Genomic DNA, 72,089 nt, shown 5'->3' on the forward strand with positions numbered 1-72,089 from the left:
CATACCTTGCTGTAATCTACTACTTAGAAATTTCTTTGAGATTTTGGTTCCGGCTATGTGTCTAACACATCACACAAATGCATCCCCACTTGTGCAACCAAAACTTGTTCTAAGTGTTCATTCAGCCGCACATGGTCATCCATAAAGGCCTCTATGCGTCCTATCCTTCAACGCAAGCCTTTCTCAGCCCACACAGTAGGTCCAATGCATAAGAGTGCTCAGCCCTTAGTTTGCCGGAGCGCCTACTTTAAGCTGCCAACTTACTCAACCCAAGTAGTTGTCTGCTTGTTCATAGAATTCCAAATTCAAATCACTGAATTAATAACTCATATTTTATAGCTCATCTTAAGAAATTTACTTCTACAAATTTGTTTACAATTGTTTCAAAAAGCGTACCTTAACATTTCAGCTTCAAACTCTTTGTGGTTCGTCCTAGAGCCTCAATTCTTCATCAATGGCCCGGATTCACCCGTGAACTGAACCTTTGGTCACTTTTTCCCTTCTCCGGTCTTATTCCGGTGAGACATTCTTCCAGAAACTTCACCTCTGAAACTAGACTCTCAGAGCTTTCCAACAACACCAAGATCTCATAGAGGAATTGTTCGAACTGAGCTTTTGAAGTTCAGCCTCCCTTTTTATACTACTTCCCACCGCTTACCATTAAAGCCTAGCATGACACCTTCAGCTTAAATACTCTTCTAAATCAAATTTTGGCCTGCAGTAATGTAATCAGGATTTCATCTCCACAATTCTTTTTTTTCTATGGAGTTAAATCTGGTGCTTAGGATAATTATTGCCCTTAATCGGTGGTTAAGACTGATCAATGCATGTGTCAATCATTTAGCTTAACGCCCATCGCATAGCTCATCATTCAGTGATCTCTCGTTGTCGCTTATCACCCAACGATCTCGTTGTCGCTCATCGTCTAGCGCATAGCCTATCGCATAGCTCTCGTTGTTGCTCATCGTGTATCTCTCGTTGTCACTCATCATGTAGTGCTGGCGTCTATCGTCTAACACATCACGCCCATCGTCTAGCAATCATGCCTATCATGTAGCGCCATCGCCTATCGTGTAGTGCCATCGCCTGTCGTGTAGCGCTATTGTCTAGTGCATCACTTAGCACCGCATGTAGCTACACGATCGTCCGTGCGCCCAACACTCCAATGCCCAGCGCCCATGCTCGCGCACACCTGATTCCGCTGCATGCATACTAACCTCCAAAACTTGGTTGTCACATGCCTTGTACAACACATGGCTTTTCTTCGCTCGGCCACACTTGGCTCCCTTAAATGCCCAACTAACCTCTCAAATAGGTAAAGCCAACGCCCTTGACTCAACTCCAATGCCTAGTACAAGGCCAACGCATGGGCAAACACTTAGCCAATTTTCTAGCTTCACCCAAGAGTCAAGCTTCCAAACTTAAACATTTCTTCTAATGATTCACCCTTTTCACTACAATTAAACATTAATTCTCACATTAACCTACTCACCATACTAATCTCAGTAGGGATCATACACAAGTAGAGAAATTAGGGATCAGGGTTTACATATTTAGTCAAGAATGTCTTGCTGTAGTATCGTTGTAAAAATAATCTTTGGTATATTTTTTCTTTGTCCAGAGTAATGAATCTTATATACTGATAACTTGTAGAAATACAAGTTATTGTGACTCAAAAATTGGAACGATTAGGGTTTTTAATGATAAAATCTCATCATTTTTGGAAGTAACACATGGAATTACTCGAACATTACTCAACAAGAGGCTAACACATGATTAAGAAAAGTGTCGCAAGAAAAGTGTAATGTATGAGGCATGCGTCGGAGGGATTCAACGCAAGGAAGATTCATTGATTCAGACTGTTTGTGTCAAATCACCACTTGCAAGCATGGGCAAATGCAGCGGGCGGTGTCTGAAAAGCATCTGAGTGTCAGACGGCTGACCAGGGTATGAAATTTTAATGCTGCCCATCATCAAGGAGAAGACCGATGCCTATAAATAGAAGAAATCCCACCGAGTTCGAAGTTTAAAGCTCTCGACTCTTAGTTTTAGTCTAAGTGTTAGCTTATCTTAGTTTTAGATCTTTAAAGCTGTGTTGTGGTATCAAGAAGAACAAGAGGGAAGAGAACAACCACCATCGCCGATCAAGGAGCGGAGGAAGCCAAGCTCGAGAGAGACTTTTTCCAATTCTTCCACAAGTGGTTGTACACAACTAGAATTGAGCCAAAGAGGACAAGAGATTGTACTCTGCGGTTTGACTCATTTCATTTCATCTTACTTATCGCTTTCATCTTTTCATCTGATTAAGTATTGGTTTTGTAAAGACAATCAGTTTCTTTATAAATTCACATATTTGATCTATCATACTTTACCATTGTTTATTTCTTGTTTATGTTGGATGCATCTATACTTCATGCAAAATTCCATTTCGAACGCTTAAGCCAACTAAATCAATTGGTAAAAGCATCTTTAGCTTAAACTATTCAAGAGAATAAGTAAGCCAGCATCAAGTTAGAACGCCTAGTATATCTAAAGATAAACGCACTGGTGTTTTATTGCATCATGTGTTTGACGCATACTTCCTAGAGATAGATATTGTATGATATTCGCATTGAAAAGTGTTGAATAGAGCCTAACGCATAAACGGAGATAAACAAATCATCTCATTCGCATCATATTCTTGTTCGTGTACATCCAACTTAGGTCGACGCATATCATTTGCATCAAACTCCATTTTCACACGACCCATCATTCTCTACTCGATCCTTTTGTATCTTCTTGCACACACACAGAGCGCCTTAGTGTAAATAACTCATTTCTCCATACACTTAGGATATCCCTAAAACAGTTACAACGCAAGGTTTGCGTTAGCTTTAATCTAAATCCCTGAGTTCGACCCTAGACTTACCAGGAACTAAGTTGGATTTATACTTGGATCTGATTTAGGAAAACTTGAACGTCAATAGAGGAGTGTCATGCATCCTGTTGCACATCTCTAACTCATCAACGCATTACTAACGCATCAAGGCATCAACGCATCATTCATACTTATACTTATTTTTCCAATTATTTTATACAATGTACTCCTAAGCTCGAATCACAAAATCAATGAATATATACGTTTCCAACAATTTATAGAATGTATTTGAGAGTATTCCAGAATAGCTAAAACTTGTGAGTTACATGTCATGGGAGGTTTTATATAATGTATTTGTGATTTAAACTAAATCAAACTCCTAAACTTTGTCAATGAACATAGATTATTTTTGGAAATGGGTTTGAAAGTCTAGGTTTGATCTTGAGTACAGGATATGTTATGAGTTGGGACGTTAGATGTCATAGAGAGAAATGATGTTTAACGTTTTCACGCTTCGTTCTAGGTTAGAAGGGAAATCTGGAACGGGGTGTGACAATGATCATGTGTGACTCGATCTTAATCCTGAATGATTTATGAACTCATGTTTGTAAGGTCAGTTCTTTGATTTGCATGGGTAGGAGTGGCCCAAGTTGTCGACTTAATAAGCCTAACATTTGGGGACTTGACTAAATGACAAGCTTAACTTCACAAGATGGAATTTGCTCATTATTGCATAAGATAAGTAGATGAGTTTTCTCTTAAGTGCTAATTTTGGATCTTGAACAAGGGGTCCCTTCCTCTCACTGACCCAAAAGGGACTTAGTTTATGGTTGGCTCATAAACAAATTATTAATTAGAAGAATCAATGGTGTTTAAGGAAAAGAGGTAATTACAGAAGTAAAACGGATATTTAGCCCAGTTGTAATTACAAACAACTTGTGAATGATCGACTTACTTATATTGATTATATCCATAGACACAACTCGTCCTATAGTGCATAAAAGTTCAACTATGGGTCTACAGTCGTTTGCCCTATAGTTAATGAATGAAAGTTAATTTAATTAAAGAGATTAATTAAACTTGGATCATTGAAGCTTATAATTTTTAGGTCCATAAGGTCCCTTGCTAGCTCACCACGAACAAACAATGATCAACTATGTTGAAAGAAAATTTTGAAAAATTCAAATTTATGAGGGAAAAATTAATTGTATTTGATACAATTAAATACATGATTTATTATAAATTTTATTTGAATGAGATTCAAATTATACTTTATAGTATGAAGAATTAATTTATTTGAATATGATTCAAATAATTAATTATTTATTTGGATGAGATCCATATAAATAAAAAAAAATTATTTAATTTGCGAAATAAATATATAATGGGAGAATTAATTTATTTGAATATGATTCAAATAATTAAATATTTGGATAAGATCCATACAATTAAGGTTTTTAATTTAAATAATCGAAGGAAGAATTAATTAATTAAATTGGATTTGATTTAAATAATTAAATTTTAATTTGGATGAGATTCAAATTAAAAAATTTGTTGGGGATAAATATTTAAATATGATTTAAATATTTTAAACCATTTAATATGAGATATTATTTGGGTAGATATTTAATAATATTGGATATTATCTAATATTTAATTTAAAATCTTTACAGAAGGGTTATCTCAATAAAATTAGGAGTAACCCAGAGTTTTATAAATAGGACCCTTGGGAGCCCTCATAGTACATACTCTCTACAATAATAATCTCTACGATTACTCTTAAACTCTCTCTCTAGAAATTCTCTCAATTTATCTTTGAAAAGTTCTAAAAAATTCTTCTTCCCTATTCCCTTATTCTTTCAAGAAGAGGTTCCCACAAGCTGAATCTTTGTCAGAGTTATAGCAAGGAAGACCCCGTGGAATTAGAATAATTCAAGAAGTAGACTACCAGTTTGAGGAGGAGTTTTTGTTGCAATTGTCGATCGACGAAGGTATGTCCCTAACCTTTTTTCTTATTTATTTGTATTTTTAATTCGTTCAAGAAATCAAATAATTCTTCTGAGATTCAATTTCTTTGATTTATATCACTATCTCAATATTAATTTGAATGTTTCAAATTTTCTTTCAACAAGATTGATCCCCAATTGTTCATATGAGTTAGCAAGAGAACTTTATGGACCTATAGATTATAAAATTCAATGATCAAAATTAATTAATTAAATTCTTTAATTTATCAATTTTCATTCATTAACTATAGATCATACGATTATAGATATATAGTTTTACTCTTATGTACCGTAGGACAAATTGTATCTATGGACAGAATCATTACAAGCAAATTGGTCCATCACAAGTTGTTCATAATTATAGTTAGGTCAACTTTATGTTTTACCTTTGTAATTACATTTCGCACCTTAAGTACTGTTGATCCTTTAATGAACAATATATTTCGGTTCAATATGGAACCACCAAGTCTTTCTCGAGTCAATGAGAGGGTGGGGCCTCATTGTTCAAGTCTCTAAAATAAGCACTCAAAGAACTACTCATCTACTAACCCTATGTGAGAATGTGTGAATTCCATCTTATGAAATTGCATTCTCAACTCCCTATTTCATCAAGTCCCTAGAATGGTAAGCTTATTGAATCAGCTACTTAGGCCATTCTCACCCATGCAAAACAAAGGACGAGTCTTCACAGACAGGAGTTCATAACTCATTCAGGATTCAGATCGAGTTGCATATGATCAGATGATGAAATATTATTCTCTTTAATTAACTAATTTATAAAGGGAGATTATATATTTTGGGGTCTAATTTTATACAAACTCTTTGTATAGGATACCCTCATTCTCATATCTCTACATGAACGATTTTGATCAAATCATTTGTAACAATTACAAAGTGGATCGTATCCATAGTTTCACCAGAATGAGGCACCAATTTTTTTCATATACTATAGACTCTTTAGGTTATTTCTTGAAAATGATCCACACGTATGTCAATCACATATATTCAAGTTTACATTTAATACCCTTGAATTTTTACTATAATAGATAATACAATATTGTATATAAAATAATTATTAAATAACTCACTAGCTACAAGACTTTATGGCACAAATCCCAATAAATCTTCTATTTGCATTAAAGCCGGTGAGATATATATCCTAGGGTATATTCTATATCTAACATGTTCTCTCACTTACCATAGCGAAGAAGAGACATGACTCGTAATCCTTGACATTCTAGATAACCTTCAAGCACTTTAGTCTAGAGAATCTTTTTGAATAAATCAAAATATTTGTCACTAAAAGCCAACTTGGTCACTACCATGATGTCTTCTCTCAATATGTAATACCCTATAAATTAGTGTTTACTAATTTCCTTAGTATTAGTCTTTGCATCACTATTATCATAATAAATTGTGATAAACTAATTCACATCTAAAACACCTTTCAGATCTCTAAGGATCTTTTATGATTATACAAGTTCTTTTGTTGCTTCACAAACAACAACAACAAAAATAATAATAATAATAATTTGTGTATCATTCTCCACCACTTAGGATAAAATTAATCTTAACAAAAAATTTCTTAAATCTCTGTAAGACCTAGTGTATCTTGTAAAAGATCATATTTTAATACATATATAAAAATTTCTCATTATCCATAGATATTTCAAAAAGTTTTTATAATTTTATACTCAATTGTCATACCATTAACTTATAAGATATAACTTACTAATTGTATATTTACTTGTTAATTAAGTCTCATTTATACATTAATTGTATATCCTTAAAATTCAAGGCATCTCAGGAAACTCTCCCTTAGACTTAGTTAACTTCATATTAGTTAGTTATTTTGAATGTAAGATGTTTGACGACCTTAACATTATGTTTTTAAAATCTCTCTTTGGACATATAAAATATACCATGTCATTTCAAATTATTCATTTGAAATTGGTTAAATAGTCAAAATTATGTTAGATTGAAATTTTACATTAGAAGAGTAATATAATATCAACATAAAATATAACTAATCTATTAATGATTTTCTTGTCTATATAAGATCATTATGTTTATTCAAAGTCATCGGTATAATACTATTATCAAACATTATGTTCAAAGATCTAATGGTTTAATTTATATCTCAAATAGCATTTACAATCTTGCAATCTCTTGCATTTGATTTTTGAAAGCCAATGACCTCAGCCAAAGTTGAGATTGAGGGCGAGTCCACCATATTATACATCACATGCATGATTCGGCCCAATATAGGACAAGAAGGAGGGTTGAACTTTGTTCAATGTCAAATCAACCCGATTGGCCTCAAGTTTGGTTGAGGTTGAGTCCATCAAATCATGCGTTTCTTGCATGATGTAGCCCTATAAGGAAAAATAAGAGTCTAGGAGCAGAATGGAAGTCCTAATCAGAGAAAGAACAGGTCATCTCATCTAATGATTAAGCGAGAAATGTGACACAAGAGGTAAGTTTACTCTCTATTACAAATTTCATAACAAACCTAATCTTCAGACTTCTTAACTTAACCATTAGAGTGTGTGTGGCCTACATCACACCTGTGTGCAATTCTTGTTAACTTACAGGTTACCTTCTTCCCTCCAAAGACAGTTTTATCGTTGGTGCCACATTAAGGTCGAGCCACTCTACCAATCCAAATTTAAGCATCAATAGTTGATGTCATATGTGGTGACGAAGCATTTTCTTTTTAGCAAGAAAACCTATAATCTGTAAACAAAGGATCAATGAGTTGACGATTCAAGGACATGAACCTAAGTGAAGAAGATTTTGATGGAGATCGCCACCCATGGAAAATTCGTGAAATTAAGGCTCATTGGCCCGACCAAAGGAGAAGCAAGTCAAGGAGAGAAGTTTGAAGATCTTGAAGCAAGAGTAAACGACATAGGTCGAAATATCACTCGATTTCTAGAGGTTTTCAACTAACAAAACATCTTAGGTGGAAGGTAAAAGAATGTACTTATACATGATCCTGTCAAAGGAAAAGCTCCATTGGTAGAGAGCATGAGATAATCTCAACCCCATTGTGCAACAGGCAAGAAACCCAAGGTAGGGGCAAGCACAGGAAGCAATAGGCAGAGGGAGAGAATAATCTCCAAAGCACTAGACAGAGATAGTTCCATGCAAGGATTGGAAAAAGAAAGCAGAGTGAAGATTGCTGTTAACCAAAGCAAGAGGCTGAGATCAGTAGTACAAGTAGTTTCCAAAAGCAACGACCAAGGCTAAGGCCAAGGTCGAGCCTCCGTCTAGGAGAATGAAGTGGATCGATCAAACAGTCATTAGAGACAGACTTGCAGACGCCGTAAGACGAAACCAAAGGTGGGGGATGAGGTTGATGTCAAGGATGTACCATGGAAAGCAAACCTATAGAGAATCCCAAGAGAAATAGGGATTATCCAAGTGAATATGTACACTCAAATCAGTAGGTAGGGTATAAATCTAGAGGCACTAATCGAGCATGTCGACCCGTCGTTTGATAATGGATTAAGTTCCTCCTAAGTTCAAAGCCCAATCAATAAAACCCTATGGTGGAAAGAAAGATCCTATAGAGCACAACTAGGATTCATATAGACCTTAGATGGACTTGCATGAGGTACGAAATGCCATAAGATGTAGAATATTCTCTTTTACCCTGGTAGAACTAGATAAAGAATGGTTCATATATTGGATCTACTCTCTTCTCTAAAGCCTATCAATGGAGTCGGACATCTCTTCAATTATTCGCCATTTAACCTCGTTGAAAGGCTCCAAAGTCGAGACATTTGCGGAGCTTCTGCCATCAACTAATATGCAATGATCTTAACATTAGCTATTATCAGGGTTAGAACTAATGTATCATTATGCAACTAATGAAGAAATTGAGTTTCCTCTTCAAAGAATTTTATGCCCAGCCCTAGGCCATGGCCAGTGAAGCAAGAAAAGAACCAATGGAGTTTCAGGTGTGCTCGTTGCAAATGAAGAGCCAACTTAAGAACCGTATCTTTATCATCTACAGTTTGGGCATCCTTCAAGCGTCTAAGTCCACCAGATATCAACTTACCACCTCTGCCTTCAACTCCGGTCGCTGCATTATTTTAAGATCTCAATATAGTACTTGGTAGTTAAAATGAGTAGAGTATCTATTAGTAGATCAAAAATATTATTTATATTCGATATATAATAGTAATATTAAAAAAAAAAAAAAAATTGTGGAAGAAAGGAACAGGTATCCTTTCAAAAAAACATATATAAAAAGCATCAAAATGATAGAAAAGAATTGCTAATTAAAATAATTAAGACTTCATTTGTTAATCATTTTATTTTTTGTTTTTATTTTTAAAACTATAGACACTATTTCCACCTCCAAATTTCTTTCTTTGTTATCTACTTTTCATCAATAATTAAAAAACCAAAACCAAATTTTGAGAACTAAAAAAAGTAACTTTCAAAAAGTTATTTTTATTTTTAGAATTGGACTAAGAATTCAATCATTTATTTAATAAATATGCAAATAATAGTAGAAAAAATGTTGATAAAATAAACTTAATTTTCAAAAATAAAAATAAAGAACAAAATGGTTATTAAATGGAGCAGAAATTATCAAACCAAAAAATGTGTGCTCATAATATAAAACAAATAAAGGTCTTTCGATTTCTCTCTTTTCTTTTTCCTTGAGCGATCTTGAAATAGTTAACCCTTAAATTACAAAATTATACACGAATGGAATAAAGGATATATGCAGAAGTCCCTGGCCCTTACATGTTAATTTAAAGACATCAAACTCATTGAAATGAAACAAGACCAAGAAAGAAAACAAGAAAAATTACTCAAGACTTTACAAATAATGAGTTGAAGTGAAAATAAATAAAATTGCACTCTCAAACACTTCTTCACACCGTTCCTTCATGATTCATTGAAATCTATGCTCCCACTGCGAGAGCTGCTAGCATTACGACTGTGTAAAGAAAGGCTTCTCATATGCCCACCAACTCCAACATCCATCTTTTTATCCTTGAAGAACTTCTCCCTTTCTGCATGTTTTACTGGTGGTGGTGGTATTGAAACACCCTGACCATGCTGCACATCAGATGCCGTTGACAGCTTCTCGGTGATGGGTCGAATGATCGGACGGTTTGCTCGTTCGACTGGAATTGACAATCCAAGCAAACCCAACGATGGTCGTTCCTCTGAAGAATCTTCTTCATCTTCAGGCCTTGCACAAGCTTTTCCTTTTCGCAGCCTGACATTGTCCATACCAATTACTACTTAGTTTGCTTATACCTACACGAAACCGTACTAGACTCAACATTGAATGTTATGTATTACCTTCGGAAAAGTTGCTCAGCTTCTTCTTCATCTTCTCCTTCATCTTGATTATAATGATTGGCAGGCAACCTGGACATGCCGACTTCTTCACCGTTGAGCTGATTTTGAGTCGACATAAACTGACCAGAGAGGAGGGCATCATGTCTTGCAAGGACCTTTTGGAGCTTCTCATTCAATTCAATGGCACGACAAACAATCTTCTCGTCCCTAAAACACAGTGAAAGCAAATGGAATCTGAATGATAGTCCAATAGAAGTACAAGATAACTAAAATTTGCAAGTAGCTTCAATTAATTTTTTCAAAAAAAAAAACAAAGAAACTAAAAAAAAGGAAACCGAGCTTTATTGAGAGAAGTGAAAATATACAAGGACTATCTGAAGCAAAATTAGTAGTGGAAATCTATGGCAGGCAAACAAGAGTTACGACCACAATACAAAAAGAAAAGGAAAATTGGAAACAATAAAGTCACATAGCAGAAAGTTCAAGGTCAGGAAATTGTAAAAAAAGTAGCAAACTAATTTATAGGATATTTAGAAATGTGTCAAATCCAGCATCCTTAAAGCTATCTAGAATATAAGAGATTTTTTCAGTTATAGGTAAAGTTGTTCCAAAACAAAAACATTATCGCACAGTTTTTCATTTACAAATATTATCAACTATGATATCAACAATATTTTGTAGCTTCCTTTCTCACTTTCATTAACTTCATCGTAGTACACTATTGTTTCATAAAGCATTGAGTTAAGAAAAACATCCAATCGTTGAATGGAATAGATTACTGTGCACTGTGCAGTGCGGAAGAAACAGGCAAAGATAAAACCATACCGAGAAGACAACACGAGATGCATTAGTTTCTGCTTCTGAAACGAACACTGTTCTACTAGATCAAGGGTAAACTCATCTCTTGCCCCCTGGAAAATAGCAGTAAAGCAGTTAAAATGATATGCTTCCCTTACCAGATGACCGTTGTGAACAACTAGACCACCACTCAGTTTTGGTTTTTCCCTCCACGAGATGTGCATGTTTATCTCTACTCTCAACAAGTAAATACTTTCATTATTTTCATTGAAAAATGAAAATCTTTCATAGAAAATACAATGGCATACAAAAATAAAACCTATAAAAGAGAGCCAAACCTCAGAACATGGTCTCCAATCTAGTAAAATAAGACTGCAAGGAAAATTACAAAATGACTTCCGCAACCAAAGCCTAGTGATAAACATTAAATACAAGGGACCAAACATCACTAGAAGACCCCACCCAACCCCTCAGATTCAATTATTCTCTCACCCAAAGATCTCACAAAATAGCGCACACCCTAGTTTGGCATGATATAGCCCTACAAAAGGAAATGGTCCTCAATCATCCCTCTACAACTCTTAAAGCTGGGAAAGAAAAAGCTGAACGTTTCAAAGAAACAACTCCAACTGGAACCTGCAAAGTCACGTCTCCAAAGAATATGATCGAGATCCTCCCTCACCTTCCAACAAAGAATAAATAAAGAAAAGGGTCCAACAAAGATGGTCCCACTACCTGAGACCCGATCCAAGTTGTACTCTTCCATGCATAACTAGCCATACAAAAGACTTATCCTTCTTGGAAATCTTCACCTTCAACAAAGAGGAAAAAAGTAGAACCAATCAACAAGGAAGAACTGACCGAACAATGAAAGAAGCTGCAAGAAAGCATTTGAGCCTTTGAGATTTGAAGTGAAAGACACACTTGAACATTTTTGAAATATGGTTGAGCCTCAATTTCAATCTAAGAATTTACACTTTACACTCAAATAATAGAATTGAGAACTATGATGAACTTTTTCGTGACTATGAAAGATAAAGGTTGTTCATCAATTTACTTGTCCAGATACTCTTGATAGAATGGGATTGCTAGAAGAATAGGCTTTTACTTGAAGAAACACGTGCTATAATGTTGTCCATCCATGTTCCAACATATTAATGGAAAGAAGCAATTCTCATTATTGTCTACCTCATAAATAGAATGTTGTAACGATACTCCTTACGATCCTTCAATTAACTAACACAATGACAACCCAACGTATTCGAAAGCGCCGGTAACCTCTTTAACCCTAGAAAAACTACTATTCTATTCAATATACAAGCATGAAAAAGAAAGACATGTTACAATCGGCTATAATAATACCCACAATTGTATAATAACGTTCCCACGTCCGACTAACTTGTGGTCCCCTGTCCAATACCCTTATTATCCCTCCTAGAATATGTATTGACAATTGGGGGCCTAATAGTTGATGGAAAGAAGGGAACTCCTCTTTGGAATTGATAATCCACCAAGAAGAATTGCAATGCGAGCGAATGCCCGCAGATAATAACCTATTTGTGCCCGGGGAACCCAAGAACTATTAATTAGATGGTAACTTGGTTAGGAGCAATTTTAAGATTTGAAGAATTTACTCTTTTGACATGGTAGTAAGTAATGATTAATGGAAAATAATATACCAACTGTGACAAGAAACCAGAGTCAAACCAAACCATACCGGACAGACATGAACAAATAGAACCATACCAACTGTATTTTGAATGAACTAAACCAAACATTGAACCAAAATGAACCGTGTCAGATCCAATAAATTTTAAACCTAATGGAGGTATGAAGTGAGGACACATAAAATGTCTTTGTTCTTGGCTGACGGTAGAAACTTGGATACAATCTCAGTAAACAAAAAACTGCAAACTGCATCATCTAGGTAACGGCCAAAAAACCCTTAAAATGACAGTCACGATGCTCACACAGAGCATCTGAATGACAGTATCAACCAAATGATCTCAAATGGCTACAACACATGTTAACCGAAAGATGGTAACACGAACATGAAGATAATCACATACTGCTTCTCTTGCGAACAGATTCCAACAAATGACCACTTGAACACGAACACTTTCACTTGTGAGTTTGACCAGAAGTAGTTGAACTAGTTGGGATTAGGCACCAGAAGTTTGACAACTTAGAGATTAGAGTTTCTCTAGCAGGGGTGACAAGGATTTTTTTAGGGTTTTAGAGACAACTTAGGGCCTACCTGCTCCAGTGCCATCTTAATTTTAATAGAACAGAATAATTGTATTCCAATAGTTCAATAGTAAGTTACACAGCCTTCTTCTATGAGAAATAGGCTCGATGCATAAAAGGAAAGAATTAGAATAAGAAATAAGTCACTCATGATTACACCTAATTAACATATTTACAAGCAACATATAGAGAGAGAGAGAGTCAAAACTGGCAAGAGAATACACCTCAGGACGTCGAGGATCAACAGCGTCAAGAACTTCTTTCAAAACTTCTAATGCATTGCTAGCCTTTTCAGTTATACTGCATAAAAACATTAAAAGGAGGAGAACGGTTTAACTTGCAAGAAAAGAGGCTAAGAAAAAACACAACGGGAAAAAGAGCAAGCATGATAAGCAATAATGATTTTACTCAAAGTTAACATGTGCTATGTTTCAATAAGTTTACTCAAAACAAGAATAAAACTTTTTCTGCTGCTGTTCTTTTATGCCGGGTGTAGCCTAGGGATTAACGGGGAGAATTCTCTAGGAACCAAACTAAAGTCTTTATTATCAAACCAAAGTTATGGATACCAAGGAGAAATTTTCTATTTATAGACATTTGGGAGCAAACTGACAAAAAGTAAAGTAAAAAAGAATATGTAATGATTTAAACAAGATTAATCGAGTTTGTCCAAAAGAAAAACCTCATCCTCAAGTTTTGAAAAGAAAAATGTAAAAAATAAGGTGACTTCTTTCTATGATTGAAAAAAAAATCCACGAAAAATATTTGCTGCTTCACCATTTTTGGAGCACGACCAAGAACAAAATAATTCACAATCTCGAAGCATGCCACGTAGGCATAGATCAAGGGCAAGAAAATTCCTTCAAGCTAGGTCAAAATTGGAAAACGAATGGGCTTTGTTTGGTAGGGTGCCATAGTCATGCTTATCCAGGGCATGTTGCCATGGCTACATGACCATAACAACCATTTTCATCATGATTTCATCATATGTATTTCCTTTTGCAAGTCTACTTTTCTTGTCATTTTGTTAGTGTGTGACTACTCGCCACTTTGCATGTGCAAGGGTGACATATTATTTAATCCTTGTAAAATACTTGAAGGGGCAAGTAAGTCTTGTTGTATGCTAAGTAAGTCTTGTTGTTTACCTTACATGTTTTCTAGCCTACATGACATGAACCGTTAAGGACATCAAATTATTATTTATATTTTGTTTAAAAATTTTGAAGTAATTTTCTTATTTTCCAATTTTATCCTTTTCATCACATACTAAGTAAGGGTATTTTTGAAATTTTGATATGATTGATGATGTGGCATTAGGATTTCATTGGGAGGCTATCTAAATCCTTGCCATTAGATTGATTGGATAGATTACAATGAATCAATTGATAGTCCCCACCAAGGAGAGCTTCTCGAATTTTCCAATTCATGCGTTAAGTTGCATGCCAAGAACATTCAAAAAGGATTGATCATCCTATCTAGTGAAGTGTTCGAATCTTGGCCAAGAAGTTTGTTCTTGTCTCAAAAGCTTTGATCTTAAGGCATTTTGTGTCCAGTCATATCCTTATGATTGAAATCAAATTGATTTAGGGGTTTTAGTGTTTAGAATTGGGAGTTCACATACACAAAGAGTTCCTAATTTCAATTCACTAAAGATTTCATATTACTACAACAAATGTTTTCTCAAATGCTTTCCAATGACTTCTAAAACCTTTCAATCCCATTTCCTAAAACCATTTTCTCGAAAACGAGGGTTGAGGTTGAGAGATAAAACAATTGGGTCAATGCGGCAAAAGTAAGTGTCCTACAACCAGAATCACTTTGGGAGTTCTCAACAAGAGCAATTATGACCGTTGGTATCAGAGGTGAGTTGGCTCTTGATTTTATATTTTCTCTTTACTTTATTTTCATTCATTTGGAAGTTCATATCCAACATCTTTAGGGTGTCACATGAGAACAAGCTTTATGCCAATAAGAACAAGTACCAATTCATGCCAAAAAAGATTGAGTATCTGGGGCGAGCAATGTTGTGGAAGCTGACCCGAAAAAGTTGAGAGCAATGCTTGAGTGGCCCCATCCACTAACATCAAAGATGTTTGGGCATTCTTGGGCATCAAAGGGTACTATAGAAAGTTCGATTGAAGGGTATGGAAATCCAGCCACTTCTATGAGTGCATTACTTAAAAAATTAACATTTGAATGGATTGAATAGGCTAGTTAGGCATTTGAGAAACTGAAAAATGCGATGGTAACATTGCCAGTGTTAGCACTCCCAGATTTTAAATGATCTTCTATGATTGAAACCTATGCTTCGAGGACTATTGTCACAAAAGCAACACCCTATTGCCTTCGATATTCAGTGTCTATCAAAGAAATCCCATAGCATCTCGTTGGGGCAAAAATTTATTCTGAGAACAAATCAAAGAGCTTTGAAATTCTTACTCAAACAGAGAGCCATACAACCACAATATAAGTCAGGGTTAGCGAACGAAGCTGCAGATGCCCTTTCACATCTACCTCCCCATGTGCCAGTTAGCGCCATATTAGTTCCAAATATTGTGGATTTGGAAGAAGGTGCAAGAAGAAGTGTTGCATGATCCTGAGCTCATAAAGATTATCTACAAACTCGAGGAGGATGAAGAGAGTGTCCCCATTTTTTGCTTCGAAATGGGAGACTAAGGTTTAAGGGACACATTGCAATTTCAAGTAATTCTTCACTAATTCCTTCTATCTTACATTCTTATCATGACTCAATGTTTGGAGGCTACTCGAGAGTATAGAGGACTTATAAACGTCTCATGAGCAACCTATACTGGGTGGGAATGAAAGTTGATGCTAAGAAGTATGTGGAAAAGTGTTTGATCTATCAAAGAAATAAGTTGCTGACTTTGGCTTCGGCAGGGTTGTTATTACCCTTGGATATTAATGATACCATTTAGATTGATCTGTCGATGGGCTTTATTTAGGGATTGTCTAAAGCATCTGGATTTGATACTATGTTAGTTGTGGTGGATAGACTCAGCAAATATATCACTTCTTACCCTTGAAGCACCCCTTTACTCCCAAGCTATGAAGCACAACTACAGATACGGATACACGATACGGATACGATCGGATACGGCGATTCGTTTATTTCTAAAAAACTAAGATACAGATACGTCTAAGGATACGTCATTTTTTGTATATTTTTTTAATATATATATTTCTAAAAAATGAGGATACTGATACGTTCAAGATACATTTTTTTTCTTTAAGAAAATATAGGATATAGATAAATTTAGCATACAAGTTAATAACAATAGCACAAAATAGAATACAGACACTGAAATACAATACAAAAAAATCAACATCTAAGATGTTGAAGTACAATAGTTAATAAAATGCAATAGAAAAGTGACTCATATTACAAGGAAGAAGAAGATTAGAGGGAAAAGTATGAAGATAAACGAAGAACTTCTTTATTGAATTGTTGAAGATATCCAAATGGTTTATATTTTGGTAGACTTTGTGGGGACTCAAATGTGAAGATGGAAATTATATGATTCTAGTCTAGGGTTTGGTCCGTTATTTATTTATTTTTTCTTTCAATTTTGGACTCGAGTAGTGAGTTTTTTGAATAGGTTGCCTAATTTTAGATTGGAAAAGATTAAATGAGTTACTTGTCTTTTTTCTTTAAAAGAAAAGTACGTATAGAAAAAGATACGTCAAATCGCATGTCAGATATGTATCTGAAAATATAGATACGTCAAATCGCGTGTCAGATACGTATCTGGGAAGTATCTTGAAGTATCGGTATCCGATACGTGTCTAATACTGATTCTTTGCCTATCATGAAGTATCTGTGCTTCATAGCTCCAAGGATGTAGCTGAAGTATTTGTCTAAGAGGTAGTTTGTTCGCACGAGTTCCCTGATTCGATTGTGTCGGACAAGGATAAAATTTTCCTTGGGTCATTTTTGGTAGGAAATGTTTAGACTATCATGCATACAGTTGACGTTGAGCTCCAATATCATCCACAAATGGATGGACAAGCAAAGATAGTAAATAAGAGCCTTGAGATCTACCAAGGTTGCTTTTGTAGTGAGAAACCAAAACAGTGGATTAAATGGTTGTCATAGGCTGAATATTGTTTTTTTTATCTGGGAGGTATTTAGTCATCAAATGGAAGTGAGGGACGTTAGAGGAATATTGAGTTGTGGGCACCATGGGGAATGTGGAGAGTATCTTTGTAGCGGAGGAGGAGTATATCGGTGTAGGGGGTATTGTGATTTTCATCTTTTTGCTTAGCTAAGTCTTTCTCATAGAGAAGGAGAAGAGTTGTATTGCCTCAAGGCAAGTTCTTATTCAATAATATCATATTGTAAGGAAATACCTTAGGATATGTTTGCCCAAGGAGTTGTAAAAAGTAGAAGTTGGAAAGTAGGATTTGTGAAACCCAAGAAGTTGATGGGTCCCACTGCTAAAAAAAATCAATTTTATATCTTATCAACTCCTTACATTGTGGGCCCAGGAGTTCACAACTCCCTAGACTTCATACTCCTTACTCCTCACTATTCCACTACTTACCCCAAACACCCCCTTACAGAATATGGCAAACAAAGGCTTCATTTTTTGTTTAATTCTAACTGGAATTATTTTCTTTGTTTGGTTGTTTGTTTTTTTCCCACTGCCATTAGACGTTTGTGTGCTTGAACATATTTCTAGTGTTTTATTAATAAATAAAAGAAAATTATTTCTTGTTTTAAAAAATAACCTCAATCTTTTGTAATCAATAATTAGATACTATTTTTTTTTTTTTTTGGATGAGAAATAATTTCATTGATAAAGGAAATATCCAAAGAGTATGAAATATCAAATAATTAGAAACCATGAAAACATAAAAATGGTCAACTTGAGCAGTTGAATATAACATGAAACTTCAGATGTGAAAACTAATTTGTTGCTTCCAGAAGAGAAAACTCCTAACCCCTAAGCAAATGCACGCACACGGCAGACGAATTAGGATGAGCATTTCTTAAATTGGAGGGGGAAAAAAAAAGATAAGCATTTCTTATAGGACAGCTTGTTTGATCCTTTAATTATGGATATGAACAAGGATACTAGAATTCCATAAATAGTTCACATACAGATTTGTAGGATATTTAACACCTTAGAGTTCTGTATGCCAAAAATAAAAAGGGAAAAACAAGTGGTTAACAAGACAGAGCTATGCAGAAGAATAAGCTCAACGAGATATACCTAGATTCTGGTAATATCTGAGGTTCTAATCTAGCAACATCCTCCTTCTCAGATAATCTTATTACTCCATTTTGTGAAGTATTATTTTGCTGCTGGCTAGTAGGATTATTTAATGGAACTGCAGAAGGCCTTTGAGGAAACTGGACTCCTGCACTCTAAGAAACAAAATGAAAACTTCATTCAAAGTATTCAGACTTCAAAGATTCTATAGTTACTGTATTTAATCATAAATAAAAGATAGATCATATGCTCGGAGTTCTGTTTTTTGAAAATGATACCACACTTTTCATTAAACAAATGAAAAGAGGTTAGTGCTCCAACATCCAAAAAACCAAAAGAAACCAAAAGCAAGTAAACAACAACAAACAGAAAATAATGATCCGAGTGCCTAATCTTTTCTTTTATGAAGTACCAAGGTTTTCTCAATGGAACTCTTCAGGCAATTAGCTAAGCTGTAATGTTTTCTCTTTTTTGCTTTCTTTTTCCCCCTTTTTTGGATAAGAAAGGAAGAACGGATATATAAAATAACAAACAGAATCAATGTAATAAACAATAATGTGCGGGAATGAAATCTAATACTCACTTAACCTGGTCTCCAATTTCCATTTGCCCTCTCTTCCTTCCTTTTCACCAAACCCAAAAAATATAAACGCAATACTACAAAGTTGAAGATTAGACACAAACAAAATATCTTTCATTACGAACCTATAAGGACTATTATTATTTAGCAAGCATCAACCTATATCAATGATAATTTTTGCATGAAACTAACAATGTGCATCAACCTTTTTTTTTTTAATCTTTTTAATATATGTGAGTGTCCCAACCAGCTTGTGCACACCCTGACTATTCTCACAAGACAACCATCTAGCCTTACTACACTTGGTTGCCAAGGTAATTCATAGAATATGATATCATCCTTTTGGGGGCATCTGATAAAATCGAAACGATACAGAGAAGATATCCTACGTAAGGTGATCATCATGCCTTGAACTTATTTCTTCAAAGCCAATGTCACTCAACCCATTAGAACCAATCAAATATATTATTGTGATCTACTCTACTAATGATTTTCTTCTACTCCTTGGAACTATAGATAGTGTCGAACTCCAAGGATTTAATTCTCATAACATGATTAGATCCACTTGCTTCAAAAGATAATTATTAATCAAAGAGATATGTAGCAAATATGGGGAAATGTCCTACCACCAAATCGTAATATGCTGAATAATACTGAGGGAACTTTCCAGAAGCACCACCAAGAGCTGTCTGTGTGGCATCGAGGAGAAGAAATATTCTCTCCCGCACTGGTAAGTTAGACTGCAGAAATAGAAAATCAGTAAATTGTAAAAAAGAAAGCAAAATACCACTAACGAAAACTACGAAGCACTACCACCTTAATAAGGATCAAGGGCCCTTTGAGCACGCTTAGACACAAAATTTAAATTAGAGTATTAAATTATTCTCTCTGTTGTTGGAGAAAAATAAATTCAAGAAGACTTTTGAAGGTTGCTTTAGTGGGTAGTTGGTCTTGATTATGGCCTTTTTATGGTAGTTGTGAGTTTTGTGAGATTCAGAAGTTTTCCAGGGTCCGGAAAATTTTCAGCACTTTTCTCGCTACATCTCTGGTGTAACCCTATCATTGCTGATTTTCTTTGGAAGAAGCTTTGACTTTTATTTGGATTTGTTTCGTCCCTAAGAATGCTCTTCGTTGGGATATTGATACCATGTCAATCATTTTGAAGTTATGGTTCGTTAACAATCAAAGAACTTCGTAGTCACGGCTTTGTAGTAGGGAAGAGTGGTGGTGTTTTGGTTGGATTCATATTCTGGTTCTCTGATGAAGAGGATTTCTTAGTTTTTTTTCTTTTCTTTCCTATGTGGAGCTTCTTTTTGTTTTGAAAAGGAAACAAAACTTTTCATTGATATAATAAAAGGAGAGTAATGCTAAAAATATTCCTTTGTGGTGCTTGTTTTTTTCCTAAGTTCAGTGAAAAGTTTTCATTTCCTGTTAGAAAGAAAAGAGAGAGAGAGAGAGTGAACGGCTCAACTTATTTTAAATTAATTTATAATAAGATTGAGAGATAAACATTTTAAATTAATTTTTAAGTATAGAATCATAAAAAAAACAAAACTTTTCATTAATATAATGAAATGAGACTAATGCTCAAAGTTACAAATACTCTTAAAAGGGGAGAACAACAATTAACAAGTTTTTTATTCGAATTTGGATTTCTTTGCTTACTTTACTTGAGTCATTGTATATATATATATATATATATTGTTGGTTTCTTCAACTTCTTGAAACGTTGGAAATTGCCTCACTTCTTTGATATTTCCTTGTAAATTATAAAATAAAACCAATATCTAGTGTTTGTTGATATATACAAAATAATCAAATACATTTAAAAGATATACTTTTAATAGTATTATTCATGTTCTAATTCTCTATAATATGACATGTCACCATATCCATAACCATTTACGCACGATGCTTCTAAAGAACGATTACTCTGGTAGTCAACTATTCGTTGTAAATAAATAGAACAAATTCACACCTTTTTCTTCACTATCTTCACAAGAATAGGGAGAACCCCTGAATCAATCACCTGCTTATGAATTGCTTCTCCAATATTGTTCATCAACATTTCAAGTAACTGCACACACACAAAAAAAAAAAAAAAAAAAAAAAAAAGATATTGATGGTGTGGTGTCGAGCAATAGAGCAGCAGACTAGTATGTGAAGAATGCTTTGTACCGGGGACAAATTTAGTAGACAATCAAAAGTTCATTGAAATTCAAAATATAATAGTACTCGACCTTCATTGCTTCTCTTTTTTCCTAACCAGGAAAATTTGAATTATGAATAAAATAAAAAGAGTCAACTAGGTTAAGGATTGAAATATTCAGTAAACATGTTGATACATATATATATATACTATATATATATATATATTTATTTATTTATTTATGAAAAACAACCATTTTCATCTAAGGAAAAATGAATACATGGGCATACAAAAAGTCAAGCTCACAAAAAGCAAGGGGAGGACCCTTTATAAGAAAGGACTCCAACTATACATAATCATATCTATGGAATAATTACAAAAGGCCTTCAAAATTGAAGCCCATTAGGAAACATGAAAGCGCACAAGAGACCATAACTCTCTAGGATCTCTCTCCACACCCCTAAACACCCAACTGTTCTGCTCACCCAACAAGACCCGAATGACCGCGCAAACACTAGCAAGCCAGAGAAACCTGCCTTTCTCCTCAAATGGCAGATTGAGGAGGAACTACTCGATCATAGCATTGGCATCCCTATGACGACCACGCATGAAGCCAAACGTCTGGAAGAAAGAATCTCACACAACGCTCGCAAACCCACATTGCAAAGAATATGATCAAGATCTTTCTCCACCTTCCGACAGAGAATACAGCAAAAAGACCTCACCATTGATGGCAGCTTCCAAACAAGCCTGTCTAGTGTGCTGATACAACCGTGAAGAACCTATCAGATAAAGAGTCTCACCTTTCTAGGAACTTTGATCCTCCAAAGCACCAAGAAGACCAACACACCAAAGGGAGAAGGATCGACCAAACATTGAAAGAAAGACTTACACAAGAATCCATCCAAAAAACTGGGGTTCCACACTCTGACGTCCCTTCTCCCGACTCTAAAAGGGTGACTCTCAAGTAATGAAAGAAGAGTAGCCACATTCATTGTTTCCCTATCGGAAAAAGCATGACGAAACCCGATAGAAAAAAAATAAGAGCTCCCAAACCACACAAGAAAATCAACAACAAAATGATTTTTAAGAGAAGACAAATGATACAACCTAGGGAACAACCCACAGAGGGGTCTCCCCCACCCAGTGATCTTCCCAAAGATACAACCTAGTCAACATGTCGATATATCCCTAAACTAGAGGGTTCAACATCAATATTAGAAATTAATCGATAGCTCCAATATCTTTAAAAAATAAACATACAAAAATAAAAATAAAAAATTTTGAAAAAAAAAAACATGATATGGATATGAATACTAATGATAAAAATATTTAACATAGGTTGGAACTTGGAAGTAAAAATAACTTAAAGTATTATTTAAATAGGTTTTTACAACCGATAACGGTAGTTTGCCAATATAATCATAAAATTGAATTCCTGATTTTTTTTTTTTTTTTTAAGGGAAACATAACTTTTCATTAAAATGATGAAAAGAGACGAATGCTCAAGATACAAAAATATAAAAATAAAACAATGAAGCGTAAGATCTACACAAAAAACTAAAACAATCCAAATAAAGCGAGAAGACAAAACTCTAAGCAAATTTAAACTAAAAAAACCAAGAAAACGATTAATCTTGAAAAGCTCGAAGAATTCTTCCAAAGTGAAACTCCTCAAGGAAATCTATCACTGCAAGTGAATAAAACAATTGAGGAAAATCTTCTAAAATGCCCAACCAAACGGGAAATTATTGACGTTAATCAAGCTATCAAAAAAGTCCACTGGAAGTGTAGAAAGGAGAACCAACACTCAAAAACATTGCACTCACTAAAAGATACATTGAAAGGCTTCAAAGGAAGCTTCAACCGGATAACTTCTGATGACAAAAAATGAAGAAGTTAACAAAACAACTTAAAATCATATCCCAAATCCTCAGTCAAATCTCGATTCATGGTGACTGAGGTCTGATTTCTTCCATTTGTAAACCACACGCCTCAATTAAGGAATGAAATTAGGAAGAAATTCAGGGATACTTTTCAGCTGATGCTACCGAGTGTAAAACCGAATCTGAAACCTTTCTATAATCAATTGAGAAAAGATCATTAAAAGTTTATGCAAGAGAGTCTTTGACAGGAAGATCTCATCTATCTTATTTATAGTTCAAAATTTCGATCAAAATCTCAATTGAAATTTCAAGATTTCTAGGGGGAATTTTGATTTCCCCCCAATTTCTCGAAATTACAAAATTCCCCTCGATAATTCGAAATTTCCATCGAACTTTCGAGTAATTCAATTTTCCCCCAATTTCTCGAAATTTTGATTTTTTCATCAAAATTTCAAATTTTCAAGTTTCTTCTTTTTCTTAACAATTAGCTATGCTTAGCTCAAGGGAAGTTTTTTCTTTTTTACCATAGAAAATCTTTATTTTCAAGAAACCATATATTTTCATTCAAATATTTTCCATTGAAGTTTTACATCATTTCACCTCAAAATTGAATTAATATGAGTTCTCGAATATTCCTCTCATTTTCTCTCAAGTTCTATCTACTTGTAGAGTTTTCTTTTTCTTCTTCTTTTCTGTTATGTCGTCTTATGCTTAGTGTTATGATTTTCCTATTCTTATTATCTTACATTAGTTTAATGCTATAATTTTTCATTTTTGTATCCACTTCATTTTATAGACAATTTACAATTATTTTACATGCAAATATTTCATGTCCTTTAATTTTGTAATTAATTTCCAATATTTGATATTATTTTATAATTATTTTTTATTTTCTTTAAATTTCTGTCTCGCATCAAAATTTACATAGATAGTTTACAATATATATCTAAATATTGTCTTACTTTATAGAAATGATGATTAAAAATTGTCAAGTACAGTCTAATTCAGCCACAATCAAATTTTCATTAACTAACTATAACAATTTTCATCAATTTCCATAAAATTTCCCAAAATTTCTATCGATATTTTCATAAAATCGAGGCTTTGATATTTCCATCAATATCAATATTTCGAACCTCGATATTATTATCAGCTAACTGCTCTTCGATCTCCTCACTACTCAAACTAACCTTGGATCCAAGATCTGAATCCCCATCATGAACAGATTGAGTGGTGTCGGTTGCCTTAGCAATTCAAGAGGACAAAATACCTTTGGTAAACACAACATTTATTCCTGGAGTGAACTCTGGATGAGTACAAAACTAAAGGATGTGAAGGAGGCTAAGGCAGCTTTGGAGATGAATTGATGACCAGTGACCTAAACACAAGCTTTTCTCAAAATATCTGCGTAATCTCCGAGTTTTCTGGAAACTAGAGCAAGTAATCTTTCTAGTATAAAAAAATATAAATAAATAAATAAACAAAAAGATAGGATTCATCAAACCGAGAAGTAAAAATAAAAAGGGTAGTTTTGCTAATTGACGTTTGTGGTTTAGTGTTTATGTTTCAATCTTATTCTTTTTTTTTTTTTTTTTTGGTTATAATAAATAGAGAGATTATATCCAAAAGGGGCAAAGAAGACAGCCTAGGAGTTGGGGTAGAGGGAACCCCTCCCAAAAGCTACATGAGGAGAGCTTTCCAATCATTAATAATCAACAGAATATTGTAATTATACAAATATAAATAAAAATAATGTAAGGACGCCCACCACGAGACCGAATTTTGCAGTAAATAAAAAAGAGTCCAAAAGAAGAGACACATCCTGAAAGGATCTACAATTTCTTACTGATCACAAATGCCACATTGTGGCTGGCTCTAGGCACAGTTTCCCAAAATTCTAGCTTTGACCATAAGATTCCATCCATTAAGCCCTTCAAAGAGCCAATCATCAATCCTTCAAGGAAGGCAAACCACAATCCCAAGCTTTGGCATAAAAGAGGTAAACTTATCTAAGAAGAATCTGGTATTCCTTTTTTTCCTTTCTTTCCATAAAAGCCATAGAAAAGCACGACCAACATTGCTCAACAAAAACTTGGCTTTCTTTTAAACCACCAGTCGGACAAAAGCTCAATCAAACCCCTCCCCTTTTGTTGAAGGTCATTTCCAGCCAGACTAAGTATTCATCACACATTGAAATGATTGTCAGAAGAAAAGATTATAGTTCTTCCAGGCTTTCCCTGAATGTACTCTGCAATCTGTCACTAGCTATATGGAGAAAGAAGAAAAAACCCTCTCTATCTCCTCTAGTCTCACTCTTCCTCTAAATTTTGATATTCTTGTTGAAAAAATGGTTGGTTTGCCCTAGGGATTTATTTGTAATTTACTTATGGGCCTAAGGCTTCCTGTCTGTCTAAGTAACTTAATAATAAGATTTGATCGTGGTTTTTTCTCCCTGGTCTAGGATTTTCCACGTAAATTAGTCTTGTGTTTTTCCCTTTTTTTACTTTAATTTTTATCATGGTATCAGAGCAAGGGGATGAAACCCCAGCCACCATTGATGAGTCTCCTTCAACGACGAATTTTGAGATAGCTGACACAATTAAGGAAGCTGTCCAACAATACCTAGAGACTGCCTTACCTCGCCTTCTTCAACAAATGAGTGTCGCCGGAACGACAACCCAATCCATCGACGGACAGATCGGATCGCGCCCAAATCTGAGCGATGCCCAGCCACCCTTCAGCCGCAGACAACCCAATTCATCAAGTGCAGATAGTGTTCGGCGAGATCCAACCCATCGTCTAGCAGCCCAGATGGTGTTCGGTGACCCTTCTTCAAGTTCTGATCCATTGACCCTAATTCAATCGACCAGATCCGCCGATCATCCTGCAACACTCCCAGGCGTCTTCGCGCACAACAAGCCGGCCGATCTCCCAGGCGTCTTCGCGCAACCCAGACGTGAACTCCCAGCCGCGACTTCGAACCCTAGGGATGTCGACCACACCGGGTTGCGCGACCGATCGGGGGAGTTTTTTTACCAGCAACCTCCGGTGGTAGGACGGCTGGTCCTCTCTGACTGTAGTGACGCTGGTCCGGTCGTTTTTCCGGCGAACTCTCCGGCCGGTCTGACCGGAGAGTGTTCTGATGAGATTAAAAGCAGATTTTTTTCCTCCAGCAACAGCTCGCGGATTTCGGGTCGGTTCTTGGTACAAACTCAAAAATGGTTCAACCGGAATCGTCCAATTTACAGCTAGGCTCCGGAGAACCCGGTAAACTCTTCCATTCTTTACTTGCTACGAATTTATTATCTGGATCGATAGGACACTTTGCAGGAATTATAATTGGAGAAAAGTTGAATGGCGAAAATTATTTTTCTTGGTCTCAATCCATACGAATGGCTCTGGAAGGAAGACAGAAATTTGGCTATCTAACTGGGGAGATAGCCAAACCTGAACCCGGTAGTCCCCACGAGCATATTTGGAGAGCAGAAGATTCATTGCTACGATCAGTTCTGGTGAGTAGCATGGAACCTCAAATTGGCAGACCGTTACTTTATACGGCGACTGCCAAAGAGATCTGGGATGCAGTACAGCAGTTGTATTCGCAGAAGCATAATGCATCCTGCCTTTATACCTTACGCAAACAAGTTCATGAATGTAAGCAAGGAGCTATGGACGTCATGTCATACTTCAACAAATTGTCCTTGTTATGGCAAGAAATGGACTTATGCCGTGAGATTGTCTGGAGATGTACATATGATGGGACGCAATATTCCAAACTTGAGGAAGCAGATCGAGTGTATGATTTTCTAGCGAGTTTAAATCCAAAATATGACGGTGTTCGCAGCAGGATTTTGGGCCAATGTCCTACACTGTCACTGAGGGAAGTGTGCTTTGAAATATGCCTCGAAGAAGACAGATCTAAGGCCATGAATATTCCAATTGTTACGTCTACTGAGGCTGCGGCTTTTGCCACCAAGTCATCTGGATCAGATAGTGACAAGAAACCTCCACCTATCTGTGAGCATTGCAAAAAACCATAGCACATGAAAGACCAGTGTTGGAAGCTTCATGGAAAACCTCCAAACTACAAACGACGTCAGTCACAGGACAAGGCTGGTTCTGGACGTGCTCTGGCCAGCGACTCGACAAATGACAAGACTTTGACTCCGCCTTAAGCTGACAGTCAGAGTAACTTAAGTGTTGTTGGGGTCAGTGCAATAGCACACTCAGGTACGACTTAGTCTTTTGGTTTTATTAGCATTAAAACGGCCTTGGATTGTGGATTCTGGAGCAACAGATCATCTGACCGGGTCTTCTGATCATTTATATCATATCACCCGAGTGCCGGCAATGAAAAGATTAGAATCACAGATGGCTCCTTTGCCCCTGTTGCAGGGAAAGGACATCTTTCTCCGTTTGATGGTTTGATTTTGCGTGATGTGCTGCATGTTCCTAATTACTATCTGTTAGTAAAATTACAAGGGACTTGAACTGTCAGACTGTTTTCTCACCCGACATTGTTTTGTTTCAGGATCTGGGCTCGGGGACGACGATTGGTACTACCCAGCACGATAGGGGGCTCTATTTCCTGACTGATGAAACTTCCTTTAAGGATGGTTATAGGACTAGTTTTATTTCTTTGAATTTCTCTGTTGTTGAAACTGATTTTATGTGATGGCATTACCATCTGGGACATCCCAGTTTTCAATATATGAAGTACCTTTTTCCGTATTTATTTCATAATATTAATATGTCATCCTTACAGTGCAATATGTGTATCCAGGCTAAACAAAGTCATGTTTCGTTCCACTCTCAACCTTACAAGCCGTCCAGACCATTCAGTCTTATCCATAGTGATGTTTGGGGTCCCTCACCTACCACTACCTCTACAGGCAAACGGTGGTTTGTCACCTTCATTGACGATCACACCAGATTGACCTGGGCCTTCCTTTTGACCGATAAGTCTGAGGTGTACATTGTTTTCCAACAATTTTATGCGACCGTAGAAACCCAGTTCACACAAAAATTGCCATTTTACGGAGTGACAACGGGCGTGAATTCATTAATAACTCATTCCGGAACTTCCTGGTATCTAAAGGAATTATCTATCAAAGCTCGTGTGCCTATACTCCCCAGCAAAATGGTGTTGCCGAGAGGAAAAATAGACATCTGGTAGAGGTCACTCGTTCCCTTATGATATCTACCTCTCTTCCTTCCTATTTGTGGGGCGATGCTATCATCACTGCAGCCCACCTTATCAACCACATGCCTTCCCGTGTCTTGTCCTTCCATACTCCTCTTGAATGTTTCAAAGAATTGTATCCCAACACCCGGTTAATTCCTGACGTACCTTTGCGAGTGTTTGGATGTGTTGTCTTTGCCATACCCATGGTCCCAATCGTACGAAATTCACTCCTCGTGCCAGAAATGTGTCTTTGTTGGGTACGCCTCTCCATCAACCGTGGGTACAAGCGTTATCATCGCTCGTCTCGGAAGTACCTTTTGTGTCTATGGACGTCACTTTTCTAGAGGATCAACCGTTTTTCCTCGTAGTCCTCTTCAAGGGGGAAGCCGTCCATAGTGAAGAGGCTAACGGTCCACGTACTCCATTCCCCTAGAGATGTCGGCTGAACCTGAACACTAATCTAGCTCCTTGTCTTCCTAGTCCTGTTCTTCCCACTAATCAAGTCCCCTTGAATAACTTAACTATAGGAAGAGACTCAGGAAGGAAGTAGTGGTCGCCTGTCGCCTCTCCGCTTCCAGTTCAATGAGTCCGACTCGGTCACAGTTCCAGGGTATGAAAATGTTCCCTTTTTTGTGATATTGAATGATTTTGTGTTTGAGACTGGATAATTGTAGAATGGAACAGAGATTATAGAAGTTGATGCAGATAATGAGAAAAATAAGAGGGAACTTGAGGAGGGAATGGAGAAACGATGGAAGACAACACTGAAGAAATAACTCTAAGCAAACGAGAATATGTGAAAGGGAAGGTGTATTGGTGGGAAGTATCTCTTCTGACAAAAGATCCCATAAATCAAGACGGCTAGTTGCCAGTAAGGAACGTGAGTAAGAGGAAAAACCAATGATCATCCTTGATCTTCCAAAGTTGCTCTGACAGAAAATGGAACGCGTAGCTGCAGTAAGGAGAACGTGGAGAAAGGAGGTAAAACCAGTGATGGCCGTCTCTTGTCTTTCACTTGCCTGAGAGAAAAGATACAGCTCATGTTTCAAAGTTTCCTTTATGCATAGTTACATGATCATATAGTAGACCTAATCCGACTGAGTCAAAGGCTCTTACTACCTAGTCTAATACAGTAATGAATTCGCAGAGTAAATATACAAGAGTAGCCATGCGAAACTCCCGAGTGGAGGCTGCACGTTATGTATAAAATAAGAGCCTAGAGAAAAAATAGGAAACAATGGGAACGAGGTGCTCTCCTGAGGCACACAAGACGGTTGGATGTTAAATGGGTATCCTTACTTTCAAGTACAAATCCGATGGCTTCGAAATTGACAGATATAAGGTGAGACTGGTAAGCTCATAAGGCTTTACCCAGACCTTTGTAATTGATTACTCGGACATTCTCTCCGTACCAAACTCATGCTATCATCACTGCAGCCCACCTTATCAACCACATGCTTCCCGTGTCTTGTCTTCCATACTCCTTTGAATGTTTCAAAGAATTGTATCCCAACACCCGTTAATTCCTGACGTACCTTTGCGAGTGTTTTTGGATTGTTGTCTTGCCAATACCCATGGTCCCAATCGTACGAAATTCACTCCTCGTGCCCAGAAATGTGTCTTTGTTGGTACCCTCTCCATCAACGTGGGTACAAGCGTTATCATCCCTCGTCTCGGAAGTATTGTGTCCTATGACGTCACTTTTCTCTCGAGATCAAACCGTTTTTCTCGTTAGTCCTCTTCAGGGGAAGCGTCCTAGGAAGAGGCTAACTGGTCCACGTACTCCATTCCCCTAGAGATGTCGGCTGAACCTGAACATCCTAGCCCTGTTCTTCCTAGTCCTGTTCTTCCACTAATCAAGTCCCTTGGATAACTTACTATAGGAAGAAACTCAGGAAGGAAGTAGTGTCGCCTGTCGCCTCTCCGGCTCCAGTTCATGAGTCTGACTCGGTCCAGTTCCAGGTATGAATGTCCCTGTTTGTGATATGATGATTGTGTTGAGACTGATAATTGTAGAATGGACAGAGATATAGAGATTGATGCAGATAATGAGAAAAATAGAGGAACTGAGGAGGATGGAGAAACTGATGGAAAAGACAACACTGAAGAAATAACTCTAGCAAACGAGAATAGTGGAAGGGAAGGTGATTGTGTGGGAAGTCCTTCTGACAAAAGATCCATAAATCAGACGGCTAGTTGCAGTAAGGAACGTGGAGAAGAGGAAAACCATGAATGCATCTCTTGATCTTCCAATTGCCTTGAGAAAAGGACGGCTAGCTGCAGTAAGGAACGTGGAGAAGAGGAAACCGTGAATGCGTCTCTTGTCTTCCAATTGCCTTGAGAAAAGAGACTAAGTCATGTACAAAGTTTCCTATGCATAGTTACATGACATATAGTAACCTATCTCCTGAGTTCAAGCTCTTACTACCAGTCTAGATACAGTAATGATTCCAAGTAATATACAAGTTGCCATGGAAAACTCCCGAGTGGAGGGCTGCAGTTATGGAAAGAAATAAGACCCTAGAGAAAAATTGGAACATGGGAACAGGTTGCTCTTTCCTGAGGGGCACAAGACGGTTGGATGTAAATGGGTATTTACTGTCAAGTTACAAATCCGATGGCTCGATTGACAGATATAAGGTGAGACTGGTAGCCAAGGCTTTACCCAGACCTTTGGTATTGATTACTCGACATTCTCTCCTGTAGCCAAACCAATGCTATCATCACTGCAGCCCACCTTATCAACCACATGCCTTCCCGTGTCTTGTCCTTCCATACTCCTCTTGAATGTTTCAAAGAATTGTATCCCAACACCCGGTTATTATCCTGACGTACCTTTGCGAGTGTTTGGATGTTTGTCTTTGCATACCCAATGGTCCCAATCGTACGAAATTCACTCCTCGTGCCCAGAAATGTGTCTTTGTTGGGTACCCTCTCATCAACGTGGGTACAAGCGTTAATCATCCTCGTCTCGGAAGTACTGTTGGTGTCTATGGACGTCACTTTCTCGAGGATCAACCGTTTTTTCCTCGTTAGTCTCTTCAGGGGAAGCGTCCTAGTGAAGAGGCTAACTGGTCCACGTACTCCATTCCCTAGAGATGTCGGCTGAACCTGAACATCCTAGCCCTGTTCTTCCTAGTCCTGTTCTCCCACTAATCAAGTCCCTTGGATACTTACAATGGAAGAAACTCAGGAAGGAAGTAGTGTCGCCGTCGCCTCTCCGGCCCAGTTCATGAGTCTGACTCGGTCTCAGTTCCAGGTATGAATGTCCCTGTTTGGTGATTGATGATTGTGTTGAGACTGATAATTGTAGAATGGACAGAGATATAGAGATTGAATGCAGATAATGAGAAAAATAGAGGAACTGAGGAGGATGGAAGAAACTGATGGAAAAGACAACACTGAAGAAATAAACTCTAGCAAACGAAAATAGTGGAAGGGAAGGTGATTGTGTGGGAAGTCCTTCTGACAAAAGATCCATAAATCAGACGGCTAGTTGCAGTAAGGAACGTGGAAGAAGAGGAAAACCATGAAGCATCTCTTGATCTTCCAATTGCCTTGAGAAAAGGACGGCTAGCTGCAGTAAGGAACGTGGAGAAGAGGAAAACCGTGATGCGTCTCTTGTCTTCAATTGCCCTTGAGAAAAGAGACTAAGTCATGTACAAAGTTTCCTATGCATAGTTACATGACATATAGTAACCTATCTCCTGAGTTCAAGGCTCTTAACTACCAGTCTAGATACAGTAATGATTCCAAGTAAATATACAAGTTGCCATGGAAACTCCCCGAGTGGAGGGCTGCAGTTATGGAAGAAATAAGAGCCCTAGAGAAAAATGAACATGGGAACAGGTTGCTCTTCCTGAGGGGCACAAGACGTTGGATGAAATGGGTATTTACTGTCAAGTACAAAATCCGATGGCTCGATTGACAGATATAAGGTGAGACTGTAAGCCAAAGGCTTTACCAGACCTTTGGTATGATTACTCGGTACATTCTCTCCTGTAGCCAAACTCAATGCTATCATCACTGCAGCCCACCTTATCAACCACATGCCTTCCCGTGTCTTGTCCTTCCATACTCCTCTTGAATGTTTCAAAGAATTGTATCCCAACACCCGGTTAATTCCTGACGTACCTTTGCGAGTGTTTGGATGTGTTTGTTTTGCCATACCCATTGTCCCAATCGTACGACATTCACTTCTCGTGCCCAGAAATGTGTCTTTGTTGGGTACCCTCTCCATCAACTGGGAAAGCGTTATCATCCCTCGTCTCGGAAGTACTTTGTGTCTATGGACGTCACTTTTCTCGAGGATCAACCGTTTTTCTCGTAGTCCTCTTCAGGGGAAGCGTCCTAGTGAAGAGGCTAACTGTCCACGTACTCCATTCCCCTAGAGATGTCGGCTGAACCTGAACATCCTAGCCCTGTTCTTCCTAGTCACTGTTCTTCCACTAATCAAGTCCCTTGATAACTTACTATAGGAAGAAAAACTCAGAAGGAAAGTAGTGTCGCCTGTCGCCTCTCCGGCTCCAGTTCATGAGTCTGACTCGATCTCAGTTCCAGGTATGAATGTCCCTGTTTGTGATATTGATGATTGTTGGTTGAGACGATAATGTAGAACATGGACAGAGATATAGAGATTGATGCAGATAATGAGAAAATAGAGGGAAGCTGAGGAGGATGGAGAAACTGATGGAAAAGACAACACTGAAGAAATACTCTAGCAAAAGCGAGAATAGTGGAAGGGAAGGTGATTGTGTGGGAAGTTCCTTCTGACAAAAGATCCATAAATCAAGACGGCTAGTTGCAGTAAGGAACGTGGAGAAGAGGAAAACCATGATGCATCTCTTGATCTTCCAATTGCCTTGAGAAAAGGACGGCTTAGCTGCAGTAAGGAAGTGGAGAAGAGGAAAACCGTGATGGCGTCTCTTGTCTTCCAATTGCTTGAGAAAAGAGACTAAGTCATGTACAAAGTTTCCTAATGCACTAGTTACATGACATATAGTTAACCTATCTCCTGAGTTCAAGGCTCTTATACCATCTAGATACAGTAATGATTCCAAGTAATATACAAGTTGCCTGGAAACTCCCGAGTGGAGGGTTGCAGTTATGGAAGAAATAAGAGCCCTAGAGAAAAATGGAACATGCGGGAACAGGTTGCTCTTTCCTGAGGGGCACAAGACGGTTGGATGTAAATGGGTATTTAACTGTCAATTTACAAATCCGAATGGCTCGATTGACAGATAATAAGGTGAGAACTGGTAGCCAAAGGCTTAACCCAGACCTTTGGTATTGATTAACTCGGACATTCTCTCCTGTAGCCAAACTCAAAAATACATCCGGGTACTATTATCTGTTGCGTTAATAAAGATTGGCCTTTGCACAAGTTGGATGTGAAGAATGCGTTTCTTAAATGGAGAACTCGAAGAAAGAAGTTCTATATGAGCCTCTCCGCCCAGCTTCTAAATACTATACCATCGGAGTTGTAGATTAAAGAAAGTCTCTGTATGGGTTGGAAACAGTCGCCAAGAGCTGGCTTCGACGATTACCACCGTATTGTGTTAAAGTCAGGGTATATCAGTGGAGGCACTCAAACCACACGTTTACAAAAAGGTCGAGTTCAGGAAAGAACTTCAGTACTATTGGGTATGTAGAATGACATTGTTCTGACGGTGAAGAATACTGATAGGAAATTAGAGACTTAACAAAGATGGGCTAGAATTTGAAATTAAAGATCTGGGAAAATTGCGATACTTTCTTGGGATGGAGGTGGCTCGATCGAAAGAGGGTATATCTGTCTCACAACGAAAGTATACTCTAGATCTCCTCAAAGAAACAGGAATGACTAGGTGTAAACCTGTAGACACCCCTACAGAGTATAATGTCAAATTGAGTAATGTTAATAATGGAGCCCCTATTAGCAAAGAAAGATATCAGCGATTAGTCGGGAAGTTGATATATTTATCTCACACAAGACCTGATATATCATATGTCGTGAGTGTTGTTAGTCAGTTCATGCAAGCTCCCTATGAAGAACATATAATAGTCGTTGAACGCATCTTACGGTATTTAAAGGGCACTCCTGGTAAAGGTCTTCTGTTCAGGGAGTCTAGTAAACGTGGTATAGAAGCATATACAGATTCGGACTGGGCTGGATCTGCTGTTGATAGAAAGTCTATGTCTGGATATTGTACATTTGTCTGGGGCAATCTAGTCACTTGGAGAAGTAAGAAACAAGGAGTGGTTGCCAGGAGTAGTGCAGAAGCCGAGTACAAGGCCATGTGTTTGGGGATATGTGAAGAAATCTGGTTGAAGAAAGTATTAACAGATCTTCGACAAGACAGTGAGCTTCCAATGAAGTTGTTTTGCGAAAATAAAGCAACAATAAGTATTGCCAACAATCCGGTCCAGCACGATAGGACCAAACACGTCGAGATTGACAGACATTTCATTAAAGAAAGACTGGACAATGGGAGCATATGTATTCCCTACATCCCTTCAAATCAGCAGATTGCAGGTGTCCTTACAAAGGGATTATTAAGACAGAGTTTTGATTACTATGTCAGCAAGTTGGGTCCGATCGATATTTACGCCCCAACTTGAGGGAGAGTGTTGAAAAAAGGGTTGGTTTGTCTTAGGGGTTTATTTGTAATTTACTTATGGGCCTAGGACTTCCAGTCTGTCTATTTATTTGAGCAGTCTTTCTGTATTTCAGGGTAACTTAATATTAAGATTTGATCGTGGTTTTTTCTCCTGGCCTAGGGTTTTCCACGTAAATTAGTCTTGTCCCTTTTTCTACTTTTATTTTTATCAATTCTAAAAGACTTACTTACATTCTTGATGCTAAGGTTTGGATATTGCCAATACTGCCAGTTCCACCTTACCATCCACATGCTCCTTTTCACTCTTTCTCACTCATGATGCATCATATCAGGTGTCTCTTCGAGGACATCCAATAAAATTTGAAGGATGCAGGATAAAATTGATATTCTAAAAGACATGCATTCTTGATGTTAAGATTTGGATATTGCCAATACTGCCAGTTCTGCCTCCCCATCCACATGCTCTTTTGCGCTCTTTCTCACTCATGATGCATTATAACAGGCATCTCTTCAAGGACATCCAATAAAATTTAAAGGATGCAGGATAAAAGGCCTAATATTCATTTGCCTGCTATTTCCTAACAGAGTGAATTTGGCACATAAAACATGAAAGGAGGCACAAGCTTTTATGTTAAATGATAAAATAGAATTAATGTTTCTTACCAAAACTGCATAAAGTTGTGTATTTGCATTTTTACTTCCTAATCGTTTTTTTATCGCTTTTATGACCTCTTTAGCTTGCCTGCACAAATAGAACAAAGAAAGCCATACTGAGGAAATGACACATTCATAAAATATGTTCTTATAGAAGATAAAATTGTCGGCACAAATCTTACAACTAAGAGTAATAAGATCGTCTCCTGTTCCAAGACTAGAACTTGTGGCAATGAGTTATTACAAAGGCATGATCAGATATTGTCATCCATCAGTCTAATATAAGAAGTCCAGCTTGGGAGTGCATAAACCCATACTTAAAACCTAATCTATCCTCACCAACCTGAGTATAACTCACTAATTAAGGTATATACTCCACCAAGACTAGAACTTGTGGCAATGAGTTATTATAAAGGCATGATGAGATATTGTCATCCATCAATCTAATATAAGCAGTCCGGCTTGGGAGTGCATAAACACATACTTAAAACCTAATCTATCCTCACCAACTTGAACTTAACTCACTAATTAAAGTATATATCCTCCACCAAGAGGTTAGTGATTCGAATCTCCCACCTCATACGTCATTGAATTTAAATATAAAATAAATAATAAAAATAATATATATATATATATATATATATATATATAAAAATAAAAACCCTGATCTACCCACACATGCTTTTTAAACAGACTCCAAATAGGTTTCTTTCTTATCATACCAAACAAAGTGGGAAAACAGACTTTGAGAATATATATGGCATACCTTTGATCATGAGCAACTAATTCACAGACTTGGATATTCTTCATCCAATCAGTTTCAGTCAGTTTCTCACTTGTTGCAGAGTTGACTAGTTCAGCAGCAGCCATATTTATAGAACCCCTAATTTTGGTTTTTTTGAAAAAGAAAGGGCAATATAAAACGTAAGTTTAGAAGAGGCAGATTCCAAAATGAAAGGAGGACTATAATATTTCAAGACTCAGAATGTATGCAACGTTCTTACTCAACAGACAAGGTAATTATCATTACTATACTACATCTAAAGACTTGACATCCTTACTCCAAATGTAGGCAATGTTCCTACTCGACAGACAAGGTAATAGAGAGAGAAGAAATAATTCAGATTTAATTATCATTCATCACTAATGACATAGCAAAAACTCAATGGAACCAACTGCAGATTTATCTTTATGTCCTGCGGTGCATCATTCTTCAGTAAAAAAATGGAAAGTTCACTTACTAAAGCTTCCAAGAACAACTATTCTTGAGCATAATTTCATACAGAAAATGAAAAATCTAAAAAGAGGAAGTAAAGAGTGAAAGAATAACTAACAGAGATCGACAACCTCCTAAATACTTGAATGGTCAATATGGGAGTAACAAGCCTTCAGGATAGACAAAACCCCAGAATGCTCTAAATTATCTTGAACTTTTTAGGCATAGTGCACCAATAGAAGCAGAGATAGAAATCAAGAAAACCTTCCTTTATGGGAACCATAAGCCACTCTGAAATGGGGAAAAGGAAGTCCAAGCTTAAAAACCAAACAAATTAACAACCATAATAGAGGATTTAGCACATGGGGAAAAAAAGGGAGAAGTTCAAGAACACATAGAATGAAAGTAAAACAACACAATACAGCTGATACTCGACATCAAATCCAGTAGAGTACAAACCCATGTGTGAAAAAGAAGAGGAGATTCAATCCAAATGAAAAGACTAGCAATACAGATCTCAACATGAAGACCCAAAATTCAAAAACAGGTGAAAAGCAAGAAAAAGAGAGTTAAAGTTACCAGATTAGACAGAAGAAGAGAACTCAAAAGCCCTAGAAGACGAAGTGGATGAGCATTTGAGGAAGAAAGAAGAAATGGGGTTGGGGCAAAAAGCGTAGAAAAATGGTTGGAAGTTATGTGGGTAGGCGTAATGATGAATGATTAAGAGGAGGAATTGAAAGGATAATAAAGAAGCAAACTTATGGGGATGAAGATTTGGAGTTGGAACGACAGAAGAGAAAGAAATGAGAATCTTTCTCTCTCTCTCTAAAAGTGTATGCGTGTGTCGTTCTGTCCTTTGGTGAGAGAATGGGCGTTGTTGCGTTTCAGCAAAAAAGCTTATAGAGGAAAGCAACGGCACCGCCATGGATCTACGCTGTCCAAAACCCCCCCTTTTTTTTTATCACTCTCCTCTCTCTCTCTTCTCTATAATCTTTATTTTCCCAAACTCTTCAACTATCTCAGCAATGCTAATCTCCCCTATCATTCACTTCCCCCAATCACCTCCCTCCTTTCTCTTTCTGACACGTGGCGGATGCCACGCCTCAAAAAACTGACTTAACTAACTTTAAATAACACCCTCCCACTTTTCAACTTTTTATTTATGTACTCCACAAATTTTATATTTACTTGTAAACAAAGTTAGATTTATTATAAATATTATATGTGTTAGATAGATGCCCAAGCTTAGAGTCAAAAGCCAAGTGTTTTCCTTTCATTATCACTGTGTATTGGTAGTATGTCATACCCTATGCTTGGTTTCCAAATGCATCACATCCTACTTATCAAAATTCTTATAAATAAATGGTCATTTGTGGATTTTATAAGACATACATGTACTGGGCAAAATCCATGATTTTTGGAGAAAGTGGAGGATCTTGAGAAATTTCTATATTTTGTTATTTATTTATTTTATATATTATATTATATTTATTTGAATATTATATTTTATCGGTATTCGTGTTTTCGTTGTGCTCCTCAATTTTACAACACGTTATCAGCACAAGTTTCTATCGTTTCCCCCACTGAAGGTAGATCCTAAAGATAGGTCGATTTTTTCTCTTTATTATAATTAATAAATTTACATTATTTTGCCTATATAATATCTATTAAATTTCTAAATAAATATAATATTTTATGATAATGATGTCATGACGAATCTCACAAAATTAGAATTTTTTGCCCTTGATATTAATGGCAATAATTATTTGTCATGGGTGCTCGATGCCAAAATCCACCTTGATGCTATGAACTTAGGGGAAACAATTAAAGAATGAAATATAACATCCAGTCAGGACAGCAAAAGCTATGATTTTTCTTCATTATCATCTCCATGGGGAATTGAAAATGGAGTATCTTACAATAAAATATTCTTGTATCTTGTAGAAAAATTTGAAAGAGAATTATGATCATAAAAAAAACAGTTATTCTTTCTAAAGCTCATTATGAGTGGATGCACTTGAGGCTATAAAAATTTCAGATCAATAAGTGACTACAACTCCGAATTATTTAAAATCAGTTCAAAATTATTGTTATGTAGAGAGAAAATTACTGACGTTGATATGTTAGAGAAGACATTTTCTACCTTTCATGTCTCAAATATGCTCTTAGAGCAACAATATCGAGAAAAAAAAAGTTTTAAACAATATTCTGAACTAATTTCATATCTTCTCGTAGCCAAATAAAATAATAAGTTATTGATGAAATATCATAAATCTCGACCAACCAAAATGACACTATTCCCTGAAATGAATGCTGTGACTTTTAATAATAATCTTGGTTGAGGTCCTGTTTGTGGTCGAGGTCGTGACCGTGGCAGAGAAAGAAATAATTGTTTTGTTCGTGGTGGCTATTCTAATCATTCAAATTTCAAAAGAACCACATAAAATGATGACCATAAAATAAAAGCTTCACAAGATAAGAGTTCAAAAAGTATTGAAAATAAATGCTTCCGATGCAGAACGACTAGGCATTTGTCATGTACCTGTTGTACGTCAAAACAATTAGTCGATTTCTATTAAGCGAAGAAAAAAGAGAAAAATGTGGAAGTAAATTTTGCATACTAGGATAATGACATATTTAACCCATCCCATATACAACTTTGGATGCGGCGAATTTCTTTGAATCTCCTGAAAAGAAGTTGATGGAACATCAAATGTTTCTTTTGACTTTGAAAATATCTAGACTTAATGTTGTTGTATTTTTATCCATCTTTATGTTTTTTTTTTCTCTTAGTAAATGTTAACTTTTGTACATTACAAGTGTTGTTTTTCTTATTGTAATTATTTTCTTTTGATGAAGAAACATGGATCATTTCCATAAGTTAGGTAAATAAAAATGAGTAAAAAAGATATATGTTTGGCAGATAATGTAATTATGCACACAATACTTAAAAATAGAAAATATTTTTTCAAACTGACAATGATGGAAGCAAAAATCAATATAATATCAGGTTCTGCAAACCTAACTAAGGGGTTTGGAAAAGAAAATATCATTTTGCCTAGATGAACAAAATTTATTATTAACGATGCATTGTTCTCTAGTCAATAAAAGAGAAATCTACTTAGTTTTAAAGATATACGTTGCAACGGTTCTCATATTGAGACTGATAGTAAGAATAATATGGAATATCTATGTCTCATATGAAAAGCATGTACTGGAAGAGTCGTTGTTTTATCTTCTGGATTATATTACACTATATACGAGTAATTGAAATATATGCAACAATGAACTTGAAATTCATGAATCCAGATATATTTTCTATTTGGCATGAAAGATTAGGTCATCCAAGGTCTATAATGATGAGAATAATTATTAAGAATTAAAATGGACACTCATTGAAGAGCTAGAAGATTCTTAAATCTAATGAACTATCAACTGATGCTTGCTCTCAAGGCAAATTAATAATTAGACCATCACCAACCAAAGTGGGAATTGAACCTCCTGCGTTTTTAGAATGAATTCATGATGATGTATGTAGACCTATTAACCCACCAAGTGGAATTCATGATGATGTATGTAGACCTATTAACCCACCAAGTGGACCATTTAGATATTTTATAGTATTAATAGACGCATTCAACCGATGGTCACACATGTGCTTATTATCAAGTCGAAATCTTGCATTTGCAAGATTACTTGCTCAAAAGAGCACAATTTTCTGATTTACAATTAAGACTATTCCTCTTGATAATGTTAGTGAATTTACATCCCAGGCTTTTGATAATTATTGTATGTCATTGGGATAAATGTTGAACATCTTGTAGCTCACGTTCATACACAAGATGGTTTAGCAAAATCATCCATAAAACCTTTGTAGTTAATTGCTAGATTATTACTTATGAGAGCTAAACTTCCTACATCTGTAAAAGGACATGCTTGAGTTTACCCCAGTAGCAAAAGATTAGATGTGAATGCTTAGATTTATAGGCTGACCTTGAATTTTGGTATTGCATGTTTAATCTAGATTTGAAGAATAAATTGGTCAATTGATAAGGCTTTTCCTGACATTTAATCAACGCGATTGAATCCTTATTCTTAATGCATATGATTTTTAATTCTATATAATCACAAAGAATCCAGTAGAAAGAGCATATAGTTTAATTATGGTATGGTCTTTCCGACCTTAATTAATAAATAGGATGTTAGGTTTTTAAAGGATGTATATTTTCTATGTTAATTTCCCCAAAATTGTGATGATTATTTGCTTTAAATGCTGATTTTGTAAGTAAAACAGTCATCGAGGCGTTTAGGAGTCATTAAGAGAAAATTGCGCCAAAAGGATAAAAAATGACCAAGAAATCAATAAATTGAAGAGAATCGAATAATTATTGAAATGCCATCGAGTATCATTGAGTAAAAGGCCATCGAGTAATGCATCGAGTAAATGCTAGTGAATGCTATCGAGTAATCGAGTAAATTATCATCGAGTAAATACCCAAAATGCCATCAAGTATAATCAACCATTGAGTAATCAAGCATCAAGTATTTACTAGAATACTATCGAGTATAATCGAGTCAGGCTGTCAAGTCATCGAGTAATTACTAAAAAGGCCATCGAGTAAATGCTATCGAGTAATCGAACATCGTGTGTTGAGTAAAGGACCATCGAGCATCGAGTATCGAGTTAAAGACGGACCGCTCGCTTGTTGCTGCAAAAACTCGATGCGTTGCAACGCTTCTTACAACGTTGTAACACTCCGAATTTTGACGTGATTCATCCCCCGCACCTTACGCAACCAAGCATCAACGCAGCATTGCAACGTTAGCCTAACGCTTCTTGGCTTTTCTACGATTTAGCGTTGCAATGTTGGTCGTGACGTCGCGACGCTATCCCTGCAACTATAAATAGTTTTCTTTCATTTTTGCTGAAAGGAGGAAGCACGATTTCGATGGAGACTAGAATTTCTCTCTATATCAATTAGTCTCTATGGTAATTTTGTTTCCTACCTAGGTTAGATTTTTATTTATTTTATTTGTAATCAATAACTTGTAATTCTTCATGAATTTGTCAATGGATTTATGAAGTAATTAAATCTTGTTTCTATTTCAAGAGTTCTTGCAAATTCTTTTGAGTTTTCTACTTTTCTTTATTATTAGCAATCTGAATTTGAGCATTCTTGAGTCTGATTTTAATTTTTGAAGCATGTTGAATGATCTATATCTTGAACATGTTTAGCCTAGATACTTGGTTTTGTCACATTCACTCATGATTGAATATGTTGCTTTTAATGTGTTCGATAGAATATTTAACCAAGATCTCTAAGAGGCAATAGTAATTGTGTGTTGAATGGTTGACTAACCTAGGACATACTAATTATCAGATTTAGAGAAAATTCGGTTAATTGAGTAAGCTATCTTAACAATTAATCGACGCAATTGAATCCTAGAACTTAATGCACATGTTTTCTCTTCTATATGACCACTAAGGAACTCAATAGACGTAGAAGCATGTAGATAGATTAGGATTATGGCCATCCTATCTTAATCATTGATTAGGATGCTTTTTTGACTAGGTTATGCTAGTTGTCTGCCTTTGTAAAGACTAGTTTAATTTAGATAAAGTAAGTAGTTGCGTGCTTAATCCGATTGTGAATTGAGTTTGTAGAATTCAATAATGAGAATTGCAATGAACGTCTAACTTGGATTAGAAACAAGATAGTTCTAAACTTGGTTACAACTATCCTTTATCTTTTGATTTTGGCATGTTTCTTGTCTTAATCAAAAACCCTTGTTTTATAGCTTTCATAGTAAAGCTTGGTTAAAGAAAAGATTAAATAACATTTCCCTGTGTATCGACCTCTTACTTCCACTTTAACTACGAGTTAGTTAGGTTGTTGTTCGAGCTTTATAAATATCGTTTGTTTCGGGTTAGGTAGAACTAACGATACCTACTTAGCGTTCGGACAAAATGGCACCGTTTCCGGGGAAATGGCTAACCATTTAATATTTTTCTTAGCTTCCTAGATTACATTTACCCTTTTTTTTTTTTTTAATTTCTCGCATTTTTCTCTTACACACCAAAACCACCATTAACCGCTCTAGTTAGAAAATTGGCTTAACGAAACAAATCGCGCTTCCCTGCGGATCGACTCAGACTTACCACTATTGCTACATTTTAGTAGTTATAGAAGTAGTTCGGTATATACAAAATTTTCTTTTGATTAGTAGTCCTTTTTGGGAATCAAACGACACCAAAAATCCTTACAGTCAACAACCCTTTGGATAAATAGCTTAAGACAGTAAGTGACAAGTTTAAATAAAATGTTTTCCAATGCCATTTTTATGAATAAATTCCAACACATAGACATTTCATATGAAGTTTTTATACCAAGATTTTCTTCAACGCATGCTTTAGAAATGAATGTTGATCGCATGAATCATGTTCTTAAATGATGAAGTTAATTATGATTTAAGCATGCGTTTTATATTAAGCCTATGCTATGTTGTACCGCATGACAAAAGTTTACTAAGACAATTTGATAAGCATACGTCATGTTTTACAAGGCACTATGTGATGCTATGAAATCATAAAATTCGATCATTTCAAATGCATATTATGTATATGTTCTTATATTTTTATATGTTTGTGCCTTGTACAAACCCTACTCCAATGTTGGTATCAAAGGTATGGTAAGGTGCCCAAATTTCAGTGATGTTAGGGATCCTTGACACCAAAGGTATGGTAAGGTGATCAGGACCCAATTCAGCTCTATGTGCACGTATGACTATATTATTGACGTTGATGAGATCGAGCAAAATGACTCTCTCTCAACTAAGATTATTAGGGATTGAGCAAAAAGGTTCTCCTACAGCTTCAAGCAGTGGAGTAGTGGATTTTTTCATAATGATGTTAATGAGTTTTATTACAGGGTTTTACAAGATGTATTTTACAATTTTCATTCAATTTCCAAAATCCTAATTATGATTTTATAAATGTTTCCTTGATAGGCATGTTTATGTTATTTATGATTTAAAGTATGTTATACATAAGTTAGTCACTCACTGGGCTTTTTCAGATCATCTTTTAAAATATTTTCCTCCCTAGGTAGCGGTCGACGTCCCGAGGCCTAGCAGTTCTGCCAGTCAGTCACTTCTCAGACCCACAGATAGTGGAAGTTTTAGGTGGCTCATCACGTTTTGTTATTTAATTTTGTGTCCATGTCAGGGGGAATAAAGTGGAGTTTGTGTTGTATATAAGCTTGGTTTCTAAAATTGTTATGCATGTTGATGTTGATATCTATGATTAACTATAAATTATATGCTTAAGTTGTTGCTAAACCTATGTGTTAAGTTCTAGAGAAATATAATCTACTAATCAAGTTTAACAAGTGCGAAGGATACAGGTTTTCAGGAGTATGTTGGACAATAGTTGTCATAAGAAGGTTGGCAATTGCTATCTTCACATCTTTTCTCGGATTAAGAGGGTAATCTGGGAAGGGGTGTGACAATATATTAAAGAAGATAGAACAAAATATATTTCACCCAAGCAAATACACTCGTGATTTTGAAGAAAATGGCGACATCACTGTACAATAAATTTGTTTGAAAGATAACCTGACAGACTTATTTTCAAAATCATTACCAATTGTAACTTTTGAAATATTGGTGCACAATATTGGAATGCGGTGACTTAAAGATCTAAGTGATGTTTTCATGAGGGGGAGCAAATATATTATTCTCTTTAGGAGTATAAATATATAAAATATGTACTCTTTTTTCCTTCACTAGAGTTTTTCACTATTGATTTTTTTCGTAGTAAGGTTTTAATGATGCACATTTCATATATATAATGGGCATATAAGGGGTAGTATTATAAATATTATAATGTGTTAGATAGATGTCCAAACTTAGTGTCAAAAGTCATGTATCCTCCTTCCATTACCACATGTGTTGGCCATATATCATACAACAATCTATGTTTGGTGTCAAATGTGTCACAACTTATTTGCCAAAATCCATATAAATAAGTGGTCATTTGTGGAGTTCAAAAGACACACATGCATTGAGCAAAATTCATGATTTTTGGATAAAGTGGAGGATCTTGAGAAATTTCTTATTTTATAATTTTTTATCTATTTATTTTATATATCATATTATATTTATTTCAATATTTTATTTTATTGGTACTTGTATTTTTATCTTGCTCTCAATTTTACAAGAAGATTTTTAAATATGTATTTGTAATCTATATTATATTGACATATATATACATAAAACTGAAAGTGTAGTTATTAAAAAAAGAAATCTTTTACCAAATGTCTGAACTATTATTAAATTCATTGGGATGATTTTTGTGTCATCCTTCAAGAATCCTCCAAGAAGCGAGAGTGCTTTCATTGTTTTGAGTTTTTTTTTTTTATGTGTTGTTTTCATGTCGTCTCCTTCTCTCTGTCTCCAGCTTTACCATGTCAATGGAAGAAGTTTTGTTATTTATTATTTTACGGTTTTCTTCGTAATCAAGTCTTTTTAGATCTTTTTCTCTATATCTTTATCTATCCGTCTTGATCGGTCAAAATTGGACAATTACCCCGTTGAAATTTTTCTTGTCCTTTACTAATTAAGACAATGATTATTGGAATTTTGATTCTTCTAATGGACTAAAGATGTCTATGATCTTTGCTCCCAATTTCATTCACCATTCCTGTGAAATTCTCCATTTAATTTTATGGACAACTTATTTATTTTTAAAATAAAACCAATTAACTTAAATAACTACAATTGAAAAATTTTACTTAAATAATTAAATTTATCACTTACTTTTTTATACGAATAATGCCACTTGAACTATTTGAATCTAGAGAAAAATTGTTCAAATTTTGTAGTGATTAACTATTAGGTAGATTGATTCATAGGTATAATCTAAATTTAAATGTTTAATTCAAACCTATCTATTATCTTGATTAAGATGGAAGTCTCATTCACTAATTGAAAGTACATCCACTAAAAGAGTTTGCAATGACACAAGAAAAGGGAGAATCTTTTGTTCCTTTCTTCTTTAGTGAGGTTTCTCTTATGCAATCTATTTGAGAAAAAGCATAGGGTCTCTCTCAACAAGAAAGATACCTTATTTCTTGCATTAAATGTCCAAACACATCAAGTTTTTTTCTTTTTAATTCTTCAACTAGCAGGACTGATTACCTTCCAGCTTTTAAATATTTGAACTCATTAAAAAAGTCAAGTGTCTTCAATTGCGTTGAAATTTACAGAGGTTATTAGATACAGAATGTTAGAATGAGGCTCTATAGGACAACACCAACCATTTTATCAACAGCCTTTGTAGTGGCAGCAACCGTAACGACTACGCGCAGTGACTTGCATATTCCATATCCATTTCGCGCTTGATAAAATGGAAGAATCCTAATCTGCAAGGGATGAAGAGTTGTCAAACTATTGATGTGATGGTGAAGCAACGAAATATAGGCGGAAAGAAGAGTAGTAAAGGAGGGAGGTCGATGATACAACTAATGAGGAATTCTAGGATCTGTAGTTAGATCTTTATTCTAGGAATTGATTAAGGAAATTTAGGCTAGGTAGGGCGATGCTTCCCAAAAATGGGTCCGGCATTCGTTTAAGTTCTCTTTTATTCATTTTTCTGCTTTTTGTACTTTCTTATATAATTATTAAAAAAAAATTGTAAACTCCCGGGGGCTATTTGGGGAGATATAGGATGTGGGGAGTTCTGATATCTAAAAAGTTTTGATCGAGTATAAACGATTGAGTATGATCGAGTATGTTCAAGCACTCAGATGATATACGATACGTGGAAGGAAAATGACGGTGAGATACTTCCGAAAATGGGCCCACAAACAATTAAAATAGGTGAGATAGGATAATAGGCCTCCAAACACTAAGATGATATAGGATATGGGAATATATCGTCTCATGGCCCCAAACAACCCCATTGTTATATTGATATAAGGTATTAACAAATATATTTCGAGTTTTAAAATAATTATAAATATGTGGAAAATAGGGTTAAGTTCAAGAATAATGTGATTTTTAAAAGTAATGACAAAACTGGGTACATAGGAAAGAAATTTCAAAAGTAGGGTTGAAGAGAAAAGTAATGACAAAAATATGATACATTTTTGTAGACAAACAAATCGTGTACCTGGCACACGATTATGGTTTAATCCAGTAAGCATCTTGTGGACGCTAGATGGCTGTCATGTCAGCCATGTGGACTTGGTCAAAGGACCTAACTCGTGGATCCCAACACGATTTTAGTTTTTTTTCCTTTCGATTTTGATCTTTTTTAAATTTTTAACTAAAAATTTTCTTCCTTGTTTTGTTCTTATCTTTTATATCATACTCATTTACTAGATTTAGTGTTTCATGATAAAATGTTATTTCATTAGTTCTTTAATTTCAAAATAGAAGTTCACATAAAGCTAAAAGTTTGAATTATATGTCACTCAATTTTTCACATGGTGGTTGTCTTCGTGTGCCTCTAGATTAGCTTCACCTTATTGTCGTGGTTGTCTACGACGAATACGTCTTTGATATGTATCAACAACATTGAGTTGTCATATCTGTTGAATAATACTTTCTACATTTACTAAGGTTTGATCACCCATTGAACTCCACTTTGGTAAAATGTATTGTACTGAATATTGTTGTACATCTTGGACAAAATATTTTGTATGATGAAAACAAATTAATACTAAATAATGTTCGTATCATACATTTGGAAAATGTAAGATGATAAAGCTCTTACCATGCAATAATAGTGAGCATCGTCAGATGTGATAAATCGTCTCGTGATCGAATCATACCAGAATAAATAGTCATCTGATACAGCTAGTCCATTTGTTATTTCTCCTTATGCACAACGATCATGACATGCATGTCAGTACAATATATATTATGTGTGAATTTGGCGCCAGTCTTGATCGTGCTTACCTCTCAAATCGGTGTAGTGTCGGGAGTATATAACACAATGACAGTACCGTTTGTCGTAGATCGAATTGTCTCAACACACGATCTAGTTGATGTCACTCTACTATATGGAAACATATAAGAGGACTAACAGTCAACCAAATGTCTTGACCATCACCGCAACAATCAGGCAGTAATGACCAAATATCTTGCATATATGGCACCTAATTAATCTGAAGAAAAAAAAAAGAATAATTAGACATAAAAAAATATTCATTTGTTACTTGATTGTGTATCAATCTGTCAAATATTTGTTGGTATACTAGTAATATATTTACTGACTGTTCAGAAGCAGCTAATACACCACCCCATCTAAATTTAAAAAAAATACAATTAATTTACTTTATTACATAAAATGATAATAGAATAAATATATAAATATCTACACTGAATGGACGATCATCTGGGGCCTGTATCTAGACTTGTTGTGCTATAATGTTAAATCTTTCATAAACCCATACTTACAGCAGTATGAGTGGCCCCCCTATTTTCAAATATTGTGCATTAGTAGCCCAACATAGTTCTCTATAAAGTCATGCAAGATAGGCACCACCCCACAAGTACGTAACAACATGCCCAAAATCAGACAACAGCGGAAGAAACATAAGACATACCAGAGTGTTCGACTTGTCAGCAAAAAAAAATCATCTAATAAACTGCATAATGTGTGCTCGTGCATACCTTTGTATGCTAACGTCGTTAGCATCGAGATACAACTCTAGAAATTGAGACGCTAACCAAGGGATACTCAATCTTGAGCCTTTCAAATTATCTGGTTGAATGCCCAAAAGATTGTCACAACCAGTTTTCCAATCATATTTCAATGGACTTGTCATAGGTTATTCGTCCACTTGTAATCCAAATTGAATTGCAACATCCTACAACGTAATTATGCATTCCCACAAAGCATGTGAAATATGTGGGTTTCTGGTCTCCAACGCTCTACTAATGTAGTCATGAGGTGCAAATCCAATTGAATAAATTCAATCTGTGCAATGCAAAGAAAACTAGCCTGTTGTGAGTAAGGTATAATACGTGGATCAAACGGGATAGTACGTTATGCAGATGTCTTCCTTCTCCGATAGTCCAAAGCTATAGTAGAAGAACTATCATATATCGATTGTCAATTATGGCTATTTTGTTTATATAGTTGCACAGGATTAGAAGGACCGGGATCCATGATGCACAAACACTAAAAGAGTATAAACACATATTAATATAGTCAATTCCATAACAAAGTCTATTAAATGAAAAATCCATTACATGACAAATTCAATTACATAACAAAATCTATTGCATAACAATTTCAATTACATAACAAAGTCCAATACATAGAAAATTCAATTACTTAACAAAATCCATTATATAACAAATTCAATTACATAACAAAGTCATCAATGACTCGAAGAGGAAGCACCTAATGTACGCTGTGGACAAATACGCTTGTTATGTCTTTCTCCCTTGTGAATTGTACATCGAACTTTTTGGCTAGCTTCTCTCTAATCCATTTCATTATGAATTCAAGTACTTTTTGAGTGACCCTGTTCTCTTAGTAAGTCCGCATTTGGACGAATTTATGTAAATGATAAATCTTTTAGTTGCTTCGATTTGTATTTCATATTGAAATTACTAGCAACATGACGAAGACAATAACAATGATACACTTTAGGTTCACTCCAACCTATTTCCTCATTGTTAATTGCAGCAAGAATGCCTTTATGTCTATCAGAAATCAAACAAATATCATCTCGTTCGGTAATATATTCACATAATGCCTATAGAAACCATGACCAACTGGACGAGTTTTCTCCTTCAACAGTAGTAAAAGCAAGGGAAAATATATGCTCGTTTGCATCACTTGATAAGGCAGTCAAGAATTTACCCTTATACTTTGGTAGAAATGAGTTCCATCAATCTGAATTAATGACCTATAATATTTGAACCCTTCTCTTGTAGGATTGAAAGACCAGAAAACTCGACAAAAAATAGTCGCGCCTGACACATCAAACAGAAGAAAATACCAATCCGATCGTGTTCTAGGATTATAATACACAACAACACTCAAATAGTATGAAAGCTCTGACTATGATTTCTCCTAATCACCAAACATAATAATCAATGCTTTTCTCTTTACTTGCCACATACATCTATAATTAACATTACACCCATATTATTTTTTAATTACTTCTTGGAGTAAGGCCACAGGAACCTTAGGAGCTCTAACCATATTTTGGATTTTAATACTCATAAAATTTGAATAAAGCTGTGAATGATCATGTGTCAATTTTGAGTACAAACATGAGTGCTCCCCTTCAAGTCTAGTAATTTTAAACATCTGACGGTATGTGAAGCGCGCGCAATCGAAGTAATAAATCCCAAATAGGGTATCATCCTCAGGGACCGGCGTGAGCAAAATTTTCCTAACTTAGCTATCACAATTCTTTGTCAATTTTATCCAGGCAACCAAAATATGATTTTTATCTACAACTACGGATAACAAAAATTCAGTCACACACAAGAATATTTCAAACAAAACAATTCCAGGGTGTTGTTTCATTTAGGGAATACAATGAATATGACATGCAACTGATTGAAATTGATAGATTAAGGCTAGAAGTTCTAAAATCAGGAAATCCTCTCTCAAGCTCAAACTATCCTAATAACTACCCATCGACCCGAATCTCTTCTATCGCTTGAATAGTTATAGTATCAAGACCCTTCAATCGCACCCTTTATTATTCTAAATTCCCTCTCATGCAATTTCGAATAACAATCTAAATTATTGGGTCGAGAAAATTAAATTCTCTCTCAAGACATCTAATTAACTTAAGTTCATTCAATTGGTGGTTGGTTAAATCAAAAGTATTAAGTACAAACAGTTTAGAAATTTATGCAAAATCAATCAATTGTAAATTTAAATACTCAAAGTAACATCCCTTAAATCCAGGACCACCCTAGAATAAAAGAGTTTAGCCAAGCATGATTTCGATAACGGTTTTCAACAAACAAACAATCATTATGGTGGAAAATAAATTAACGAAGAAGAACGATCTCCCCTCAATAGGTTCGAATCCCAATCACGATCTTCTTGACTCTCACCATAAATACTGGATTGTTCTTCAATAAAACTGCACGGTTACGATCAATCTTCCTATCACAATCAATCTAACGCTCTCAGATTAACTCTCAATCGAAATCTCGAGTCTTCAACCAAAAACGATCAGAATTACTCTATTTCAGCTCCTGTACGGACTATAATTTAGGTAAAATCTATCAAGATCGGCTCACTTTTTGTCCTCCTTTTATTTTCCTCTCCAGATCTGGCGGTGCAACACTGTTATTTATAATATGCTCGCAACATTACAATGTTGGCGTCATGCCAACCTCATGTCAAAGTTGTAGCGTTGCAATGCTACCCTGTTTCTATTTAGTCTCGGGTCTACAGCGTCAGGGAGCAGCATTGCAACATTCTTCCAACACTGGCTTCCCCAAATTGCCTTCCAAATTCACCTATTTTCTTGATCTTGGGACCTTGGTTTCTTCCTAATTCCATAGCCAATCCGTAATTGCTCAAAATTAGAGTTTTGCCTCAGATTTTTTTTATATCATTTTCGTACAAATTGCTCCTGATGCTTAGTTTCCTGAAATTACTCAATAAACCACGTCAAACTAAACAAAACTAGCAATATTAATTCTAAATTTGAAGGTAATAAAAGCAATTTTAGATGCTTTTCAATATCTCATGAATTTTACGCCAACAAGCCCGTAACCTCTAATCACAACCATCCTTCCACTGTTTGCATCTCATATACCAAATATCTTGAATCGATTTTACTACAAAAATCTCATAGTGTTCTGTCATGTAGTATTTTTTTATGGCCAGCTGTAGATCTTGTTTAGTGTAAAAAAAACATTCTTTTTTGTATTAAACTAGAATTATCTACACATTTACTCCTTTCCTCCAATATCGACCCTCGTTCACAGGTTGAATTAGTGATATCCCAATTTATTTGGATGAACGTCTCTGACGGTACCAACTCAAGATCATGTTATGCACTTCTATCATTTCCAAATAATTCATAAAGTTCTACATCAATATCACCGTTCTCAACATTTATAGGTTTAAGAATGACTAAATCTTCAGGATGCATCGACATATTTACTCAAATGTTTATAACTGTTACAGTTGATAAAAAAAAAAGTAGACTAACTTAATACATTAATACTAACAACCCAATCCAACATCAGTCCAAAAGATAACCCAAACTCTATTTTACGATCAATCTAAAAATTTTGTTTTTTTTTAAAAAAAAAAACTAAAATAATAAACCTACATCCCAAGTTCAAACTCAAATACACAAACAGTCGAAATCTTTTCTTTTATTTTTCATTTAAAAAACCAACTACAGCCTAATCCAACATAATTCAAATCACAGACAAAACAATAATAAACTACAAATCATACACTTTTTGGACTCCTCATATCAGTCTAAATCTTCAGTCCAACTTATAATATTAAACTACAAAAAAGAAAGGACAATTCAAATCATAGAAAAAAACAAACTTCACACCCTAGATCTCCCAAGTTCTCAACCAAAATAGTTTAGAACTCTAGTTTTTCGTGCATACATCTAAATAAAATACTAGATTTATGGATGTTCAAGGCACAATCTCATATATTGAAAAAAAGGTTACCTATGGTCGACGACGACAAAGAGAACGGTGCACGATGGAGTGCATGACGGATGGTGGACGTGGGTAGACAGCCAGTTGAGAGAGAGAAAGGTAGAAAGGAAGGCAGAAGAGATGGGGAAGAAAGTGAGGGAGAAGTCGTTAGGTAGGGATTTAGGATCACTAACTCGTATACCTGGTGCACGACTTAGGAAGTTATAGACCGATCCATGATTACCTAGTCAATGCTGCATATCATACATATGGCAGTTTGTACATGTGGCAATTTAGGTGCCAGATTCACGTGATGCAAAAGGAAGTCGTGGATCGGCCACGATTTAGCTGCTTACTCAGTAATCGTGTACCAGGTCCACGATTTTACTACCTTATTGTTGTCAATTCTTTCAGCCCCTACCCTATTTTTGTCAATAATTATTAAAATAACATTATTTTAAAATATTGAAAAAAAAAATTAAAGGTAGTTTGGAGTTGTAAATTTATGGTTGGATCTGAATATGTGAAGATATGTTTTCTGAGAATAGGTTTAGAGTAGATAATTATGTTTATATATTATTATAAAAGTATAATGGTAAAATTTTAATTTTATTTTTTGACTTTCATTTAGGAAAATTTTATCAGATAGAAAAAATGTCAAACTATTTACAGAAATAACAAAGAAAAAAAAAACACTGATAGACATTGATAGACACCGATAGACTTCTACCAAAGTCTATCAGTGATAGATACTGATAGAAGTCTATCATTGATAGAGATTGATAGAAGTCTATCATTGATAGAGGTTGATAGAAGTCTATCAGTGTCTATCAGCGATAGAAACTGATAGAAGTCTAAAATTATTAAATTTTTCTATTTTGTGTAAATAGTTTCTCTTCCTTTTCTATTTTTGAAAATCCTCCTTTAATTTATTTCAATAATTTCAATGATAAATAATGCCATGCAATTTTTAAAACATTAGAAAAATGGTAGAAGTCTCATTGATATTTGAGGTTAAGTATTAACTAGATGTTAAAAAACGCCTTACAAAGTAGAAGATGAACGATCACTATTCAAATAAAATTCTATCTTTGAATGTCCTTTCGGAGAAGACAATATTTAAACACACAGCACACAACCTTATAAGGTGAATAAGAGTGAATTATATGTCTAAAATCACTCCACGAGGTAAAAGACAGACAATTCCTCGAGGAAAAAAAATCCAAAATTGATGTCTTGCCCTCTATCAAAGAATGAGTGTGTTGCATGCAACCTTTTTTTTTATATATTGTTATCATCTTTAAAATAAATTAATTGTTCTTATTAGCCATATTTAACTTTAAATTAAAAGTTTTAATTTCATGTATAATCCACATGTTTCTTACTAGTAAATTATCTTTTTTTAAAAAAAGGCAAATTATTTTTTTTTAAAAGGCAAACGGGACATGGACCTTTTTCCCATTTAGGTTGGAGAATTTTTCCTTCACTCACTCCCATTCGCCGTCGACATGGAGAATCCTAATGGGAAAATGAACATCTTTACCCGTTGCTATATTACTAATTTTTTTATTTTAAAAAAATGTTTGTCTTGAGTTTCAAAAAAAGGCAAGCATAATGCTAAAGATTTCGGAAAAGAAATAAGTTGTTGATTTTAACTCTCTTATTTGCTCAACATATAATAAGAAACCTAATGATTTTATACGGTATTTACTTCCTTATAAATGAAATAAATCAATGGTAATATGAAAAGTATGGCTCATTTAAATATGTTTGTTGTTTACCAATATTTTTATAATCATAATGAACTATATACTCCACAACAAAATGTGTAATCCCCATTTGTAATCTGATTGCGAAAAGGAAGGTACTCAATTGGGTTATTATTGAAAATTATGTAGGACCCATTAATCTTTTCGTATAAATAATTTAGTAATTTTTCTAGATTTTGCCGTCACATATGCCATCACAATTTGATTGCAATGTTACAATCGGTCTAGAGTCATAATAAATGGCCATAATAGTTAGAATACTTGACAATGATATGAAGAAGATATTTCTTACTTTGTTTTTTTTTTATTTTTTTATTTTTATTTTTATTTTTTATTTTTATTTTTTTTAGTTTGGTCCCTTACTTGCCCATGATGAGTTTTTTGTTTTTTTTTTCTTTGTTTATTTTTTTTCATACATTGATTACTAAGATGAATCCACCCATTGATCTATTACATGTATACAAAGGAGCTATTACAAGAAGTAAGGCAAAAAAGACTCAAGATTTTCATACTACATCTTTAAAGGCTGCCTAATGCACGAGAAGAGAAAAAGATTTCAAGCCCCAATTTATGTATAATGTTACTTTAATGAGTCTACAAGAGAATGAAGTGAAGATCATATGAAAAAGTCGTATAATTTGGAAGATGGTATGAAGGACAACAAAAATTGTGCAGAAATTATGAAAGATGTGTTGTCAAATGTGCAATGTATTGGAATTCATGATGTCAAACATCATCAAACATACATATCAAGTTTATCATCTTCTAAAGGAGTTATTTAAGACTATTCGAAGCACTTGAAACATTTTTTACTTTTGCATTTTGACTTCTAAATTAATATGCAATTAAGTTTCAAGTTTTTAGGTCTTATTTTCTATAATTTCCATTTATTAGCTTTTGAATGAATTTTGAGTTCTTGGACCTTTAGACGTTCATTTGGCCTTTAAAATGGCTTGTAATGCTCTTAAAATTCAAATCAATGATATTAAAAACTTTGTGTTTATTCAAACCCTTTGGTGTTGCCTTTTTCAAATCTTACTTTAGATTTAATGATTAAATTGATTCATTGAATTAGTCTTGATCAAGCTAATTTTGGAGTGAATTGTCTTAAGATCTAAGAGTGACCATCATAGATTGTCCGATCTAAGAGTTATTCATCCTTCTAACTAAGCTTTTGATTAAATTCATTTGTTAAATTAGCCTTATTTATGAATGTTTGTAATGATCCTAGAAGGACCTCTAACTTTGCATAAATCAATCATTATGGGCGCTTATCAATTGGTATCAAAGTATTTGGCTAACGTCCTTGGATGATTCTAGAGGTGAAATATCTTTATTTTGTTTTGTTTCTCTTTTTTTTAGCATTTGTTTACAATGTGTAATTTAAGACATGTTACAACCAATATTGAAATTTGCTTTTGTATAAAAAAAAAAAAAAACCAACAACAAAATAAAAAATAGCAGTAAAAGAAAGAAAAAATGTTCAAAGATCCAAGGCACACGAAAAGTTCTTGTCAATATATTTTTATTTGTTCAGATTTTCTAGTTATTGATGCTAAGACTGAGTTACTCTAGTCTTAGCTTGTGAGAGTTGATCATTTGAATTGGTTACATCAAGTTTTTATTAAGATTGCACAAAAATTTTTGTCAAAACATGCATTTTTGACCTAGTACTAAAAGTTCACCCTTGAATGATAAACACGAGTGTTCTTGAGTAAAATTAGTGAGAAGTATGGAAATGTCCTTATTACTAAACTTCAAAATGGCACAATGTGAAGAAAGAGTCACAAATATAAGATTTTAATATGGTTATTTTTCAAGAAATTTAAGGTATGATGGAAATGATGAGGGAAGATGAGTATAAAGGAGGACACAAAAACAAAGAGAAGAATGAGCCTTACAAGAAGATGAAGGAATGTTTGATTTAGTTTAATAGAAAAACAAGTCGAAGGAAGAGGAAGAAACAACTTTGAAAATATTATGCAACTTAGAAGAGGAAAAAGAGTTCATGACAATAAAGATAGCAAAGTAACACTCAAAATTCCACCCTTTAGTGGAACGATAGACATTGAAGCATACTTGCAATAAGAATTAAAGATACAACATATGTTTGATTGCTACACGTATAGTGAGGATAAGAATATGAGACTTCTCATTGTTGAACTCACCAATCATGTGAGACATTGGTATCAACATCTCAAGTCTAAGAGCAGAAGAAAAGAAGAGGATCTAAAAAAAACTCGTGAATAACTAAAAGAAGCCATGAGAAAGAGTATGTTTCTAAACATCATTAAAGAAATTTGAAAACTAAACTTCAAGATTTGAGACAGAGAATAAAAAGTGTGGCAGATTATTATCAAAAGATGGATATTTTGATGGAAAGATCGCAAATTCGAGAAGAAGAATAAGATATAATCTCTAGATTCTTGGAGGTTGAATAGAGAAATTATTCATCCGGTTCAAAGAAATTCACCATCTTGCTTGGAATATATTTATCATTGGGCAATCAAAACTAAAGATCAATTAAAGGAAGAAAATGAGCATTCAAAGAGGTATACTTCTAAAGCTAACACGTTTTCGAATTCGAATGCTTGGAACAATGATGATTTTATGAATAGGATTAACCAAAAGGGAAGTTTAGGGATGCGAGAAGAGTAAAGGCTGAGTGTAACAACCCGATTCCCTAGGACTTGTACTAGGCCATTACTGTATACATGCATTCTCTTCCAAATGACACTTTTCATGAATTGGTAAAAACCAAATAATTTGTTATAAAATAAATAAATTTTATTTAAAGTAAATAACTGAAAATCATTGAACAGGGTACCTTTATTTAAATAAAAGAAACAAATAAAACATCACGAGAAAATTTTATCTAAAATAACCAACAATGAAAAAATTGAAAGTTCTCTAAATTTAATGTCAAACTCAGTTTTAAAACATAAAATCGTAGGAAAAAGACATGAGTGGAAGCAACTGACTAGTCCTAGCAGCATGATCATGGATTCATCCTGTCATTCATCGGTGCGTCCTTACCATTACCTCAAAAAATATAGCATAATAGAGAATGAGTATAAAATACTCAGTAAGTAACCCCACTACCAGGGTCAGGCTATGCATTTATATCCAATAAATGTAACATTTTAGTGGGACATGCAAAGACCTCTACTAATCATCATTGGTCATCTAGTGAATAATTGAACCCACCCTACCATAGATGAGATGTACCCATAAATCTCTAGTGAAATCCCGAAGGAGATCACTAATCTCTGGTGAAGACCCAAATGAAATCACAAACCTTTGGTGAATCTCGAAGGAGGTACAAACTTCTGGTGAATCCTGAAGGAGACACAAACCTCTTGTGAATCTCAAAAGAGACGCAAACCTTTGGTGAATCCCAAAGGAGACATAAACCTCTGGTGAATTCCGAAGGAGACACAAGCCTCTAGTGAATTCTGAAGGAGACACAAATATCTGGTGAATCTGGAAGGAGACACAAACCTCTGGTGAATCCCAAAGGAAACACAAGCCTCTGGTGAATCCCGAAGCAGACACAAACCTTTGGTAAATCCCGAAGGAAATATAAACCTCTAGTGAGTACATTACTACAGGTAAGAGACATTCGTCACTAACATATTTATCATGCAATATAATTCAGAGTCCCACAACATGAAAATATAACATCATGCACATACATCTTCATAACATATCATATACAATTTAGATCATGCTCATTCATCCTTATAAAATATCTTATAAAAATCAAGATCATGCTCATAAGCATAACGTGCTTCGAACAAAATTTTCATGCTCATATATTCTCTCTAATGAGGCATCATGAACATACAGTCTTATAGAGCCATTAATATAGACTAATTGTATCGCCTGACACAAAGGCGGTTCCAGTAGTAAGATTACTTACCATAAGCCCAAATAACAATCAACTTAATCTTCTTCTTGGCTTAGAGTAGTCTAAGATTAAGGCCCCTAAATAAACGTAAGCAAACTTAACTCCAAACTTTAGGGCCTCAAACCAAAAGTCAAATTAACTTATAAAAACTCCTAATCACTTACCCAACTCATGATTGGATCCAAAACCACATTGAATCTTAAATCGAGAAACTTAACCAAAAATCTTGCTGAAATTAACTTTTAACTTTTGATGGACAATAATGCCAAACCCTCAAACCCAACCTCCTACATCATGATTAAAACCATAAATAAGCCACTAATTAGTGGATATTCGATAAAGATCAACGAAGACCCCAAAACTTAATAAAAGCTTGTCAAAATTGGGCTCAAACAAAGTGGAGAGCACCCTAACTCCTTCTAAAAACTCTTATCCAACCTTTAAACATCAAGATCTAGGCAAAAAATTATTGGGTATTCAAGAACCAACCTAAAAACAAACTAAAGTGTAGAAAACTCACTCTAAACGGTAGATTTGTCGATGACAAAGGTGAATGGTGGTTGAACAATGGTTGCGGTGTCAACAAAGACTGGGCGACGGTCGGTTGACGACTTCTTGTGCGACGGACGATCATGAGAGAAAGAGTGAGGGAGATATGTGTGAGAATTGACGGCTTTCAGTGACTAGTCTGCCCATTGACGATTGATAGCAAGCTTGCGATGCAACAGAGGTGATGGAACAAACACATGTGCTACATAAGAAATAAAGGATCTAAAGTACTCTAATTATGTTAATTTCAAAAGAATAAACATACAATTAAATTAAAACAAAGGGATAGAGAATATATAACCTTTGTAGTCTTAATTCTTCTCCAAATCCACTTCAATCTCCTCACGAACGGTTTGTAGAACACCATGAGAGTCTTTCCGACTACTCTTCAGCCTAGAAAAGGGATGGTAGGATCCGATGAGTGACCAATTTTGATAGGAAAAGGGTAAAAAATTGAGAGAGAATTAGGTTAAGATTTTTCTCAAAAAAAAATCTCATAAAAGTCCACTTTGCCAAGAAGATTAAACATCATAGAAATCTTCTATTTATAGGCCAAATCATGCAAATCATGCAAATCATACAAATTTAAGTTAATAAGAATTTGATACTCAAATTCCACTAACTCAAAGTGGGATTAGTATCTTCAAGTGGGATTGACACTTAGCAATGCAAAAATAGGATTTTCCCACTTAAAAATGTTTGATTTTTCCACTATCTTGGTCAAAAGTCTATCTTTGACTCTAAAAGTCTAAAGTCAACAATTTGACTTTTTGACTTCTCAAAGTCTAAAGTCAACATCTTGACTTATGTTGCAATTTTAACCTAGTCAACAATTTTGACTTTTGTTGCAATTTGACCAATTCCATTTAATTTCAAAATTAATTCTAATGATTAATTTAAAATTAAATTAGTATTAAATAATTAATTCAATAATTTAATTAATTTAATTTAATATTCAATTATTAAATCCAACGTTAATCCCAATCAATATGAGTCTCTATTCATAATCTTGATATTTAAATCTTATTTAAATATCTCCAATTCTCTCTTTATATGTTTAATTCATAATTAAAAATTAGGTTCAATATATCGGATATATTCAACACTTTACTCCAAAAATCGAATTCGAACACTTTAAACTCGTTTGTTATACTGTTCTAAGGTTTAGTTCGATATGAGCTAGTAGGGGGACCTCATGGACTTACAAATCATGGGCTCCAACGATCTGACATTAACGATTGAACTCTTTAACCTAATTAACCAACATTCGTTAACTATCGGATCACTTCACTAGAGCTCAATAGTTGCACTCCCCTTACTGCAGATATATTTTTGTTCACTCGATGTAACTATAATTAATAAGTCAACCCTTCACAAGTTGTTCATAATAACGGTTGGGTCAAAAGTTGTATTACCCCCGAGATTACATCTTACTCTTTAAGTCCCACTGATCCTCTAATAAACAATTAGTTTGTGATCCAATCACCAAATCGAGTCCTCTCGAACCAATGAGAGGGTAGGGCCCTTGTTCAAGACTCGAAGTTAGTACTTAAGAGCAACGTCTCTATTTTCTCTAAAAGCAGGTAGGAGTGAATTCCACCTTGCACCCTATGTTTCCAACTATCTACCTAGTCTTACCCCTGAAATGGGAGGCTTATTGAGCCAGCGCTGCTGAGCCAACCATCACCCATGAAAATCTAAGGATAATTCTGAATAAACAGAGGTTCATAGTTTGCTCAGGATGAAGGTCAAGTTTCCTAGGTCATCGCTTTGAAATAGTCAGTCTTAAACAGTAAACAATATTATAAAGTAAGAGTGACTTATTTCTTAGTCCGATCTTATACAAACTCTTTGCACAAAACGCCTGCACTCACATGTCTCCACATGAATGATTCAGGATCACATCGTTTGTCTAAATACTAAGTGGACCGCATCTGATAATGTCCCCAGGATAAGGTATCCAGCTATATTCGTATACTAGACCATTTTGGCTATCTATTCAAACTTGATCCACTTTTATGTTGCTACATAAAGTCCAAGTATTCATTTAATAGCCATGGATCTTAGTTTATTGGATTTAAGTTCTTTCTAAAAACCAAATGAGCAATTCATATATTCAATAAAAATTTTATTGAATAAACCTCAATAACGTTTTTATTGATAACATAATAAGTTTATTGTTTACAAACCACAAGTCATCGGAGGACGGTGATAGTGAGTAGCAATTGGTAGTGATCGGAGGACGACGACAGCGTAATGAGGTCGACAACATTTGGTTGTTGTGGGCTGGGTTATGCCTGCGACAATTGATTGAGTGAAAGAGAGATAGAGAGAGAGAGACAGACGAAGGGGAAGGGGGTTTTGGCGACTAGACTAAAAAAATTGGGGAGCTTAATTTTTTTTTCCCTTAACCTAATATATATATACTGTCTCTTATACACATCTAGATGTGTATAAGAGACAGTTACAAAGGTAAAAACAAAGGGATCAAGTAAACATATCCTTCAAGAACATTTTCTTCTAGTATTTCTTCGATCGAACTCAGCAACGCGTCCTATAGCACAAACGCAACATGCCTCTGGAAAATCCTCGAACAGTAATGAGTGAAACTCGACCCTCGACCCTCGAATAAAAACTTGACACTACCACGAGGATACCTTGGTATTCTCGGTGTGAGACTCCAAGAGGTGTGGGCTCTGTATGGATTTGGAAGAGGGAAGCAGGAATTGGACGATCGGGTAGACGATCGAGTAAATGGGAGAAGGAAGAAGTTTATTGCATAGACTTGTGACTCTATTGTTTAGCAAATGAGTCACTATCATATAGTATCCTCGATTGATTGTTTACTCTCTCGTATATCTTTTTGCTATTTGCGCATGGATCCTCTTGAATGTCAAAAATGAAAACAATTTTCACTTTATCCATTCGTTTTCCATAAACTAACTAAAACCACCCATTATGGTGGTTATTGGAGAAAACTGAAATCAATTATCTCATAATTAATTTATTAGAAATAAATATAATAACTAATTTATCATATTATATTTATAACCTCTAGTTTTAATATCACATCACATGCAACATATAAACTATAGTTCTTTTTCTTATTTTATGGCATTTAATATAAATCATATTTATATTAATTCCTCCAATCAAATAATGTATCAAATACATTATATCAATTATATCACATATAATTTAATTAATTTAATTATATCATATATAATCAAATTCTCTCTTGTTAATTTGAACACTTCAAATTAACCCAAAAGTTGATTCTCAACATGAATCCATTGAGCTATCAAGGGGACCTTATGGACCTGTAGCTTGAAGCTCCAACGGTACGTAAATAACTGACTAAACTCTTTAATCACGATATCCGCCATTCGTTAACTGCCAGGCACTCCACTAAAAACCAACAACTGCACTCTTCGCACTACAGATATATTTTTGTGTCCACTGGATATAACCAATCAACAATACGATGATCTTTCACAAATCGCTCGTAAGTACAGCTAGGCCAATTTGCTATTTTGCCCTATAGTTACATCTAACTCCTTAAGTACCACTGATCCCTGTAATGAATAGTACATCATAATCCCATTATGAGTAAACCCTTCTCCGGCCAAGAGAAGGTGTGGCACCACATTATTCAAGCCCTAGAATCAGCCATTAAGAGAGCAATTTATCTACTTACCCCTTCTTCGAGGAATGAGTGAATTCCGTCTTGTGTAGCTGAGTTCCCAGATTCCCAATTAGACGAATCCCCAAAGTGGTAGGTTTGAGTCGACGATCTGGCCACTCGCACCTATGCAAATCAAAGGATTTTCCTCATAAGCAGTAGTTCCCAACTCACTCAGGATTAAGGTCATGTTACCTATGGTCATCCTAATGAAATGAAAGTCTCTATCATGAACGACATTATATAACGAGACTAAACATTTCGTAGTTCGGTCTTATAAAAACTCCTTTGTATAGAGCATCCTTGCTCACATGTCTAATACATGAATGGTCAGGATCAGACCATTTGTAGCACTTTACAACAACTGTAACATTTACAAAGCGGGCCACACTCGTAGCGTCACCAGGATAAGGTTTCTCTCCTTTATCCATATACTACAAACCATTTAGGTTATCACTTAAAGCACGATGCACTTGTATGTCTCTACATACATGCTTACAACGATAACCAGGGATCTTAATTTATTAGTTTATGGTTAATGCAACTAAAATATCTCATATTTTATAGACTGAAGTGAATAAAATATCTCATATTATAAATCAAAAAACTATTTGTTCATACATGTGTTTACAAACTATAGGACCCTACGCGATTTAGGACATCAACCCCAACACTTTTATCAAACATCTTTGACTTAATTATCTTTTCAAATAAATCTTGATTTTGGCTCCAAAATCCAAAATTAAAAGGAGATAAAATCCAACATTTTTAAGATAATTAATTCAAATCTTTAGTTAATTAAATTTAAATTGACCAATAAAACTTTTTGTTATTTCAATTTGATTCCAAAAACCAAAAACTAAATGGAAACTAAGATCCATTAGTTTGGCATTATTAACTTAAATTTACCTTGAATTCGGGTTGTTACACCAAGAGCTCCAATATTAAAAAGAATAAAACTTTAAAGTAAGGAATAAGTCTAGTTTTATTCAATGTTGGAAACGCAAATGGTTCGGACACATGAGTAAAGATTGTGTCAATGAAAAAGTCATGGTGGTAAGAAATGAGATACTTGATTCGAAAGATGAATGTGATGATCATGATGCACCACTTGAAAAAGAATCAGAAGCATGTGATGATGAGTACACTGAAGATAGTAACTCCATATTTTACTTACAAAAAGGGTATTTAATATGCAAATCAAGGAAGAAAAGTTGTAGATCAAAGGGAAATTTTGTTTCATTAGATGCTTAAATGAAGGAAACTCATGAAACTTGTTGATTGTATTGGAAGTTGCACGAATGTGGTAAGTAATTTTCTTGTAAAAAACTTTAGCTTACAATTCATCGCCATCCAAAACTATATAAACTTCAATGGTTGACAAAAAAAGGAGAACTTAAGGTAAACTCACAAGCTCTTATTTCTTTTACTTTGGAAAGATATAAAGATGAAGTACTTTGTGATTTAGTACTTATGCATGAGGGTGATATGTTGTTAAATTGACTTTAGCAATATGATAGAAAGGTCATGCATGATGGATTGTTGAACAAGTACACTTTTACTTTGAATGGGAATAGATTTACTTTACTTCCATGTCTCCATATGGAGTACAATGTGATTAATTGAAATTAGAAAAGAAAATAAATGAATTTGTAGATAAAGAAAGGAGAGAATAAAGTAAGTTAAACGAGAGAAAAAAGAGAGAAAACTGAGGGGGCAGAAGGTATGAAAACCAAAAAAGAAAAAAAGGGATTTTGAGGAAAAAAAGAAAGAATGTGAATTTGACTAAAAAAAGAGAAGTGAGAAATGTGTTTTCAACTGAAGCACCAAACTTTGTACTTGTGTGCAAAGGGATGTGTATAGTAATTGAACCAAGTTTTAATGATTCTTTACCAAGTACTTAAGTGTCTGTTCAGGAATTCAATGGCATGCTTTCACATCAAGATGCATCTATGGGTCTATCTCCTATGAGTGTAAAAAACCGATTTGATTCAGTTCGATTTGGATCGATTTTTGTTAGAATGAAAAAAGAACTAAACCAAACTGATCTGTTAAGTTTGGTTAGGGTTTACTCGAACTTAAGCGATTAGAAATTAGGTTTCATTATTTCAACCTCACATCTTTGTCACCAGTGTGCCCACATCTTCTCTCTCTTTCTTCCAATCTCTCTCACACATACACATCTCTATTTCTCTCTTTCTCTCACATCTCTTCTCTCTCTCACACATCTCTCTACTTCTCTCTTTCTCTCACATCCCCTCTCTGATTCTCCCTTTCTCTCACTTCCCTTCTTTATTTCTCTCACATCTTCTCTTTCTCTCATTCTCACACAAAGAAGAAGAGAAGTTTAGAAGAAGAACCTAAAGAAAAAAAACCGAAGAAGAATATGAAGAAGAAGAACCCTGGAGAAGAAAAAATTGAAGATAAAACTGAAGCAGAACAACCTCCCAACGTAGAAGAACCTATTTCTTGGAACCGTGGGCTGACGATGTTATTTTTTTTCTTTTCTTTTTTAATTTTTTTAGTATTATATACCATAAAAAAGGGGTTTGACCCGACTCAATTTTAATTAGGTTGGGTTCGAGTCATGCCCATACACAATTGAACCTGCGTCGAGTCAGGTCGGTTTTGAGGAAAACCTGCTCCAATCCAACTATTTACACCTCTACTATATCCTTTAAGAGGGATTGAGCATCAAATTTATTTCATACTCAATGCAACTTTTTCAAATATGGCTACCTATAGGACCAATCTAACCGAGACCAATGAGATACAAAGACAAGTGAAAGAACTCATGAATAAAGATTAAAGCATAAGTCCTTGTTCGGTTCCAATGATTTTGGTGTCCCTTGAAAAAATGAGTAGTTAAAACATGAAACATTTAAAAATTTAAGAATTCATGATCAACATTTTTTACTTGCAATAAAACATGAACATTGAGCAAAAGCTTTAACTGGTCCCATGGCATTATCAATATCATACGCTGATACGGAAGGGATTGAATCCCAAGCGGAAGTGTGTGAAAGCTGCACAATTTTAATTTCAATTTGGATACAAAACCAAAAATATAGAGTAAACCAATTTTTTTTCTAGGGTAAGTAAAATAATAAAATCTACAACATGCTTGAGAGGAGAAAAATGAAGAGAATTAAGTCTCACCCTCGAAGACATATGTTCTTTGCATTTCCTCTCAAGATCTCATGAACGGTCGCCTTCCCCAGTCTCACTTCCACGAACCAGCAAAGAAGAAAGAACCAATGGACACCACCAAGAGCCCTTCCTCGTTATTCTCAAGGATGAGAATCGTTGCGTAGTTATGGGCTTGCAATTGGATTAATTTTGGGAGAAGCGAGTAGGAGATTTATGAGAGAAGATTCACACCAGAGAATTTCTCGGAGAACTTTTTTCAGAGAGAAAACCAAGGAGGAAGAAGATAATCCCCAATCCTCTGTGAAACGAGAGCTGATTTCACATAAGAAAATTTTTGTTGAGGGATTAATGGGGGAAAGTTATTTCCTCCCTAATTATTAAAAAACAAAATTAAAATAAATGAATAAAATTTTGCATTTTAAATAAACTAAAATATGTAATAATTAGCCTTATTATATATTAATAAAACTATATGTTATATCACATCTAACATATAACCTTTAGTTTATATTATATCACATATAATATAACCGAAACTCTCCCATCTAACCTATAGAATTAATATGAATCACATATCAATTTTAACCTATAGTTTTTATATGAATAATATTCATATAATTAATATTTTAATCATATTCAAATATTTATTTCTCCCTTTAAAACTACATATTATAATGTATCACATAAATTATAATATTTGAATCATACTCACATATATATTTCTCTCATTAAAACTAATAATGTATCATATACATTATATTAATGATATCTTATATATAATTAATTTGAACATTTCAAATTAATCCTATATATACACTATATTATTTATATCTCATATAATCAATTAATTCCCTTTAATTAATTTGAAAAATTCATATTAATCCAAAATTAATTTGATTCTCATTAATCCTAATTAAGCTAACGAGGGGACCTTATGAACCTATAAATTGAAGCTCCAATAGTACTTGATTAATTAATTAGACTATTTAATTAAATTAATCAACTTCCATTAATTGGCGGCCACTCCATTAAAGACATACAACTGCACTCTTCACACTACCTATATATTTTTGCGTCCATTAGATAAAACCAATCAAAAGTGCGTTGACCCTTCACAAATTGCTCGTAAATACAGTTCGGCCAAAATTACTGTTTTGTCCTTGTAGTTACCTCTAACTTCTTAAGTACCACTGATCCCTCTAATTTAGTCCAATTATAACCGAACCCCTCTCTGATTAGGAGAGGGTGTGATGCCATATTGTTCAAGCCCCAAAATCAACATTTAAGGAAAAATTTTCTCTACTTACCTTACCAATAGGGAATGAGTGATTCTTGTGTAGCTACGTTTCCAACTCCACATTCAGACGAATTCCCAAAATGGTAGACATATTGAGTTGGCAAAGTTGGCCTCTCTCTAACCCATGCAAATCAAAGGACCGTCCTCATAGCCAGGAGTTCACAACTCACTCAATATTAGGTCAAGTCATCTATGCTCATCCTGGTGAAATGTAAGTATCTTCTAGCATCGGTGTTATAAAGAGAGATTATTCATTTCGTGGTCTGATCTTATAAAAACTCTTTGTACAGGTTGTTGGGGTTTTTGCCCTACAGTCTCGTGTCCAGTAGTTTGTAAACAACTTTGTACGAACACTTGTGATGTATAATATAAATGATATTTACTTCACTACTTGACTTTGCATATTTAGATTTTACCACAAACCAATAAACATAAAATCCTTGGTTATCTGTATGTGACTCAAGCATGTATGTGATGACATACAAGTAGATCATGTTTTGAGTGATAACCAAAATGGTCTGTAGTATATGGATATAGGAGGGAAACCTTATCTTGGTAAAGCTACGGATGTGGCCCGCTTTGTGAAATGGTCACAAGTGTTGTGACTTGCCACAGATGATCTGATCTTGATCATTCGTGTAGGGGACATGCGAGCGGGGGCGTCCTATACAAAGAGTTTGTATAAAACCTGACCACAAAGTGTTAACGTCTCGTTATATAACACCGTTCATAACTAAGACTTCACTTCACTAGGATGATCATGGGTAACATGACCTCAATCCTGAGTGAGTTGGGAACTCCTGCCATTGAGGGTGGTTCTTTAATTTGCATGGGTGCGAGTGGCTAAAACGCCGACTCAAACCTACCATTTTGGGGATTCGTCTGATTTGGGAGCTGGGAACTCAGCTACACAAGATGGAATTCACTCCTTCTTCGAGGTAGGGGCAAGTAGATAGATAGCTCCCTTAAGGGCTGATTCTAGGGTTTGAACGATGTGGTACCACGCACCTTCTCATAGCCCGAGAGGTGTTCACACATAATTGGATTATGTTGTATTGTTCATTAGAGGAATTAGTGGAACTTAAGGAGTGAGATGTAACTACAGGGGCAAAATAGTAATTTGGCCCAATGGTACTTACGAGCATCTGTGAAGGGTCATAGTACTCATGATTGGTTATATCCAATGGACATAGAAATATATCTATGGCAAGAAGAGTTCAATTGGGTCTTTAGTGGAATGCCTGGCAGTTAACAGATGGTGGATATTGTGACTAAAGAGTTTAGTTAGCTATTCACGTACCATTGGAGCTTCAAGCCATAGGTCCATAAGATCCCCTTGGTAGCTTGGATACAAGTTGAGAGTCAGTTTTTTGGGTCAATTTGAAATGTTCAAATTGACAAGAGGGGGTTCGATTATATATGATATAATCGAACGAGTTAATTAAATATGATATAATTAACTTTATGTATAAGATACATTAATGTGGAGGAAATTGGATATAAATATGATTTATATCTAGTAGAGGAAAAAATATTATAATTAATATTTGATATTAATTTATAAGTTATGAATGTGATAATTTCACATTAATTGGATTGTTCTAAAAGGAAATGGGAAGATGCCTTTTCGTTTAAAATGACGGATAAGTGCACTATAAATAGCAGACGGTATATTGATCTCGGTGTGCGTGGGTATTGTGAAAAAGATAGTGTCATCGTTTAGAAAACCAGTGCCTATATGACAGGACGTCATGATAGCTTACATATACGATATTGCGAAGCGATCGCATACCGATTACACTGTCGCGCGCTATTATCTAAACGATCATTTATCTTTTTCCTAAGCGATCGTTTAGCTCCCGGTATTTACTAAACGATCGTATAGACGATCGCTTAGTTTTTCCTACGCGATCGTTTTAGACGATCGCTCACCCTTTTCCTATATGATCATTTAGACGATCGTTTACCTTTTCCTACACGAGATGATCGCTTACTTTTACTGCATGATCATATACTTTGCCTAAACGATCAAGCATATTTTCTATACGATAGACGACCACATCTCCCACTTGCTTGATCGTTATGTATGGTCGCTCTTCCTCCTTCCCTCTACCAAACCCGAACAAAGCCTACACTTTGGATTCTCACTCCAAGAATACTGAGGGCTTTAAGTGGTGTTGTCTTCTCCGATTCCTTCTGTTCGAGTGGTGACTATTCGGTGTAGACGGTTGGGCTTCAAACTCAAGAAATCTTCATCTGGTATGATTTCTTGATCCCTTTAGCTTTATAAAAGTATGTTTGAATGTATATGCGATAATTCTATGTCACACCCCGCCCTGAGCCCGCACTCTTGCCCCCGAGGAGAGGCGTGAGGGACTACCACCCTTTTGTGATACCTACTGTCCAACTGAACCTCTTTACACTCAGTAAACTTTAAGTCAAGAAGATAACAACAACTGATTAAGTAAACTCATTTTATTTCAACAATGTAACATTTATACAACTCCAAGACTTAACTACAAAGTTTACAACAACAACTGTAAGACCCTGGAAGTGTAACTGTGGCTTGTGGTGGACCTTGACCTTAGCAGCACCCTGGAACTTCTCATCTTTCGCTACTTGGGAAGAAAAATATTTGAAAAACGAGGTGAGCTTGCTAGCCCGATGAGTGACAAAAAAACTGATTCTTATGAAAAAGAAGTACCGTCGTGCCTTAGGTACTTCTGCTCAGATACCTTCTCAAAACTGTGTCCTTCAGTATCAAGCTGCTCGGATACCTTCTCAAATGTCCTTTGGTATCGAGTTTCAAGTAAAACTAGTCATACAATGACTTTCTTTACTAAAACATAGAAAACATGTCTTTATCTGAAAGATCTTTCTTTAGATAATGGTTTCTTAAAAAATTTTAAATATTTAGTCAAATATTTTAGTCACTCGCCTTGATTGTTTAGGAACCTTTCTCTCTAGAAGTTTCTTGGTCACCTCGAGCTCCCTTTTGAACCCTATGATCCAGATTCAAATTGAAGCTCAGATTACACATAGTTCTAGGCTTTATCTCGAGATACTTTCTTCTACAAATATGCTCTAAAATGTCTCAGAAAGCTTACCTCAAAATCTTAGCTCATAAATTCTCGTGATTTTGTCGAAATCTTCAAAACATCAAGACTGACCCATCTTACCTAACAGCTCAACTCTTCTGTCTTTTCCTCATTGTCCACCCTGATTCCTTGGAGCTTCTTCTACGGCAGGCCCATTATGAAAACTAGACTCTCATAGATTTCAAGTGGCTTTTGAATCACTCCAAACGCACGAGTATTCTGGGAGAACTCCTCATCCCAAGTTGATGCTACTTTCAGATCTTCCTGTTCGACAGCATCTTCCCTTCTTGGAACCTTTTGACCAACTCATGGTCTTACTATCAACGTATAGTCTCCTTCCAGTTAGTCCTCATATACTCTTCCGAATGTCCTTTGAAGAGAATTTGAATTATAATCTGAGGAGAAGTTCTTGGCCCTATTTATAGGTGTCCAAAATCTCTCCAAGACCGACACCTCCTAGTTGGTCGCATGTCCAAGCGTCCTTTCCTTACACTATTAACGCAACCTTGCGTCATCGCAATCCAAGGTGTCTTGCTCCCCTTTTACCAACGCATAACCCTCAATTTTGCATGTCTTCTTGTGCATCCACCTCATTTTCGGCTTAAAATTTATTCCCAACAAGCCACATGTCCAGATGACGTCCTAGAATGTGTCCATCAATCTCATATGCGCTCATCCAACGTCATATGTGTCCATCCATCTTCATATGCGTTCATCCAACCTTACCCTGTGCCCTTACGATGTCTTTAAATCTCAATATAACACCCTTCAAGCCATTGTCGCCTAGCACCTTTCCCCATATGCGACCTAACCTCGATTGTGCTATTTCCAATTAACGCAACCTTCCCTTGTGCATCCCATTGACGCGACTTGGTCGCATATGCTAGATGCTCGCAAGGCTCTTCCTTGGCCGCATGCCTTCTACCGCATGGCTTACCTTTTCCTTATGCGCTCAACTAAGATTATGACCAACCCTCTTCCACCGCATACCATTTACTCAAGCCTTGTCCTATGCGCCCACATGTCCTTGGATGTCCTTGGCACATATCACATCACCAACGCATAACAACCTTTGTGTCAACTTGGTTCTCAACTCAACACCTTATGATATAGCTCACCATCGCCTAGGCTCTTGCTAACGCATCCCTTATGACCAACACAACCAACCTCATGAACCTTATTACTGCAAGCCTTAACAACGCAAGGACCTGTCTCTTATACACATCTAGATGTGTATAAGAGACAGCATAGCAACCTTTGGGTCGACTTGGTTCTCAACTCAACACCTCAAGGCATAGCTCACCATCGCCTAGGTTCTTGCTAACGCATCCCTTATGACCAACACAACCAACCTCATGAACCTTATTACAGCAAGCCTTACCAACGCAAGGACAATTCACCATGCATCCACCTTAGCTCGTTCCATTGCCTATCTCATACTTTAGTAAGGCCGCCGCATCCATCGTGTAGCAAGGCCACCGCATCCATCGCATAGCAAGGCCGCCATATCCATCCCGTAGTAAGGCCACTGCATCCATCGTATAGCAAGGTCGCCTAGCTCATCGTCTAGTACCGTTGCCACATACCACCAACGCATAGTACCGCCACATAACACCAACGCATAGTATCGCCACATAACACCAACACATAGTATCGCCACATGACACCAACGCATAGTGTTGCCGCATACCATCAACGCGTAGTGCTACTGCATACCATCAACCTCATACCTTCGGCTGCATACCATCGGTTGTATAGCACACGAGCGACCCGCGCACGCATCTCCTGCACCTTGCACCTATGTCCGTACAACTTAAGGCTACCGTATACTCTACTAACCTCCCAAGGCTTTGGCTGCCGCATGCTTGTCAAGTCCCCGCATAACATTTCCTCTCGACCATACTATAGCCTCTTTCAATACTCAAATAACCTTTCAAATGCTCATGGCCAGTGCATCGCACAACACCAACACTTAGCACAAGGCCAACGCATTGTCTAGTACTTAAGCCATTTCTGCCTTAGCTTCCAACGCATAGTTCCTTATTGGCATTATACTTAACCAAATTTTCTCTAGTTATGGCTTATTCCAAGGCTACTAGGCAATCCATTTAAACACTTAGAAATTTCCTTCACTTCAACATAGGATTTAACTTCCACTTAGTTAATTCTCTTAATTACCTGCTTAAGTAGGGAAAATGGAAATCCGGGTTTCACATTCTGTCACAATGA

The 72,089-nt window shown here is 35.5% G+C and overlaps 1 protein-coding gene across 3 annotated transcripts; it reads right to left on the reverse strand.

The window, feature by feature from the left end:
• Nucleotides 1–9,496: 9,496 nt before the first annotated feature.
• LOC120074003 (TOM1-like protein 5) lies at nucleotides 9,497–37,749 on the reverse strand. Of its 3 annotated transcripts, none has more exons than XM_039026963.1 (11): nucleotides 37,322–37,749; nucleotides 36,874–37,033; nucleotides 36,293–36,409; nucleotides 35,536–35,614; nucleotides 21,032–21,130; nucleotides 19,680–19,793; nucleotides 18,474–18,628; nucleotides 13,464–13,539; nucleotides 11,020–11,105; nucleotides 10,195–10,401; nucleotides 9,497–10,108 (listed from the first exon to the last, which is right to left on the reverse strand). In XM_039026963.1, exons 3-11 carry the CDS (start codon nucleotides 36,394–36,396, stop codon nucleotides 9,772–9,774), a joined length of 1,257 nt encoding a protein of 418 aa, XP_038882891.1. In that variant the 5' UTR covers nucleotides 36,397–36,409; nucleotides 36,874–37,033; nucleotides 37,322–37,749; the 3' UTR covers nucleotides 9,497–9,771. The 3 variants fall into 3 exon arrangements, with proteins under 3 accessions (XP_038882891.1, XP_038882892.1, XP_038882893.1); XM_039026964.1 differs by having other exon boundaries at nucleotides 36,861–37,033; XM_039026965.1 differs by lacking the exon at nucleotides 36,874–37,033.
• Between the last annotated feature and the right edge of the window lie 34,340 nt (nucleotides 37,750–72,089).

This window comes from Benincasa hispida, chromosome 3 (genome assembly GCF_009727055.1).
Source record: "Benincasa hispida cultivar B227 chromosome 3, ASM972705v1, whole genome shotgun sequence".
NCBI classification, from domain to species: Eukaryota; Viridiplantae; Streptophyta; class Magnoliopsida; order Cucurbitales; family Cucurbitaceae; genus Benincasa; species Benincasa hispida.

Excerpts from the sequence above, each read along its gene's own strand:
- LOC120074003 (XM_039026965.1), bottom strand. The coding sequence starts at position 36,396 with ATGGCTGCTGCTGAACTAGTCAACTCTGCAACAAGTGAGAAACTGACT. Across the intron at positions 35,615-36,292 it reads TTAGTTGCTCATGATCAAAG|GCAAGCTAAAGAGGTCATAA; the intron begins GTATGCCATATA and ends CTATTTGTGCAG. Across the intron at positions 13,540-18,473 it reads CAGATATTACCAGAATCTAG|TATAACTGAAAAGGCTAGCA; the intron begins GTATATCTCGTT and ends GTTTTTATGCAG.